Below are 72089 nucleotides of genomic sequence, written 5' to 3' on the forward strand. Positions count from 1 at the left end.
TGTTTCTTCTCAACTGTCGTTCGATGCCTAGGCACTGTACAGAACTGGCCCTGTTGATAGAAGAGTATAAGCCCGACGCTCTCTTTTTAACAGAGACGTGGCTCCAGCTAGAAGTTGACCCTACTACAGTATGGGCCACCCCACAAGGTTACACCTTAAAGAGACTGGATCGCAAGGCGGGAAGAAGAGGAGGGCTAGCCATTATTTATAGAGATCACTATAAGTGTCGCCTTACCCCTTCCACTACGTCAGTCTGTGAGAGCCTACTCTTTACCCTAGAGCTATCCCCTACTAACACCTTTACAGGCCTCTTAGTCTATCGACCACCTGGAACCTCTGGTCAATTTGTCGCCAACATGACGGACCTTGTTGCTAACCTAGTGCTTACCTCAGCAAATTTTACTGTGTTAGGCAACCTAAATTTGCATTTGGACGATCCGCTTGATTCAGCAGCCAACAGTCTTCGACTGAATCTTCAAGCTATCGATTTGACCCAAAAAGGATTCCTTTCCACACACCTTAAAGGGCATCTTTTGGATCATATTTATAGTAATCTTGATAGCCTAAACGTCGAGTCGCCTATACCATTGCCCTGGACTGACCATTATTTAATACCCTTTACATGGACCACTAGAATTTCCCCCATAACACAAGATCCTAAAAAACACTGGGGTAGGAAATGGGCCTCGCTTCCCTCTTCCAAGTGGGAATTGGTGCTTGCCGAACTTAAACCCTCGAAAGCTATAAACCCCAATATAGTCAGTACCAACTTTGATAACTGGAGTTCCAACTCCCTTAACCTAGTCCTTCCAAAGGAATCTCTGCATTCTATAAAAAGGTCAAAAGTAGCCCCATGGTATTCCCCCACTTTAAGAGTCATGAAACAATCTTGTCGTAAATTGGAGAGAGCCTGGAGGCAGGATCATTCACAGCCTAAGAAAGCAGAGTATAGAGCCGCAATTAGGCTATATAAAAAGGAAATTAAGTCAGCACAAGCCCAATTTTATGAATCAAAATCAACTTGTTTGCAAACGCCCCCAAATTTTTTTTTTAAATAGCCAAATCGTTGATCTTCCCTCCTCCCGAGCGTATGTCACCAGACGGTGCATTAGCCCGATGCAACAATTTGGCTATATTCTTCTCCCAGAAGATCCAGACTATCTATTCCTCTTTAGTCACAGATAGACATGACTCAGATGCTGCCATCATAGCAAGCCTTGACATTTCAGTCCCTTGTAAACTGGACAAATTCCCTCTCCTAGACTCCATCTCCTTAGATAGAATAATCCCTAAAGTCATCTCGGGATCTCCTAGTGACCCAGCACCTCCGCAGGTTCTTACCATGGTAATTGATGCCATTCGCCCAGTCGTCCTCGATGTCCTCAACTCCTCTATCATCTCGAGCACCGTCCCGATCGCGTGGAAATGTGCAATGGTCAAAGCTCTTTTAAAAAAACCTACCTTAGACCAAAATAATCTAGCTAACTTCCGTCCCATTTCCTTACTTCCCTGGATGAGTAATCTGCTAGAAAAGCACATTAACAATATCTTAGTAGATTATTTAGAATCTAATAATCTGCTATGCACCTCCCAGACGGGATTTCGCCCTCAACACGGAACTGAAACAGCTCTGCTGGCAGTGACGGAAGAAACAAGATCTGTGCTGGACCGGGGAGGGAAAGCAGCCATCATATTATTAGACCTCAGCGCCGCGTTCGACACGGTTAACCATGCCACTTTATTACATCGATTGAAAGGCATGGGTGTGTCGGGCACGGCCCTGGCATGGCTGACTTCCTTCCTGGACGAGCGCTTCTTCCAGGTATTTGAGGGGGAGGTAGTTTCCACCAAGCAGCCACTCAGTTGTGGGGTTCCTCAGGGCTCTGCCCTAAGCCCCACACTCTTTAATGCCTACATGAGGCCTTTAGCGGAGATAGTCCATCCCTTTGGCGTGCGTATTGTCACCTACGCAGACGACACTCAGTTGGTGGTCCCATTGGACCACACTGAGGGGTCGTCTAGCACACTGGGCCCCTGTCTAGAGGCAGTGGCCAAATGGATGGAATCCTCCTGCCTCAGATTAAATGGGGAGAAGACAGAGATCATGCTACTGGGCAATCCTGCACCGACCACTCTGGTTTCCATCTGGCCCGCATGTCTAGGTCCTCCCCCCCCCCCAAACCTCAGATAAAGAGCCTGGGAGTTTGGCTCGACAAATCGCTAGACTTCACTTTCCAGGCCACTAAAACTGCATCCACCTGTTTTGGGTTAATGAGAATGCTCCGGAAAGTGCTCCCTTTGCATCCGTTCCAGGCGAGGAGAGTCATGGTTCAGGCCTTGATACTCTCCCGTCTGGACTACGGCAATGCTCTGTATCTAGGAGCCCCGGTGGCAGCGATCAACAAACTCCAGGTCACTCAAAACTGTGCGGCCGACTACTTTTTAACATTCCACGCTGGCAGTCCGCCAAACAGGTCCTAAAGAAGCTACATTGGCTCCCTGTGGCTGCAAGGGTACAATTCAAGGCTATGTGCCTTGTTCAAAAAGCCATTCATCGAACATGTCCAGCTATAATGCATCCCCTAGTCATTCCCTACCTTCCCCCCAGAGCTCTCTGCTCCAGTTCGCTGCATTTAGCTACCACGACCAAAATAAATAAAGCCCGCTGGGGCGGCCGCTCATTCTCGCACATTGCTGCGAGAACATGGAATTCCCTTCCTCTTGCCCTTAGAGAGAACAACAACCGGATGGCATTCAGAAGAGCTTTAAAAACTCATTTGTTTGGAAGAGCGTGTTAACCAACCCAGTATATCACCTTGGAACTCAGTTAAAGCGCTGCGAGGCCTCCGGGTAGTCTATGCTCGATACAAATATAATTTTTCATTTAATTCCATTCTTTCCTGATCCGGGTAAGGAGTCTACATTCATTCCTCCTCATGCATTTATTATTTATATATTTATTTACTTATCTATTTATTTGTTTATGATTCCTTTATATGATTACTCATCATCTTCAATGTTCATACCATCTTACATATTCAATGCTCCACATATTCAACTCTGCTGACCCTATTCATATCCATATCCATATTCATGTTCCATTCTGCCAATTTTTTTCTATGACTATATATAACAAGGGTTATGAACTTCCAAACATACCATGCGCTATATCTTTTTCTTCCACTATCTGTTTCTTGTCTCTTATACAATTCCTTCTTTATCCCTCCTCTTATTTCATTAATGTAAAGCTCTCTCCTTTGTAGTATAATGATATCTTTACTGTCAATAGACTCTTGTGAGCCCATAATGTTATGTAGCACGTTTAAGTATTTATATATTTATGTATCTTACATTTTTTCAACAAAGAATTATGAAACTGAAATATTTGCTGGGGTTGCTCTGAGGCCCATGGAGATCCTATGGGAGGAAGGCTGAAAATGGAATGCATTGAGTTACTAATAGATGTTGTCCCTCTAGGACACATCGGCAAACTATGGGAGGGCAGCAAAAAGCAAATGAATGTATTATATAATTGATGGTGTCCCTCCAGTGACCATAGGTGCCCTTAGAGAGGCGGGAGGCTCAGGAGAAAAAATACATGAACCAAAAAGTGCTGCTGGTGTCCCTTCAGGGTCAATGGCTAATCTGTGGGAGACAGGGGCAGGCAAAAATTGAATACTTTAATTAAATCATTGCTGATGTCCCTCAGGCCCAAAGAGACCATATCGGAGGAAGGCAGAAAATGAAATACATGGACTATTGAGTAAATAATACATGGTGTCCCTCTAGGACACATGAGACAACTATGGGAGGGCAGCAAAAAGAAAATATTTATGTTAAATAATAGCTGATGCCCCTTCAGAGCCCATGGGTACCCATAGAGAGGCAGGGTAGCTTAAGAAAAAAATAAATACATGAACCAAAACGCTGCTGCTGTTGTCCCTTCAGGGTCCATTGGTAACCTGTGGGAGAAAGGGGCAGACAAAAATGAAATAAATTAGTTAAATAATTGCTGGGTACACACTTGTCTGAACTGGGGTGGCAGAGTGGGCTAAAGAACGGTGATGGATTAAACCCAGATCTGTTGACTGGGTGTGAGTGTTTGATTGGTTCTTATGCTCCGTCCATCACCACCCCCTTTTGTACCACTTTGTTCGCCATAAATTGGCAGGGTATGCTCAGACGTGAGTCTCTTGCTCACTTTGCCACTGGATTCAAGCAAGTCAGCCTGAAGACGGCTGAAATGCCAGAAACCGGTCCTAGGAAGCTTGTTTCCGGTCCAGGGAAGGCATGGCTTGGCAGTTCGGGCTGGACTGTTCCCGTGAGGCACAGGGTCAGACTGATTTACATATGGCCGTGTCTGAACTGGGGTGGCAGAGTGGGCTAAAGAACAGTGATGGATTAAACCCAGATCTGTTGACTGGGTGTGAGTGTTTGATTGGTTCAGATGCTCCGTCCATCACCACCCCCTTTTGTACCGCTTTGTTTGCCATAAGTTGGCAGGGTATGCTCAGACGTGAGTCCCTTGCTCACTTTGCCACTGGATTCAAGCAAGCCTGGCTGAAGACGGCTGAAATGCCAGAAACTGGTCCTCGGAATCTTTTTTACGGTCCAGGGAAGGCATGGCTTGGCAGTTCGGGCTGGACTGTTCCCATGAGGCTCAGGGTCAGACTGATTTGCATATGGCCGTGTCTGAACTGGGGTGGCAGAGTGGGCTAAAGAACGGTGATGGATTAAACCCAGGTCTGTTGACTGGGTGTGAGTGTTTGATTGGTTCAGATGCTCCGTCAATCACCACCCCGTTTTGTACTGCTTTGTTTGCCATAGGTTGGCAGGGTATGCTCAGACGTGAGTCCCTTGCTCACTTTGCCACTGGATTCAAGCAAGCCTGGCTGAAGACGGCTGAAATACCAGAAACTGGTCCTAGGAAGCTTGTTTACGGTCCAGGGAAGGCATGGCTTGGCAGTTCGGGCTGGACTGTTCCCATGAGGCTCAGGGTCAGACTGATTTGCATATGGCCGTGTCTGAACTGGGGTGGCAGAGTGGGCTAAAGAACGGTTATGGATTAAACCCCGATCTGTTGACTGGGTGTGAGTTTGTGATTGGTTCAGATGCTCCGTCCATCAACAACCCCTTTTGTACTGCTGGGTACACACTTGGAGGCACGTAAAAATCTAATACATTAATTACATTATTTTTAGTGTCCCTCAGGGGCCCATGTAAACCTATGGGAGGCTAGGACAGGCAAAACTCAAATAATTAAAGAAATAATTATTGGTGTGCCTCCAGGTCCCCTGTGTATCCTATGTGAGAAAGCAAGACAGGCAAACATCGAATAAGTGAATTAAGCAATTACTGGAGTAACTCCAGTGTCCAGGGGTACACTCTAAAAGGTGAGGGGCTGGCAAAAAAGTAATACACTACTTAAATATGTGCTGGTGGCTCTCTAGGGCCCATTTGGGACCTCTGAAATGCATTAATGATGTGCTGGTGTCTCTCCAGTTACCATGAGTACTCTATAAGAGATGGGTGCAGCAGGCAAAAACATTGAATACATGAATTAATAATTGCTGGTGTCACTCCAAGGCCCAAGGGTACAATACAAAGGTGGGGTAGTGAAAATCAAATACATGAATTTCTTTATCACTGCTGTCCCTCCAGGAACTTGGAGGGACACCCAAGAGGATAAGCAGGCAGAAACTGAATATGTGAATTGCATATTTGCTGATATCCTTTCAGGGGCCAAGGGCACTCTCTGAAAAATGGAGTCAGGAAAAATAAATAAATGTATGATATATATCTATACATCAGCTTTTGTTCCTCCACATCCCATGGGCACACTATTGGAGGCAGGGAAAGGGACTACTCAGATAAATAACTTAAAAAATGGCTGTTGTGCCTGTAGGGCCCAAGGGGCCCTACGGGATACATGGGCAGAACAAATTAAATACATTATTTAAATAATTGATGGTGTCTCTCCAGAACTTATGGGTAACAAATGATAGGCAGGGATGAAGGCAAAATACAAATTAATTAATTTGCTGTCCATGGTGCATGGTTACCCTATGGGAGGCAGGTAAAAATCAAATACATTAAGTAAATAAATGCTGGCTTCCCTCTGGGGCCAATTGGACCACTATTGGAGGTGGAAGGGTCAAGCAAAAATCAAATACATCAATGAATTAATTCCTGATGTTCCTTTGGGGCTTCATGGGAAGTTGGGGGCAGGCCAGAATCAAATAAGTTAATAAAATAATTGCTGATGTCTCTCCAGGGCTCATGGAGATGCAATGGGTCATGGAGGGACAGTCAAACATCGAACAGATGTATTAAATATTTGATGCCATGCCCTTGGGGTCCTTATGACAGATGGTGAAGGCAGCCAAAATTGAATAACAGTTTAGTGATAGTGTCCACCCAGGGCTAATGGTGACCCTGTGGGAGGCAGGAAAAGGGAGAACTCAAAACATAATTGAATAATTGCTGGTATTCCTCTAATACCCATGGGCACCCTATGGGAGACAGGCAAAAATAAAATGATTTAAGTAAATATTAGCTGGTGTCTCTCTGGAGCACATAATAGCCATGTGGGAGTCAATCAAAATTGATTATATCAATTAAGTAATTTCTGGGGTCCCTCCTGGGCCCTTCTGTAATGTATGGGAGATGGGGGGGGCAAGCAAAATAATTGAATAAATCCATCAATGTATTGCTTGTGTCCTTCCAGTGCCAATAGGCCCCAAGTGGGAAAAGGGAGGCAAGCTAAAATGAAATAAATAAATAAAATAGTTACTGGTGTCCCTCCAGGGTGCATGAGTAGTCTATGGGGGACATGGGGCAGGTAAATTCAAATCAATTAATAATATACTTGCTGGGACCCCTCCAAAGACCATGGTAACTGTATATAAGGTAGGGGGTCAGGCAAACATTAAACAATTACTTGAGTCCCTCATGGGGTCCTTTGACAGACAGACAGGCAATAATAAAAAAAATGAGCCAAGTAATTGCTGGTGTCCCTTTAGGGCCAATGGTCACCCTGAGGGAGATGGGGGAAGGGAGAATTATTATAAATAAATGCAATAATTGCTGGTGTCCCTCCAGGCCCCAAAGGACCGTATGGGAGACAGGCACAAGCCATATAAATTAATTAAATGATTACAGGTGTGCTCAACAACTAAATTGAATAAAGGCTGGTGACCGCCCAGGGCCCATGGGTTCTCAATAGGAGATAGGTAGACAGGCAAAAATTAAATAAATTAATTACATGATTGTTAGTGTCAATTAAGGGCCCCTGGGTTTCTTACTGGAGAAAGAGGCAGGCAAAACACAAACACATTAACTGAATAATTAAATAAATGAATTAATTCATTTCTGGTGTCCCTCTGGGGCCATATAAGAGGTTGAGGGCAGGCAAAAATAAAATAAATGAATTAAATATTTGCTGGTGTCCCTCCAGGGCTCATGGGAATCATATTGGACACGCGAACATCCACTAAATTATTTAAATAATTGCTGGTATTCTTCCAGGGTCCATGGGGACCTTATGGGAGATGAAAGGGCATAGGCTAGATTCGCATAAATGGATTAAGTATTTTATGGTGTCTCTCCGGGGTCCATGGTCACCCTATGGAAGGTGGAAAAAAAGGAAAGCTAATAAATAAATTGACTAGTTGCTGGTCCAATGGAACCTATAAGATGCAGGGAATGTTTTAAAAAAAGTTAAATAAGAGCTGGTGTCCCTCCAATGCCCTTGGGACCCCTATAGAGGCAAAAACAAGCATAATTCTAGCAATCTAATTAGGGTCCCAAGGTGTAGCATATGGACAGATGGTGGGAGGAACTCAAAAGGGGTTATGATCACCTTATCGGTGGCAGGAAAGGAGAGAACTCAAAAATTAATTAAATATTTGCTGGTGTTCTTCCAGGGCCTGTCAGAGATCACCCTATGATAGGCCGGTAAAAATGGAAAAACATTAGGTAAATATTAGCTGGTGTCTCTCTAGTAAAAATGAGACCCCCATTGGAGGCAGGACAGGCAAAGTTTAAATAATTGATTTAAATAGTTGCTGCTGTCCCTTCAGGACCCATGGGTAGCGTATGGGGGGTAAGGGGCAGGAACACCTTGAATAATTAAGTTAAATGATTACTGCTGTCTCTCCAGGGCCCATGGCTACCCTATGGGAGACATGGCAGGCAAAAGTTTAAGGAATTATTCCAATAATTGCCGGTGTCCCTGTAGGGTTCATGGGATTCCAGTGGTATGTGGACTGACAGTCAAACATTGAATAAATGAATTAAATAATTGCTGATGTCCATCCCGTTCTAACGGGGACCTTGCGACAGAGGGTGGGCAGCAGGAAAAATTGATTACATTAATTAAATAATTGATGGTGTCCCTCTAGGACCAATGGTGACCCTGGTGGGCGAAGAAAGTCAGACCTTAAATAAATAAATAAAATATTTTTGTGTCCCTTGAGGGCCCATGGAAACCCTATGCAAGACAGGTAAAATATCAAATAGGTAAATTAAGTAATTGCCTTTGTCCCTTTAGAGCCCATGTGTATGCTATGGAAGGCAGGAGAAAATCAATTAAATTAATGAAACAAATCTTTGGGCCCTCCATGGCCCATTTGTGCAATATGGGAGATGGGGGGGAAGGCAAAAATTGGATAAATACATTAACTTATTGGTGTCCTTCCAGGGCCCAAAGGTCCATATGGGAAAAGGAAGGGCAGAGAAAAATTGCTGGCGTCCCTCTCAGTCCCATGGGGACCTTATGAGAGTTGGGGAAAAATCAAAAGAATTAAGTAAATAATTGCTGGTTCCTTTCTAGTGTCTATGGGGCCTCTATATGATGCGGGATTGGCAAAATATAAATAATTGAATTACATACTTGTTGGTGTCCCTTCAGGGCTCATGGGTACCATAAAAGAGAAGGGGGAGTGTAGGAGAGTAGGGTCTGCTATCCTATGGTCACCCCAAATTTTTGCTTTTTGCTTCACTGGTTTCTGACTTAATGTGGCTGTGGGCCTGCCAATCAGACCCACAGCCTGCTGTTCTCTCTCTAAATTAATACCAATGCACTCTAGGTGCATTACCAATTGGGACTGGTTCACCTTGTTGGCCCCTGTAACAGTGTACCCTAGGTACCCAGGGCATAGGTGTTTCCAAGGCCTACCAAGGGCTGCAGCATGTATTATACCACCCCTGGCCTGGCCTCCATATTTGACACAACTGGCTGATCACTCAGCTGGGGTAAGTTGGTGTAATCACCTCTTACTTAGGTATAGTATGTCTATATATAACTTAAAATGGACACATATGTTCCTATCGGTCACTCCTATAGTAGGCCTCATCAATCCTGGAGGCAGAGTGCTTGGAAATATGTGAGATGGTGCTCTAGCATGAGCTGAGCCTGTCTGCAGCTTTCGGAACAACGTCCTTTAGCTGTTTCATGATATTGCCATACCATATACTCTTAAGTGCATTATGAACCTCGCGGTTAAATGCTATCTTTGGTTTGGCTTTATCAAAACATGTCGAGTTAGGTGTCATACGAATTGGAATACTACCCCCTCGCCAATTCTGGCGACGGGGGTAGCATTCCACCCTTCTAAAGGGACACGACATGTACCTAACCTGAAACCCGGGTAAAGTTAAACACGAGCCTCAGCATCACAAAATGGATGCTGCCACCACAGACGCAAGTCTGACCTCCTGCTGCTGGGAGTCCTTCCAGCTTGGGAGGCTTGGACAAAGGGTTTCCTGTCAGGGGAGGTGCTTGCACCACTCCAGACAGGATTTTGTGTAGTGGGTTTGGGAGGGCTGAATAGAATGAGACATGCCTGTGGCACACAAGGTGTCACTGTGCATATGCCAGTTCAAACCGGTCCTGGGGCTCTCCAGCCCCAGTCCTGGTGCAAAACTGGACAAAGGAAAGGGGGTGTAACCACCCCCCTTCCTGGTCCCACCCAGAGGAGGGACCTAGCAGGTAATCCGGCCCCTAGATTTGGTTTAAGAGTAGGAGCTGTGTCCTAAGACTTCAGATCATCCTGAACTCGACTTGCAACTAAGAAAAAAACTGGACTTCGACATTCTGCTGCACAGAAGACTGAAGAGAATCTCCCATGTGGCCAAGGAGTGACCACCCTATGCACATAGGCACCATCCAGCAACTCGATGTCTGCTTTGCCGCCGCCTCCGGCTGGAGCCCGAGCCCAGAGCCCAACAAGACCTGGATTCCCAGACATCTCCAAGCCCGATCCACAGTCCCTGAAAAGAAGAGACCCATGGAGGCATCGAGAGATGTGGGACCGGCCATCTTGAAAGACCCCCAAGAAGCTGACTGCGCAGCACCCGAGGTACCCTCAATGCTGTGCTTTGGGGTTTGAGAAGCCCCACCACCGAGCAGCATCTGCAACGAAGATCAGCCCCCCGCATCTCCACGATCTGCGTGGGGCCCTTTTGCATTTTGCCACTCGACGCGTCATCCTGGTTACTGGCCCGTTGGCTAGTGGCCATCTTGGCGACGAAATCTACAATCAACACTGCTGGTCTGGTTGCTCCAGACTGGCCCTCGCTCCTGTAAAAAGGAGCAGCCCCTATGACCTTGCCGGTTAGAGCAACAAGCTTTCTTCACTTCCTGCGTGACTTGCTTTTGCCAAGGCCTGTTTGCTTCAATCAAGTTGCCGACACCGCCATCAGTGAGAGCCTGCGTGGGACAGCTCGTGATCGACTCCTGGACGTCGCTGACCTCACCGTGTCCACGTGGCTGCAGAGACAAGCTTCCCTACTTCACCTGTTGGCACCCGACATCGCCTGGTTCCCTCCTGGTTCCACGGTAGTCACTGGCTAGTGACTTTGAACATTGTCCCCTCTGCTTTCAGGTCTTCACATCTTCAGATCCACCCTTGGATCCACCGGAACTCTTCTCGACTGGAGCATCTTCATCTTCAGGCTCCATTGAACCACATGACGAAACCCGACGCACTTTGAACCCTATGCACCCGCTTCCTGTGGGTGAGGTAACGCTGGCACTCCGGTGCTCCTGTTGAGAGAAACATCTCTAGTGTCTAGGTTTTAAGTTGTGAGGTTCTGGTCCAACCGGAAGGTTCCCGTTGCAGTAACTTTGTACTTTTTACGCACCATTGAAAGTCTATGTAACTTCAAGCACTGCACACGCATCCCGTGGGCCTCCTGGTCACTAACTATTGTTAGCTCCTCGAAGTCCCAGCGATTCCCAAGGCCCTAGGCCTTCTTCCTTTTAGATACGTGGTTCTTATACCACTATTTTAGTATATGGTTTTAGGGGCCACCAGGGCCTATCCATATTGTGCAACTTTTGTGTATTTACACCCTGTTTTGTTTTAACGCATTTGCTTCTGTGCTCATAAAGAGTATATGGGATACTTGTAGTAAATAAATATATATATATATTCAATATATATCTGTGTGGTGTCCTTTCATTTGGTATTCAAGGAGAGTGTATATGGTAAAACAGCTTGCTTCACATGCCTTTACAGAGTTTAGCCTAAGACTGCTTTGTCCATGCTACCACTAGGATAGCTGGTCTATAAGGTTGACTTACAACCAATCATCATAGGGGTTGCTTGGCATGGTACAGGGTGATCACTAGAACTAGTGAGCATCATATCCTAGGCCAACTTCTCACAGGGAGGATCCGCCAAAATGTAAAACATTAATTAATGTATTCCTAATGTCCCTCTAGGGCCAGTAGGTGCCCAATGGGGGACAGGGAGCAGATATACATTGAATAATTAATTAAATAAATACTGGTGTCCCCCAGGATCCACGGGTTCCCTATGGGAGCCAGGTGCAGGCAAAAATAAAAACATGAACTAAATAATTGCTAGTGTCCTTCTAGAACTCATGGGGATCCTATGGGACAATGGAGGATGGACAGGCAAACTTCCAATAAATGAGTTAGATATTTGCTAGCATTCTTTAAGGGACCTAGTGGCCCTATAGGAGATGGGCAGGGGTAGGCCAAAATTGAATAAATTGTTAAAATATTTGAAGATTTCCTTCCAGGGTCCTTTCAACGTTCATGGTCACCCTATGGGAAGCATCTAAAGGGAATACTGAAATAAATGAATGGAATGATTGCTGGTGTCCCTCTGAGGCCCATGGGGACAACTTTGAGAGGCAGGCAAAAATGTAATTAAGCAATCCAAAGCAGGCGGGCAGTCCAGATTTTAATAATTAAATTAAATCATTGCTGATGTCGCTCCGGGCCAATGGGTACAGGGAGAAGTCACATACATATTTAATTAAATGCTGGTGTCCCTCCATTGGTGCTTTATGGGATACGCAGGACATTTCCGAGGAACCATTGTTGCCTAACATGTTTAAATTGATTGACTCTGGGTTATGACATGAAATTCTGAACATACTGAAAAATGAATTGAAACAGTTTGGGGACAACCACAGGATAGGCCTTGGATTGAGTACCCTGATTCATACAGGGTGCAGACTTTAAACTACTGAGCTCAATAGAAATCACACTGGAAGTAATTGGCCAACTCACTATGTCCATATCACCACAGAAAGATCTAAGTGTTTTTCCCCTGTGTAGTAACCAGCAGTGGCATAACACAGGCCCCTGCAGTCCCGTGGTGCGGGGAGTATGATGCAGGGGGCCCCCGCAGCACTGTACTCTGCCCAGAGAGCTCCTTGATGGGTCCAGATGGGGCCCCTCCGTGCACCCTGCAGGGAGGCCCACTCACGTTTTGTTATGCCAGTGGGAGCCTGCTGGCCCTCATTCAATTGATCTCACCAATTGGTATACAATGTTGTCCATGTTCCTCTCCCCACATGTCCCAATGAAGACCCCTCTAGAAGGTCTAATCTGCCTAAGTTGAAACGTCGACAGCCCCAATTCTATTGAACTGTACTTAAATTCATCTTCCACACAAGCAGAACATGGAATTGTGACATGGTATCTTATCATTGTGGATCTCTAATATGTAAAGCTTTTGCGATTCAGTGAGGCTCCATTGAAGGTGTTTGTATATATTTTTGCCATTTGCTTACTATAACTTATTCACACAAGCACTTTTCTAATCACCCAATATCCAACTACCTTGAAACAACTCGTTTTTTCTAAATAATATTTTCACACTGTTGAAAATCAATACAGATTTCAAATTCATTTAACCCCTTCACTGCGGCGCAGTGCTAAGGGGGCAGGGCGGCCGCGCGGCGGGCTCATGCTGGTGACGGAACCGCTCCGTCACCAGCCGCGGTTGCGCTGTGCTCATGACGGAGCGGTTCCGTCACGGCCCCGCCTGCTCAATGGACCGCTCAGCGCAGGCGCGGAATCCCCGCCGTGCAGGCGTGCCGAGCGGGCCGTGACGGAACTGCTCCATCATCAGCACAGCACGACCGCAGCTGATGACGGAGTGGTTCCGTCACCAACAGGGGAGGGGTTAAACTGAACTTGTGTTATTGCAGGTTGTTAGAAATGCATGTCTCTACTTGGCAGAGGTAGGTACATTTTGCTTTTAAAGGTGACTTGGTGTTGGTTGTTTTTGGCTTCTCCGCACTTTAACACTGTGTCCCAGTGTAAAGTGCGTTCGCACTCTGAGTGCGTGTGGTGAGATTGGCCTGCCCTCCCATAGGAGTGCATGGGGAATGTGTGTGTCCATAGTAGTTCCTGATGTATGGGGAGTGCAGGGGCAAGTTTGCTATGTACGAACTCGTGAGATTAAATGCTGCGCGACGGTGTGTGCAGAATTAATGTGTCTGGTGTGGAAGTGCCACTTCTAGAAGTTGGCATGTCTGTGTAGTAAATGTGAATTGACTGTCTGGCTTGTGATTGTCTGGAGCTGGCTGGTGTGCCTGGCTCCAGGAGTCAGGATGGGTCTGCCCAGGTGGTGAATGGAGAGATCTGCATGTTGATGGGAGGGAGGAGTGCGCCTGGGATCTGAATAGGGCTGGGCATTCCCTCCACAATGCTGGCTCTGCCCCCTGTGGTGCGTTTGATGTCCCTAGCCTGTCCTGTGAATGGGGAGAGGGGCTGAGCCCAACAAAGTGCTCCAAAACCAGCTGCATCTGGTTTTCCCCTGACCCTGCACCCTCCAGACAAAGGTAATGCCTGTATAAGAAGGGGCTGTGATCCCATGTATGCTATTCACTCTCTGATCCTAACTTGAGGGGGGGCTTCTGCTGCTGCTGGGCGCTAGGAGGACCGCCTCTGGGAAATGCCTCCCTGCTGGAGGGCCCAGTGAGCTGGCCCCGGGGCCCAGCCTTTGCCCCCCCCCCCTTAGTTTTACAAAACTTTCCCTGAAAAGGGCGCTTGGCTCTTTAGTGCTGGCCAGAGCGCTCCATTCTTCACTGGTGGCCTTGGGAGCGCTGTACTTTGACCCAGGAGGGCTGTTGATGGCTTACAGCACGAGGCTGCAATCCTTTGGGAAGGGGAATCCCCAGCGTGGAGATTCCCCCGCAATCCTCCTCACCTATGGCTCGGGAGCCTACCCGCATTGCCTTCTGCAATTGCCGGCTTTTCATTATTATTAAGGAGCGGGTGCCTACCCCGCATATCTGCTGATTTTTATCCCTAGCGGGTGCCCACCCCGCTAGGGACCTTTACATTTAAATGGGTGCCTACCCTGTATTGTGCCCCGAGGAGATCACCGCCGCGCTGCCCATAGTGACCCGGAAGTACTTAAAAGAAAACAGGAAGCGGACGGGAGCCCACCCCGTGCTCCTGTAGCCAGAGGAGAGATGTCAGGAGCCCTGCAGGCTCCATGCTGGTACTGTGTTCCGGAGTAGAAGACCCAGGATGGAGCCTACCCCACGCTGGGCCAGACCGGGAAAGAAGCAACACCCTCGGGACACAGGCGGGAGCCTACCCCGTGCTGGGACGAGTGTCAGAGACAGTCCCAGAGCCCCACGACTGGAGCTCCCCGGCGTGGAGGAGCGCCCCGCGTTGACTGCGGGACCCGGCAGACTGTGGAGAGAGGATCGGAGTCCCCCGAGAACCGCCCGGTAAGTGAAGAAGGGCTGGTGGGGGCTCTGAGAGTGTAACAGTGGAGCCGGTCCCAACATGGCTCATGTTCTGAGCGGGCCCGCCACTGTGGGCTGCTCCAATGTGTGGGGCCCTGTTGATTCAAGAAACCCCAGTGAGGGGCCCTGAGATCGAGTGGCCTCGGTTGCCAGTGGGCCACTCCTGCGAGCCCATGATTGTTTGAAGGAGGGCCCATGTCCCCCTCCTTGTCCAAGCACCAGAGCGGTGCCCAGAGCGTCCCCAGATGGCAGTGGGCCGCTCCAACGTTGTCGCAGTATTTTCCCGAGCCTATATGGCTCTAACCTGGGGCCATATTTACAAAAAGGGCCCAGTGGGGTCCTTAGGGGTCCGTGCTACCCCAGCCTGTGCATAGTCAGCTCAGGAGCCAATGTTATCCCAAGGACATACCTCATTTCTAGAGCCCGTGCATGACTCCAATGTTTGGCGCAATCTGTTTAGAGGGCTACTGAGAGCCCAGGCCGCAGTTTCTAACTTTCACAGCTGCCCAGCAGATATTGGGCAGCTGCCACGTTTAGGCTGCTCTTCTACGGTGTTGCATTCGCTGCGCGTTCAGCCAGCCCGGACATACTGGACATCGGGCACTTGAACCCCTGTGGAAGGCCAGTTGGCCTGGGGTCAGTACCTTTTGTGACTCTGGCGCAAGGTGATGGTGTACTGTGTTTGTGATGGTGATTATCTAATGCCAAATGTGATTTATGTGTAATGTGCAATGCCTTTATGCCTGTGATACCTCTAATTGTGTTTTTATGCTTAGGAGGTTGTTTTTCCTAGTATAGTTTATGCTAGCGAGTTTATGTTTCCCTGTGTGATCTATGCCTAAAGTGATTAGGATTGTGTAGTGTGTACCTACCTTTTACCAGTGGTTACTGGTTGTGTTCTACACTTGTTATTTGATGCTACATTTATTCTATGTATTAGAAGTGCTATTTCTACTAAGTGTTGAGTCTGACAGTGGCCCACGTGGCCCTGTCGTGTAAATAATCCCCTGTAAATATTGCCCACTGCCAGTTGGCACAGTGTACCTATGTGATTATGATCTAATGTGTTTATGGTAATACAAAGGCTATTTTTATATATAACCTTGTGTGGAGTTCCTTTTTGTGGTGTACCTAGTGTGTTGCTGCTGTGTGTGTGTTGCACAAATGCTTTACACATTGCCTCCGGGATAAGCCTGACTGCTAGTGCCAAGCTACCAAGGGTGTGAGCAGGGGTTATCTTGGCGTGTAACTCCTTTGCCCTGACTAGAGTGGTGGTTTCTGTCTGGCTTTGGCGCAAGCCTTAGCCAACCAAAAATCCCATTTCTAACACAGGGTAAGAGGGATACACTAATCAGGGTAAGGGGATACACTTTTAAAATAACCCATGCTCACCCCCTTGGTAGCTTGGCAAGAGCTGACAGGCTTGTCTCAGAGGCAGTGTGTAAAGCATTTGTGAACACATACAGTAATACAGTGAAAACACTACAAATGGACACCACGTCAGATTAGAAAAATAAGTGATCTTTATCTAAACCCAACAAGACCAAATCAACAAAAATCCACAATAAAGTTATCAAGATATCCTTAAAATTCGTTATGCACTCAAATAAAGTTTGTAGCAACAAATACCTCCACCTGGAGTTATTACGATGTCGTGACAGATGAAAAACCCCAAAGTACGGCACAGACTGCGAAGTGCGTGGCGTCAGGCGTGGAATCAAACATACCCCCAAAGAACAGTACCTTGCAAACAATGAACGCAAAGACGGTGCACAGCGTTGGGGAGGTGATACTTTATTGGCGCTGGATGGTGTTGGTTCATTACGACCCCTGGGGAGAAGAGGCCTCGGATCCTTACTGCGATGCAGGGGAGGTGAGTTGTTGGTTCTGTACTCTGTCGGGGAGGTGACATCACGGAGCGGCGAGGCATTGGTTCCTTAAGAGGGTGTGGTGTCAATAGATTCAGGAGTCCCCCCACGCCTGCATTGATGAAGCACCAGCATCGGTGAAGTCGGGGCTGCGGTGCGAGGCAGGAAGGTGCGTTGTGGACGTCATGAGCAGTGTCCTCGGCTCCAGTGCAGGCAGCGGCTTTGTGACTGCTTTGATGCCAGTGCGGCATGGCATCAGCAGGCATCGGTCACATAGTGCAAGTCGGGCAATGCATTGCCCTCTTCACAAGCGGTGCCCACTGCTTCGGTGCAGGTCACAGTGTCGCTCGCCGGCATCGGTGTTGCAGTTTCCTTCTGTGGCAGCTGAGCAATTCCAGATGCAGAAAGACAGAAGAAATCAATTCTTTGTTTCCCTGATACTTCAGAATAGGAGGCAAGCTCAGTGTCATGCCCTTGGAGATCTTCCTCGAGCAGGGGACACAGCAAACAGCACAGTTCTTTCTCCTTTCCTTGGCAGCAAGTAGCCACTCAGGCCAACCCCAGACAGCAAACAGCCCAGGGGCAGTTTTCCTCCTTAGCTTCTCTGGCTCTTCTCCTTGGCAAAGGTTCCTCTTGATTCCCAGAAGTGATCTAAAGCTCTATGGTTTGTGTCCCAATATTTATACTACAACATCCTTTGTTCTCTGATGGCAGAGAAGCCCTATACTCAGTCAAAACCAGTTCTGTCCTCTCTGGTGCAGCTCCCTGGCAGGAGGTGGAGACAGCATTGTGAAAGGCAGACCAAGCTCATTCAGGTGAAAGGAAATCTCCTCCCCCTACTCTAACCGCAGCACAGGTCTATTCAGCCCAGCACCACTGACTCATCAGACTCTCTGGAGCCACTGCACCTCACCAGCCCCTGACACTTCAAACCCAGTCTGTCAATCCACATCCCAGCAGAGGCACACTGGATGGTTTAGCAAGAAAATACCTACTTTCTAAAAGTGGTATTTTCAAACACAGAATATAAAATTCACCCTCACTAAAAGATGTATTTTAGCATTCTGAGTTCAGGCATACTAAACTTTATTTTCCCACCTTGTTCCCAGAGGTAGTTAGGCATATATGATGTTGTACTCAAACTCCCCATTCAGTCCCATGGGATCAGGTAGCCTTGCAATAGTGAAAAGCAGTATTTCACTATCCGGACATGCCACACACACACCAGGGCATGTCCTACCTTTCACATGCACTGAACCCTGCCCACAGGGATACCTTGGGAGTGATTAACATGTACTTAAAGGGAAGCTTAGGGTCTGGCTGAATGGTTTTGTTCGGAATATTATGAGCGCGTGTGTGGAAGTCAGACGGCAGTTTTTGTCTCGAGAGATAGTTGTGTGCGAGTGTGAAAGGTTGAGTGAAACGTTCAGGTGGTTGGATGTGGAAGCAGTCAGTGCGCGTGAAAACGTGGGGTGAGCGCATGGTGAAAGATTGAATAAATGTGAGAGCGAGGAAGCGATTGTAAATGTCAGAGGATGGATGTGAGGTAAGGTTACGCTGCCAGTAGGGTGAATGTAGAAGAGTGCAGGGAAGCTTGGGGGTGAAGGTGAGGTGTCGATAGGGTGGTGGATTGAATGACAGATTTCCAGGATACTTTTGTAAAAGCGTAACAGGAGAGAAGTAAACAGGTTTATCGAGGGGCAGTTCACATTCAACAAAGGATTAATGCTTGATGCTCTCATAAGTAAGGCTAAATGGGAATGACTAAGGAATATCAAAAAAGGGAGTGAAGAGGTGGTGCAACACGGCACCGCGGTGGGCTAATCCTCCTCTTATGAAAGCATGAATAATCAACAGAGACCACCTGAAACAAATATTCAGTACATATTCCGATGGTGTTGGAATATACTCAGTGTGTTAAAATACCCCTCACACACCAAAAGGGCCCTTGGTGTCATGCTTCATCATCGGGGTCTTCCCGCCCCCGCTGCGGGACGGGGCAGTGCTGCGACAAGCGGCTACGCCGGAGCACCTTTTTATTGTGAGTACTATGTGAGTGATGAAGGAGTGAGTGTCAGTGGGGTCAGGAGTGATAAACAGTGAAATTAAAAGATACCTGGCCAGGTGTTTAGAAAAAATTATTTAATAGGCACTGGCTGGTATCGTTAAAAGGGGTGAGGCGGAGGGCAAGAACGGGTTACTAGTCTTGCTCTCCTGTGTGGGTCAACATGTTTCGGGGCGTCATGCCCCTTCGTCAGGACCGGGTATATAGATCCCCCTGTCACTCACTAATGCGCTCCCACAGATAGAGAGTGTTATGTTTGATCAATGTGTATAAATAAACTTAATAGATATACATGAAAAAAGCTCGGTCAGTAATACTGATGATATAAGCCTGAAAGGATAAGAACACAGGATTTTAGAAAGAGCGCGGATCCCAATGCGCTTTACTAGTGAATACCTGTAAGGAAAGAAAATACAAAAAGGGGAAGGAAACACACTTAGGCTGTTACATGGCACACCAAAGATTTCTTGGGGGGACCAGGTTTGCCGAATAAGGAAAGAAAAAATATTAAAAATATGGGGGAGAAAAACATTCATAGGCTTATTGCCTGGCAAGCCAAGGATTTCAAGGGAGGGCCAGGTTGCAGCACAGGGTGATAATGGGGAGGAATGGACACACATATATACATACACACACAACAATATAGAGCATCAGAAACTAGCAGTAAGATGCCTATTCAACTAAAATACATACTTTTTGAATGAGGAGACAGTGCCCCATGAGCCAAGCTGGGCGAAGGGTACAAAGGGTCCAGCTGTGGGGAGGAATGGAGAAAAGGCAGAGATAGTAACGCCAGGACCTAGATTAGCGTAGTGTATTCCTGGTCAGGACTGTCGGCTATGCCGTACTTACTCAACCCCCACACCTCAGTGCTTCCTCCTTCGTCAGTGGCTTCCGTGGTAATGGTAAGCCTGGGCGGGGCGGGTCTTTTATAGTCTGGCAGAGGCTTGTTAATTAAGCCCTAATTGATTAACTCGATGCCGACGTGAGCGTTCGGTCGAGTAGTTAGGGCTTGTGACCAGAGCGGCCATTGTTAAATGTCCGAGGTCGGCTGGGCGGAGGTAGGTTTTTTGTAAGGATCTGTATGCCTTGCTCTCAAGTAAGGTAGCGGTAGGCGGAGGGTGTAGATAAGTTGGTAGGATACACCCTCCGTCCGCTCTGATGCGTATATCGGCGTCTGTGCCGACAGGTGCGCATGCGCGGTAATGAGTGTTCACTCCGCGCACGCGCGGTGATGCTTCGTTTCGAGTCTCTCTCCGCGCATGCGCGGGAGAAAGGTGTTCCTTCGCGCTGCTCGTCAGGATCCAGGGCAGATTCATGGTATTGGTCACAAGCAGGGGCGCATAAGAAGCCAAGCTTTTGTTATTATTACAGTGGAACATGGGAAATTATCATGTGTCTATGCAGGCATTATTCTACACAAGTTTAAAATACATATTAACAGTTCATGTTCCACTGATTATAAAGTAGGTTGGAAAATGAAGCCGCTTTTGTTAGATAGCAGCTGTTGGGAGGGAATATCTCTGATTTTTCGTTTTTTTAGACGTGTAGCACACAATTTAAGAAAAAAATATATATATTACATATTTACAAGTCATGATGGCCAGCACCAGCTTGCAGGTTACTGTGATTTCTGGTAGGAGAAGATGGTGTTCTGTTTTAAATTGATACTGTATCCAAGTCTCGGACTGTGCCCAGGCGTTTACTTGGTACCTGGATTGATCATGCCTTAAATTGCGACCAAGGAATATCATCATTTAATCCTGTAAGGTGTGTGCCCAAGCGATAGACCCAACGTTGCTCTTTCGCAAGAAGGTCCTTGTCAGTCCCGTAGGCTTCTATGACTGTCCATTTTAGGTCATCTACACTGTGACCCATTGTGGCATAGTGGGTGGCCATTCTTGTGGTAGTTTTTTTGCAACGTACGTTGCTGCGATGTTCGCCCATTCGTATCTTGACTGGCCTTGTGGTCATGCCAATATACTCTTTCTTACACGGGCAAGTGATCAAATAGACCAAGTTCCGGCTGTTGCAGTTGGTAAAGGAACGCTGTTCCCATGTAGAATTGTTGGAAAAAGTTATATTACGACTTTTTCTTGTGTATTGACAAGATGTGCATGAGCCACACGGGTGGTGCCCTCCAATTGTTGAGATAGCAGAGGGTCTCTCGTTAGTGAGTTGTTTTGGTCTCGTGTGCACCAGCAGATCCTTCAGGTTCTTACCTCGCCTGTGTGCAAACATGGGTTTTGGGAAATCTAGTTTCCCGCAATTTAGAATTTTCCAGTGTCTATTCACAATCTTTGTGATCTGGTTTGAATTGGTGTTGTATGTTGTGACACAAATAGGGCGTTGGTCTTGTTCTTTTTCTGCTGTTGGTTCCAATAAGGCATCTCTGTTGTTATTCCGTGCTCTCTTAAAACCCTTGTTGACTACCTTGCTTGGATAGTTCCTGTTGCTGAGCTTAGTTTTCAAGTCAGCTGCTTGGGTTTTAAAGTCTTGGATAGCGCTGCAATTACGCCTAAGGCGGAGGAACTGTCCGTAGGGTAAATTGTCGCGTAGATGTCGTGGATGGAAACTACTATATAGCAACAGGCTGTTTTTAGCCGTGGGCTTGAAGTGAGTACATGTCTCTAGGTTGCCATTAGAGGGGTAGATATTCAGATCAAGAAAAACTAGGTTTTCATTTGAGGCTGTGTGGGTGAACTTGAGGAACCGGTCTTGTTGGTTCAGCCAAGTCATGAATAGGACCACAGAGTCTTGATCGCCCCTCCAGATGACTAACACGTCATCTATGTATCTTTTCCATGCGACCACATGGTTCTTATAGGGGTTCTGGTCGTTCAGGATTTTGGTGGCTTCGAGATGGTGCACATAGAGCCCTGCTAGGCTCGGCGCACAGGTGCTGCCCATGCTCGTGCCGTGTTTTTGTAGATAATATGTGTTTTCATACATGAAGAAATTCTTTTTTAGGGTCATGGAGATGCATTCAAGGACCACTTGTCTCGGGGTGTGGTATGCCCATGGGGTTGAGAACAGAACTTCCTCAATTATTTCGAGAGTCTCTTGGTGGGGGAGACTCGTGTACAGACTCTCTACATCTAGTCCCAAAAGGAGGTCTTGTTCGGGGTCAAAAGGTATCTCTTTTACCAGCTGTAGGACTGCTTTTGTGTCCTTTAGATAGGTACTTGTCTTCTGTACTATCGGTCTAAGGAAGGCATCCGCAAATTTTGATAAGGGTTCAAGGATTGATTGTATTCCGGATACTATAGGGCGCCCAGGTGGATATGGGGCGTCCTTATGAATCTTGGGGATGGTGTAGAAATAAGGAGTTTTTGGATTCTTTTGAATCAGAAAATCGCTCTCTTGTTTCGTTAGCCAGTCGTGTGCCATTGCCTCTTCAATCATTATGAGGATACAGATCCTGACTTCTTCAGTCGGGTCTTCCCTTAGTATTTGATAATTGCGTCTGTCCTCAAGTAGTTTCCTGCACTCCCTATCATAGTTGGTATATGTCTGTATCACCGTCGCTCCGCCCTTGTCGGCAGGCTTAATTACAATAGTTTCATTATTTGCCAGTTCATGCAGGGCCGTTCTCTCTGCTGTGGAGGTGTTGTTAAAGACATCCCCACCGACAGTGGTTAGCTTCTCCAGATCTGCCATAACTGCCTTTTCGAAAGTTAACAGTTCAACTGGTAACATAGAGTCTAGAGGTGTGAAAGAGGATTTGTTTTTTAGGCCTGTATCTGTTTGGACACTCGTTTCATTGTTTGAGTCCTGAAAAAAAGCTTTTAGCTTAAGTTTTCGCGTAAACTCTTTCATCTCTTGGCAGAGTTTGAATTTATCCATTTTGTGAGTAGGGACGAAACCCAAGCCCTTACTTAGGACATTCTCCTGAGCTTCCGTTAGTAGGTGGTCAGACAAGTTTACTACTAAGTTCCTCGACTGGTTGACGCTGTTTGACTCCGGGTTGAGACACCTAGGGGTGTGGCTGGCTGTTGATTCCAGTGTACCTGTGTACCTTTCCGATTGCGGCCCTTTCTTGTTCCTTGGCGCTGGCCTAAAAAAGGCGGTTGGCCATAGTGGTTGAAAGGGGGCATTTGTTGGTCCCACGGTGGGAATTGATTCCCCATGAAGACAGGCCCTGGTGGGTATTGCATGAAACCTGGAGGTCCTTGCATGAAGGGTGGTGGTCCTTGATATGGGCCCCAACCTCTCCCACCTCGTGGGTAGCCTCTGCCAGAGAATTGTGTCCCACCTCGTGTGCTCTGGTTGCTGTTCCTACTGGAGTTTGATCCGTTGGAACTAGTATCCGACATGTCAGTGTCCTGGTCATTGTTCTGATTTTTGGACACATGATCTTTTTTAATGTAGGGGTAAATACGTTCATGCGTAAAGTTCTCTGTGTCTTTTTTGTGTTTTTTATACTTGTTCTTTTTGAGGGTGCACTCAAATTCTGTCATTTCTTGATTTAGTTCCTCCAGTCTTTTCTTCAGAGCGGTAGGGGATAGGTAGCTTTTTATCTTCACTTCTAACTGGGTTATCTCTATTTTGAGTTCTTGTGTTAGTTTGGTTGCAGTTTTTACTATAAGGACTAGCCAGTCCCTAGTACACTTCCAGCTTATAAGAGACCAATCCCTCTTAAATTCCAAATCATGCGTGAAGATAAATGGTTCATTTTTCACTATTAGGCCAGGGGGGGCCGTTTTTGATTTCAAATACTCGGACATGAGAAGCCCATGCAGAGCTGTCTTTATTTGCGTTCTCCTAAGGGCTGCCAACTCGTCCCAGTCACCTTCATTGATGCCCGGTTCAGTGTTGCTCAGCCCTTCGAATGGGCGTAGGTTTGCTAGGATCCTATCGACCTCCTCATCGTCAAATGCGAGGCCTCCAGCTTCCTCCATCGAGGCTAGTAAGAAGTGTGTATACTAGTTGTGTGTGCGTAGAAGGTTGAGACTATGTGTGTAGGGAAGGGGTGATAGGAAAGAAAAAGTAGAAAGAACCGAGTTGGCTATTCTACTGAAGTCCAGAAGTTCTGGTAGACTCTAAATGGAGCGAAAAAACTCCCACAGCTGCGCGCTGTCTCAAGACTAAGGAATATCAAAAAAGGGAGTGAAGAGGTGGTGCAACACGGCACCGCGGTGGGCTAATCCTCCTCTTATGAAAGCATGAATAATCAACAGAGACCACCTGAAACAAATATTCAGTACATATTCCGATGGTGTTGGAATATACTCAGTGTGTTAAAATACCCCTCACACACCAAAAGGGCCCTTGGTGTCATGCTTCATCATCGGGGTCTTCCCGCCCCCGCTGCGGGACGGGGCAGTGCTGCGACAAGCGGCTACGCCGGAGCACCTTTTTATTGTGAGTACTATGTGAGTGATGAAGGAGTGAGTGTCAGTGGGGTCAGGAGTGAGGACACAAAAGCAGTCCTACAGCTGGTAAAAGAGATACCTTTTGACCCCGAACAAGACCTCCTTTTGGGACTAGATGTAGAGAGTCTGTACACGAGTCTCCCCCACCAAGAGACTCTCGAAATAATTGAGGAAGTTCTGTTCTCAACCCCATGGGCATACCACACCCCGAGACAAGTGGTCCTTGAATGCATCTCCATGACCCTAAAAAAGAATTTCTTCATGTATGAAAACACATATTATCTACAAAAACACGGCACGAGCATGGGCAGCACCTGTGCGCCGAGCCTAGCAGGGCTCTATGTGCACCATCTCGAAGCCACCAAAATCCTGAACGACCAGAACCCCTATAAGAACCATGTGGTCGCATGGAAAAGATACATAGATGACGTGTTAGTCATCTGGAGGGGCGATCAAGACTCTGTGGTCCTATTCATGACTTGGCTGAACCAACAAGACCGGTTCCTCAAGTTCACCCACACAGCCTCAAATGAAAACCTAGTTTTTCTTGATCTGAATATCTACCCCTCTAATGGCAACCTAGAGACATGTACTCACTTCAAGCCCACGGCTAAAAACAGCCTGTTGCTATATAGTAGTTTCCATCCACGACATCTACGCGACAATTTACCCTACGGACAGTTCCTCCGCCTTAGGCGTAATTGCAGCGCTATCCAAGACTTTAAAACCCAAGCAGCTGACTTGAAAACTAAGCTCAGCAACAGGAACTATCCAAGCAAGGTAGTCAACAAGGGTTTTAAGAGAGCACGGAATAACAACAGAGATGCCTTATTGGAACCAACAGCAGAAAAAGAACAAGACCAACGCCCTATTTGTGTCACAACATACAACACCAATTCAAACCAGATCACAAAGATTGTGAATAGACACTGGAAAATTCTAAATTGCGGGAAACTAGATTTCCCAAAACCCATGTTTGCACACAGGCGAGGTAAGAACCTGAAGGATCTGCTGGTGCACACGAGACCAAAACAACTCACTAACGAGAGACCCTCTGCTATCTCAACAATTGGAGGGCACCACCCGTGTGGCTCATGCACATCTTGTCAATACACAAGAAAAAGTCGTAATATAACTTTTTCCAACAATTCTACATGGGAACAGCGTTCCTTTACCAACTGCAACAGCCGGAACTTGGTCTATTTGATCACTTGCCCGTGTAAGAAAGAGTATATTGGCATGACCACAAGGCCAGTCAAGATACGAATGGGCGAACATCGCAGCAACGTACGTTGCAAAAAAACTACCACAAGAATGGCCACCCACTATGCCACAATGGGTCACAGTGTAGATGACCTAAAATGGACAGTCATAGAAGCCTACGGGACTGACAAGGACTTTCTTGCGAAAGAGCAACGTTGGGTCTATCGCTTGGGCACACACCTTACAGGATTAAATGATGATATTCCTTGGTCGCAATTTAAGGCATGATCAATCCAGGTACCAAGTAAACGCCTGGGCACAGTCCGAGACTTGGATACAGTATCAATTTAAAACAGAACACCATCTTCTCCTACCAGCAATCAGAGTAACCTGCAAGCTGGTGCTGGCCATCATGACTTGTAAATATGTAATATATATATTTTTTTCTTAAATTGTGTGCTACACGTCTAAAAAAACGAAAAATCAGAGATATTCCCTCCCAACAGCTGCTATCTAACAAAAGCGGCTTCATTTTCCAACCTACTTTATAATCAGTGGAACATGAACTGTTAATATGTATTTTAAACTTGTGTAGAATAATGCCTGCATAGACACATGATAATTTCCCATGTTCCACTGTAATAATAACAAAAGCTTGGCTTCTTATGCGCCCCTGCTTGTGACCAATACCATGAATCTGCCCTGGATCCTGACGAGCAGCGCGAAGGAACACCTTTCTCCCGCGCATGCGCGGAGAGAGACTCGAAACGAAGCATCACCGCGCGTGCGCGGAGTGAACACTCATTACCGCGCATGCGCACCTGTCGGCACAGACGCCGATATACGCATCAGAGCGGACGGAGGGTGTATCCTACCAACTTATCTACACCCTCCGCCTACCGCTACCTTACTTGAGAGCAAGGCATACAGATCCTTACAAAAAACCTACCTCCGCCCAGCCGACCTCGGACATTTAACAATGGCCGCTCTGGTCACAAGCCCTAACTACTCGACCGAACGCTCACATCGGCATCGAGTTAATCAATTAGGGCTTAATTAACAAGCCTCTGCCAGACTATAAAAGACCCGCCCCGCCCAGGCTTACCATTACCACGGAAGCCACTGACGAAGGAGGAAGCACTGAGGTGTGGGGGTTGAGTAAGTACGGCATAGCCGACAGTCCTGACCAGGAATACACTACGCTAATCGATTTAGTGTAAGTAGCTAATCTAGGTCCTGGCGTTACTATCTCTGCCTTTTCTCCATTCCTCCCCACAGCTGGACCCTTTGTACCCTTCGCCCAGCTTGGCTCATGGGGCACTGTCTCCTCATTCAAAAAGTATGTATTTTAGTTGAATAGGCATCTTACTGCTAGTTTCTGATGCTCTATATTGTTGTGTGTGTATGTATATATGTGTGTCCATTCCTCCCCATTATCACCCTGTGCTGCAACCTGGCCCTCCCTTGAAATCCTTGGCTTGCCAGGCAATAAGCCTATGAATGTTTTTCTCCCCCATATTTTTAATATTTTTTCTTTCCTTATTCGGCAAACCTGGTCCCCCCAAGAAATCTTTGGTGTGCCATGTAACAGCCTAAGTGTGTTTCCTTCCCCTTTTTGTATTTTCTTTCCTTACAGGTATTCACTAGTAAAGCGCATTGGGATCCGCGCTCTTTCTAAAATCCTGTGTTCTTATCCTTTCAGGATTATATCATCAGTATTACTGACCGAGCTTTTTTCATGTATATCTATTAAGTTTATTTATACACATTGATCAAACATAACACTCTCTATCTGTGGGAGCGCATTAGTGAGTGACAGGGGGATCTATATACCCGGTCCTGACGAAGGGGCATGACGCCCCGAAACATGTTGACCCACACAGGAGAGCAAGACTAGTAACCCGTTCTTGCCCTCCGCCTCACCCCTTTTAACGATACCAGCCAGTGCCTATTAAATAATTTTTTCTAAACACCTGGCCAGGTATCTTTTAATTTCACTGTTTATCACTCCTGACCCCACTGACACTCACTCCTTCATCACTCACATAGTACTCACAATAAAAAGGTGCTCCGGCGTAGCCGCTTGTCGCAGCACTGCCCCGTCCCGCAGCGGGGGCGGGAAGACCCCGATGATGAAGCATGACACCAAGGGCCCTTTTGGTGTGTGAGGGGTATTTTAACACACTGAGTATATTCCAACACCATCGGAATATGTACTGAATATTTGTTTCAGGTGGTCTCTGTTGATTAAATGGGAATGAGGCAGAGATGTAGATTAATTCCTCATTAAAATAGGGGTAATATCTAGAGATTTTTTTCCTAAAGGGCACTAAGAATGAAATAAGTATGGGAAAGGTTATAAAAGTCATACTGTGTATTTGTTGATGATGTTAGATGCGAAGCAGTGATATGGTAATGAACAATGTTTTCATTGTCGTTCCCAGTGCACCCTGACGAAGGGAAATAGATGGCCAAAAAGCATTGGTTTTTTCAATAAATGCTGTTTTGGACAAACCCCTGCACTTGTCATGTTTAAGCAAGAGGTCCGGAGGGCACAGCTTATACATCAGAAATTTGCAAATGGCACAAAATCCAGCGTGTGAATTAAAGGAAATGCTGAATATTGAAAACAATACACTAAGAATGGTTTACGCAGACAAACATTGGTTGACAAATGAAGGCGACAAACTGTTTGCCAGTGTGGCACCATGCAGCTGTGTGGCCGGTTTGGAGCAAAATGTTGCCCCTTCTATTAATGTGATTCCAATATGGGTGCCATTTGGGTATGGCACGGCACCGACAAGCACGCAAACCTTGGAGTATGATGTCGAAAGAATGAAATAGCACAGAACAAATACAAAAAACTGGTGTGCACCCCACAATCCCTATTTTGATTACTATGTAACTTAACTCAAAGTGGGGTAGCACCCGACGTACTGAACAGGAGTAAAATTAAAAACAGGACTTGAAAATGATTTTTCACATTGACGGAGCAAGAACTGGGTTTAAACAAGAGGCCCCCGAGCGCGGGGCACGACAGGTTGCGTGGGAGCGTCCAGGAACAAGAGGGTCTCCTGGGCGCTCCCTGCCTCTATATTCCTAAGGGGCCCGGGGGATGGGGGGGCGGCTACGCCCCCCACCCGGCCCCTCCTGCAGCCCGCCCCCCTGACCCGGAAGTCCTATGATGACATCCGGGTCAGGGAGGGCGCCACCCAATCGGTGCTGAGGCGCGCCCAGAAGGGCACGCCCCCACCACCGAGAGGCCTGGAGAGGGGGGCGGTCGCCGCACCGCCATGCGGGCGGGGGGGCCAAGAGCCCCCCCTTTTCATATGTTTTATTATGGACTGGAAAACTGACATTTACACATCAATATTTAATAGCACAAAGGACATTCGCACCGCAGTCAGAAGAGGTGAAAATGATATGCAAACAGACTTACAATAGTCAAATTGGAGATTTAATGTGTGAGCATACTGCATTATGGGTAATGCAGGTTTTTTAAATTAACTTGTAGGCTAATCTATCGGGGCTCTTTTAGCGGGAAAACAGCAATGAGCACTTTAATCAGGAGGTGTGGTTTGGAGAGCAAGGGTTTAAATAAGGGTGGTACCAACAAGAGCATGAACATTCATTTACAAAAAGATGGCGAATAGAGACTCGTGAACGTCCCGAACAGATACAGGATTTATCGTGATTCAAGTGGGGAGATGATTGGCAGCTGAATGGTTTTGTTCGGAATATTATGAGCGCGTGTGTGGAACTGAGACGGCAGTTTTTGTCTCGAGAGAAAGATGTGTGCGAGTGTGAAAGGTTGAGTGAAACGTTCAGGTGTTTGGATGTGGAAGCAGTCAGTGCGCGTGAAAACGTGGGGTGAGTGCATGGTGAAACATTGAATAAATGTGAGTGCAAGGAAGCGATTGTAAATGTCAGAGGATGGATGCGAGGTAAGGTTACGCTGCCAGTAGGGTGAATGTAGAAGAGTGCAGGGAAGCTTGGGGGTGAAGGTGAGGTTTCGATAGGGTGGGGGATTGAATAACAGATTTCCAGGATACTTTTGTAAAAGCGTAACAGGAGAGAAGTAAACAGGATTATCGAGGGGCAGTTCGCATTCAACAAAAGATTAATGCTTGATGCTCTCATAAGTAAGGCTAAATGGGAATGAGGCAGAGATGTAGATTAATTCCTCATTAAAATAGGGGTAATATCTAGAGAGTTTTTTTCTAATGGGCACTAAGAATGAAATAAGTATGGGAAAGGTTATAAAAGTCATACTGTGTATTTGTTGATGATGTTAGATGCGAAGTAGTGATATGGTAATGAACAATTTTCTCATTGTCGTTCCCAGCGCACCCTGACGAAGGGCACTAGATGCCCGAAATGCATTGGTTTTTTCAATAAATGCTGTTTTGGACGAACCCCTGCACTTGTCATGTTTAAGCAAGAGGTCCGGAGGGCACAGCTTATACATCAGAAATTTGCAAATGGCACAAAATCCTGCATGTGGATCAAAGGAAATGCTGAATATTGAAAACAATACACTAAGAATGGTTTACGCAGACAAACATTGGTTGACAAATGAAGGAGACAAACTGTTTGCCAGAGTGGCACCATGCAGCTGTGCGGCTGGTTTGGAGCAAAATGTTGCCCCTTCTATTAAAGTGGGTGCCCTTGCCAAGTCGATATGGCAGTACTAGACTGCACACAGGCTCTGCAGTGACTGGCCTGAGTTACATTTGCAGGCTGCTTAAGTGGGCGGCACAATCAGTGCTGCAGGCCTACTAGCAGCATTTGATTTACAGGCCCTGGCCACACACAGTGCACTGTGCGAGGGACTAACTAGTAAATCAAATATGCCAATCAGGGAATCACTAATCCATAGCATGAATATTAGGGAGACATATGCACTTTAGCATTGATCAGCAGTGGGAAAGTGCCCAGAGTCATAGAACCACCAACAAGAGGTCAGAAAAAATGTAAGAGGAAGGCAACAATTTCTGGTATGACCCTGCAAAAAGGGCCAAGTCCAACACAGGGGTATTGGGTTATCTTGGGTACTCCCTGTTGTGTGAATGTGTTATGTTGGGACCAATTGATCTTTGTATCAAATTGTACCCAGGTCCTACAGTTGACTGTGTTCCCCATTGTTGTGTAAGGTTTATGGGATGAGGGGGCCAGCAGAAATGTTATAATGTAATTTAATATTTACCAGTGCCCCTCAATGGTCCATGGGTACCCTATTGGAGATAGGGATAGTTAGAAATCAAATATATTAAATAAATGTGTCCTGCCGTCACGCCAGAGCCCACGGGTTCCCGGTGAGAGATAAGCAAAAATCAAATAATTGAACTAAATATTTTTGCTGGGGTCCTTTTAGGGCCCTTGGGTACTATATAGGAGATGGAGGTAGGCACAAATGGAATAAATAAATGAAGGTATTGATGGTGTCTATTCAGGGTTAATGGGGAGCCTATCGGAGACAGGGGGCATTATTACATTATAACATTATTTAGATAATTGCTGGTGTCCCTCCAGGGCCAATGGATACCTCATATGAGGAGAGCGTCAGGCACAAATTATGAAAATAAATTAAATATTTGCATGTGTCCCTCTGGGTCCATTGATACCCGATGGGAAGCTGGGGGCAGGCAAAATTGAGTTACTATTTTATTTATTTATTTTATTTTAAAGTTTTATAGAGCGCGAACTTGACCCGTGAGGTTCAAGAGTAATACAGAAAGATTGGTTAACAAATTGATAGCAATAAATCGGGGGGGTATACAGAAACAGGGGTCATATGGTAGGCAGGGCGTCAAAGGGGTATGTGCAAGGAGGCAGGGAGGGGGTGAAAAGGTATATAGGAACATTTTCTAGAATAAATGGTCATACATTGACACAGTGATCTTTACAAAGTCAAGGATAATACAATAGCACAGGGTATCATACAATAGAACAGGGTATCACAAAGGTAATCAGTCTCTCGGTGCTTGTGGAGCAGGTTAGCCAAGGGACTTGGCCATGAGGAAGGATTTGGCCTCTTTTTTAAAGCGTGCCAAGGAGTGGATACTTCTAATGTCAGGCGGGAAGGCGTTCCATATTCTTGGAGCAGACCAGGTGAAAGAGCGATTGTAGTTTTTTTTTTCTTAAAACGTGCAGGCCGGAGTAGGAAGGTATTTGCCGATCGAGAGTTTCTGCTTCCTCCGGATATTGCGAGCTTCTGTGCAAGATACGCAGGGGAGTTGGTGTGTAGGGCCTTGTGCGTGATGCATGCCAACTTGAGGTGAATCCTAGCCTCGAGAGGGAGCCAGTTCAACGCTTTCAGGTGGGGGGTGATGTGATCAAATTTTCTAGAGCCCGTGAGTAGTCTGGCAGCTGCATTGAGGCAGGCTTTTAAAGGTGTCAGAGTGATCTTGGGTAAACCAGAGAGGGTGGAGCAGCCATATTCCAACCGAGAGATGACTAGAGATTGGACTGCTAGTTTTAGGTCGGGAGTAGCTAGAAATGGTTTCAGTTTCCATAGGTAACTCAGGTGGAATCTGGCAGATTTGGTCATTGAGTTGATGTGGTTTCGCATGTTTAAGTTGTAATCCAAGGTGATTCCAAGTGATTTGGCAGAGTCCACTATGGTCGGGGAACAGTTTAAGTCTGTGATAGCTTTGATCCAAGTCTGTATCTCAGAGTTGCTCTTGGGCGGGGAGATTAGAAGGAACTCAGTTTTGTTAGCATTGAGTTTGAGTTGGTTTGAGGCTAGCCAATGGACGGTCAACTTCAGGGCCTCATTCATGGTGAGGATCTCCGCAAGAGATGAGATTTTTATGTAGATCTGCGTATCATCAGCGTACATATGGAAGGAGATATTAGCATTGCAGAGGATTTCAGCAAGGGGTTCTAGATAGAGATTAAACAGGGTGGGGGACAACGTTGATCCTTGAGGGACTCCCACCGTAACCATGGAGGAGGAGGAAAGTTCACCATTGATTAGGAATCTCTGAGATCTGTTTTGGAGGTATGAACTAAACCAGTCGAGTACTGTGCCGTCTAAACCCATCCTAAGTTTGAGGCGTTCGAGTAGCATCTCGTGGTTGACAGTATCGAAGGCAGAGGATAGATCCAGGAGGATTAGGAGACAAGTTTTGTCTTGGTCCAGGGCTTGAAGAGCATCATCGACAACGTGGAGCATGGTGGTTTCAGTGCTATGTCCTGGTCGGAAGCCGGATTGGCAGTCATCGAGTAGATGGAAGTTGCTAATTTGGCGACTTAGCTGTATGTGAACACACTTTAACAACACTTTTGCCAAGAGGGGAATGTTGGAGATTGGTCTAAAGTTGTTTGGGGAGGTTGGGTCCAGTGATGGCTTTTTCGTAATAGGGAGAACTAGTCCTGCTTTCAGTGAGATTGGTATTGATCCCTGCCGGAGAGAGGCGTTGATTATCGCGGTCCAGCAAGGAATAATGGATTTGGTAATCGTCGCAAGACAGTTCGAGGGGAGCGGGTCATTGAAATGGTTGTTCGGGTTTAAGGAGGAGAGGATATTTGCGACGGAGTCTTCATCGTAGGGTAAGAATTCAGACCAGTGCGCTAGGTTCTTGGGTGAGGCCGGTGTCAGTAGCAGTGATGGAGGAGGCGGATGGTCAGCGTTTGGTAGGGGGAGTGAGGCAGCTTTGAGTTCGGTATCTAAGGTGATGATTTTGTTTGCGAAGAACGAGGAGAAATCTTCGGAGGAGATGAGAGACTTGGGGTTTTCTTTCGCTGTTTTGGACAGTTTGTTCGACTGGAGTTTGATCATCTCAAAGAGTTTGCGAGGCCTGTTCTGAGCATTTCCTACTTCTGCTCTGAAAAACTCTTTTTTTGAATTGAGGATGTTTTTGTTGTAAGCATTTCTGGCCTGGCGAAGAAGTTTCAGGTGATCTGCCAATGGGTGCTGTCTCCAGATTCTTTCGGCTTGACGGAGGGATCTTCTCTCGTTGTTGAGGGAGCCAGTGAACCATGAGTTTCTGTCTTTGACTTGAGTCCTTTTTAGTTTAAGAGGGGCAAGGTCATCCAAAATGTTCGACATTGAAACAGTGTAGTGATCATTGAGGTCACTGGCCGAGGTGATGTGGGGAGGGGGTGGGAGGTCGGATTTGCAACGAGACTCAAGTTCAATTAGGTCTAGGTTTTTGGTGTCTCTGACCCAGCGTTTTGGGAGCACTGGTTGAGGAGCCCATGTTTTGATGGTGCAGGGTAGAAGAAAGGCGATGGCATGGTGGTCTGACCAGTCGCAGGGGTCGGTGGATATGATCTTGACAGTTTTCTCATTAGAGATGATCCAGTCGAGAGTAGCCCCTTTCGAGTGGGTAGGGAGTAGGCAAGCTTGGGTCAGGGCTAGATCAGCCATGAGGTCTTTAATGGCGTTGACATGTGGATCTTTATGGTCGTCAACAGTTACTGAAATATGTATTTACTGATGTCACTCAAGAGCCCATAGGCACCCCATGAGAGGTAGGCAAAGATTAAATAATTTAACTAAATATTCGCTGGTGCCCCCTAAATCCCATGGGTACTAAATGGGTGATGGGACCAGACACAAACACGAATAAATAAATGAATTTATTGCTGGTGTCCTTCCATATGGGAACATTAATTAAGGAATTTCTGCTGTCTCTACAGGGTACACGGGTAGCCTATGGGAGAGCGGAGGCAGGTAAAAACAAATACAAGGGTTACATAATTGCAGGTATCCCTGCAGCGCCCTGGGAGACTCTGTATACAGAAAGGGGGCAGATTGAGAAAATAAGTTACATTTTTGCTTGTGTCCCTCAAAGGCTCATGGATACCCTATGGGAACCTGGGGGCAGGACAAATCAAATATATTAATTAATACAATAATTGCTGATGTCCCTCAAGGGTTCATATGTACCCCATCGGAGACAGGTGAACAGGTAAACATTCAATAAGTAATTACATTATAGTGTCCCTTAAGGGCTCCTGGGAACCCTATGGGACACAGAGACAGGAGAAAATCAAATAAATGAACTAAATCATTGCTGGTGTCATCCAAGGCTTAGGTGTATCCGCTGAGGAATGGAGGAACAGGCAAGTATCCAACAAATGATGTAAATAATTCCTGAAGTTCTTTCATGGCCCATGGGGACCTTATGGGAGATAGGAGGTGTGTATGCCAAAGTTGAATACATTAATTCAATTGTTGATATTGTCATTCCAAGGTTCATAGTCACCATAAGAAAGGCAGAAAAAAATAGTAGCTAATTTCTCTCTAGTCGCCATAAGACCCCTATAGGAGGTGGGACCAGACAAAATGTGAATAATTGAAATAAATAATTGCTGGTCTCCCACCGGGGCTCACAGATACCATGTGGAAGATAGGGGCAAAACTTGAATACATGAATAAGTGTATTACTGGTGTCCCTCCAAGGCTCATAGGTGCACTATGGGAGAAGGAGGCTGGCAGAAATTAAATAATTGATTTAAATGAACACTGCTGTCCCTGCAGAGTCCATGGGTACCCTATGGGAGACAGGGGCAGGCAGAAACACAGGCGCACACACACACACACACACACACATGCATACACACACACATACACACACCAATCACTGATACCACAAAATGGCTGAATAGCTAGCAAAGATGGAGGCATAGAGAATACAGACAAAATATCCACCACATGCACACAAAGGCTACACAAAATGTACACCACTGCATTATCCGTACAGAAAAAACATGAAGAACAAAGAAAAAATGAAGGCCTACTTCAAACATACACCCTGGCTACATAAAGTGGTAAAGGAAGCATGGCCAGCAAAAGATACATGTAAATGAGAGAATTGGCTTCCCTATCCTGTGTGGTGCACCCCCCACAAAATAATCTTGTAGTATTGCAGAGGAAGGACTCTTATGTACATTAATTACACAAAGCATGTCTGGGCCTACACATGGGATCACCTTTCACATACCCCCAGTAATTCAGTAATGTCAGAGAAGTAAATTAAATAAACGTAAAAAAAATCCTAACCACAAATATTTAAAGTCAACCTCAATTGCCAATCCCAAAAACTTTTAAAAGCTGCAGAAAAAATATAACACACAAAATCAACCATGTCAGAAATATACAGAATCACAAAAAATGGTGGGAAAACATAGGGAAGGAGGTAGCGCAGATCAAGGGAGCACATTTGGCTACACAGACCTCTGCTCCAGGAGCTGGCCTCGCCCTAGCCACCAACAGACACATATAAACAAGAAATAACCTACATTTTGCATTTAATACAAGACAATCCGCATCGTCTATGGTCGTTCTTGGTGAGAAGTTGCCAGGAGCCCAACACTTCTAGATTTTCCTCTAGAGTTCTATTTTGAGGTAAGAATCTTACACTATCAAGGACCCAGGGGTACCTCTTGGGAATGAAAACATATTCCAGCAGAGAACAACAACAGGGCTCTGGCAGGTCCAGTTGGTGCTGGACAGCTGAACAGTTACAGAGAAGGCCAATGGAAGCATGAGGTGCCTCTTTTGCTCAAATGGGAGGTCAGCCAAATGACTGTATGTCAAGGTAAGCAATTCAGGACTTTCCTCTTCAGACAGCAGGGCAGTGCAACTTCTCAATATCCCAAATGTCTAGGAGTATTCTGGTGAGTGGTACTGAGAGTGGCTATTTTTATACCCAGTGCCAGCCTGTGGTGGGAAATTTCTAACCTTCTACCTTTAATTGATTTGGCTCCAAACTGTCTAGGGTAACAAAGGGCAGGCAGGCCTAGCATTGAGCTGCACTTTTCAGTGTCAGGGCAGTCAGCATTAGAAGGCAGGAAGGGGTGAGAGTAGCCTTCAGGCTAAATAAATAATTTATGGACAGAATACTGGACAATGCAAACATTCACCCCAGTCACAAAAATCTGGGTTTAATCCATCATTCTTTTGCTCACCACACCACCCCAGTTTGGACCCAGCCATATGCAAGTCAGTCTTGACCCTGTTCTTTATGGAAACAGGCCAGCCCAATCTGCCAAGCCAGGTCCTCCCTGGACCGGAAACAAGCATCCTGGGACCGGTTTCAGGACATCACCCTTCATCAGCCAGGCTAGCTTAAATCCAGTGGTGTAGTGAGCACGGGACCCACGTCTGGGCATAACCTTCCCACTTAGGGCAACATATGCAAAAGAAACAATTGATGGACGGAATGCTGGACAATGCAAACATTCACCCCTAGTCACAAAAATCTGGGTTTAATCCATCATTCTTTTGCTTACCACACCTCCCCAGTTTGGACCCAGGCATATGCAAATCAGTCTTGACCCTGTTCTTTATGGGAACAGTCCAGCCTGAACTGTCAAGCCAGGTACTCCCTGGATCAGAAACAAGCATCCTGGGACCTGTTGCTGGGCATCACTCTTCATCAGCCAGGATAGCTTGAATCTAGTGGTGTAGTGAGCACGGGACTCACGTCTGGGCATATCCTTCCCACTTAGGGCAACATATGCAAAATACTACCATTTTGAAACTCAGGAAAGGCTGAGTACAAACCCCAGACATGCTGTTCAGGAGAGGAACACCTTTCCCTACACCCAAGGCCGATTTGTCCCCATGTCTGGAAGCAAATGTCAGAATGGGTGAATACGATGTCAATGAATGTTATGATATGTGCAGGTCGACAACATCTATATCAATGAATGCAATGTGAACATATACCACAGTTGTACCCGCACAATGCCCATCAGTGCAATGTTAATGTATACCGTCAATTGCGCCACACAACAGCAAAAACAACAGCAATATGATATCAATTTATTCTTTAATCCATGCTCATACAATAATATTATTGTTTTGAATAAGAACAATGTCAATGTATAGTCAGACCAGATCAATCATAACCTCATTAATAACAGTACAAACTATATCAATATACAAAATGGCACCTGTTTGCATAATGATGTCAATGTCAATGAAAATGATACCAGTGGCTGCCATATTATGTTTAGGATTTCCGATGTACTCACATTATTGCTGACGGATTCACCCAAGGTGACCTCTCCATCAACCCTAAGTCAGAGATACGTTATCAGGAAGGTCCTGCGACCCATGCCCACGCCTATATGGCAACAAGTCACAGGTGGGGTTCCCCATAAACCGAAGACAAACATGCACCTAGCGAAAACCCTAATCAATTCCATAGATATATTGTGGTACCAGAAACAATTCTGCAATAATGACCTCAATAAAACCAGTTTGGCAAAAGGTTTGTGTTCCGCAGAAATACCACAAAGCTAGATGATAAATGTAGATGGGCACACTCAAACAATCAGAAAATGACGAGCACACCACACATACTGATCACATGCTCCACATGCCAGACATCTGTACACATACACACTGACCCACACTAGCTCTCCCCGAGGTCAAGAGCCATCTGTGTCCTTATCGCAAAACTCAACTTTATTTGATTGTTAATAAATAAGATCACAAAAGAACATAGCAGTAATACCTTTTAGAAAGACATTCTCTTGGATAGCATACTACAATCACTTTGTTTTATCAATTATAAAAGGTTATATAAAAACAAAGGTACAGAATCCATTTTGAGTTTCAGTGGATGCATGCATAAATCTACCAGATTGAATATAAAAGATCAAATCTATTAAAAGATTAAAAAGAAGAAAAGTTCAAAAAAATCCGGGACCTTTGTAGAACAAAGACCAAACGATTTTGGGAATTTAAACTTTATGTGTTGACATAAAACGGAGAAAAACGTGACCCAGAGACACAGGACTGAGGGGCATATTACCAACAACTAGCGATATTTATCGCTAAATGCGCTTAGCGACCTTTTTTTATCGCTGCCTATCGCTGGATATTTTAGCGGAGAAAACATGCTATTAGCAACGTTTTTCTCCATAGCGCTAAAATATCCAGCGATAGCAGCGTAATGCGAGAATATCGCTGGGAATATAGCGATATTCTCACATTAGCGACGAAATGCTCTTAGCCATGTTATCCACCACCCATTGAATAACATGGCTAAGAACTGGTCAGAGCAGGCGTTAGTTTTTGACGATAGCGGGAATATTTCCATCGCTACACCAGCCTTGTGAATAGGCGATAGCAACGTTATTGACTGCTTTCAGTCGCTAGCAGGTTGGGTACGCCCACTTTGCATGTCATTAGCGATAAATATCGCTGACATGCAAAGGGGGCCCCAAACCACTCGCTATCGCCTTCAAGCTGTCGCTAACTGCTGTTAGCGACAGCTTGATAATAGGGCGATAGAATTTTCGCCGCTTAGCAGATGAAAACGGCCGCTAAACCGCCGAAAAGTGCCTATCGCCCCCCCTGGTAATATGCCCCTGAGTCTATTTAACCTGAAGAAATATATCACAATCCCCCAGGATTTTAAAAATGAAAATGTATGTCTGTCTGCCCTGATGAAGGTGTTTTTACATCTGAGTTCACCGAAACGCGCGTAGGTCAAGTGCACACATCTGAGGATTCATCTAAGAACTAGACAAGATAGATGATACATTTGGAAGATGGATTGATGCCTCTGGAAATATAGATATAGAATTAAGAGACCTATTGTTACAGGTCTCTGTCTCAGATGTGGTTGCTTTTTATCTGTGGAGTATGTGAGGTAGTATGTCCGTGAAGAATGAATGGTGAGAAAGAAGAATGATAGTATGAGTCAAATTTCAATTGAGTTCTTTGTGGGGGTCTTCTGAAAAAATATTTACACAAATGAGAAAAATACTTTGTTTGATGCTTTTGATTCTTATATTCTTGTTAAGAAAACTTTTTCAAATTGCCTTTTTTTACAAAAAAATACTAAAAGAAAAACTAGATATACAGAAGAAAATAAAAAAGAATAACAATGCACTTTGAATAATAAAATAGAATCTAAAAAGAATTTCTCCTGCATATGTAATTTTGTACCTGTGTTGTATGTTTGTAAATTGTCTATATAGCAAATGCCATTTTGACAAATTAGATAGGTCTGATAAGAGGTTTTCCTAGTTTTTGTTCTCATTCCCCTTCCTCTTGGACCTCAAAGAAACAGGGGGCACCTTTATCTTATAGATCTTCAATGGGAATTCACAAGGGCATATTATCAAGCTCATTATCGCCGCTTTAGTGATAATTTTAACGCCGTTCTTGATAAAATGCCCCTATTTGACTAAACCATCATAAAACCATGTCGTACCTAACGAGAGAAATGCCTAACGAGAGAAATGAAGAAAAGGAAACATATCAAATACATTATAAGAAAGCTTCCTATGAAAGAACAGAGAAATATAGTTAAGGAATGTTAGAAATGTTTGTATAGCTAAGAGACTGGTTGCATCTGCAAGCTCAGATACAAGTTGAGCTTATTCGACTTGAATTTTATTGACTTTAATACCATCGTTCGCCACCTTTAGCATTACTTGATTGTTCTAAGTGGACGCCCAGTGGTTTGTCTGCAAAGTAGAAAAATAGCAACATTAAAAATGAACAAGGGGAAGCAGCACTCCGACTACCTCTGTAGGATTTCATAAATAATGTATATATATTCGATCAAACCTTTCAACGACGGTGTAAATGCTTCAACGGATGTGCATAGCTTTATAAATACATTTTCGAAGCTGAATTGTCTAAGGAATTTAGCGTCCCTATTTTCACACAGTGTCTTTCATCACAGTGCCATATACATTAGCTGGCATGTGAAATCACAATATGTAATAGCTAAATTCAGTTACTCTCTTCCATCGCTATATTTCCTTCCTCTCATCTTACTGTACCAGTAAATCAAAGTTGCTTTCTACTTACAACATAATTCATTGAGTGTAACTACTGCTTTTTTTAATTTTTTTTGTTCTTGCTTTTGCCATTTGTGTCTCTTCTTGTTCAAGGCCGTGGCCTCAACATTCATAGTTTGTCCTTGTGAACTTTCGAGTTAACCAGTAGAAAACGGTTCATAGTGAAATCAATAAATAATCTATTGAATAAATAAAGTGAGCAATCATGACCAATTGGACATAACATTATCAAGGCGAGGAAGAGTGGAACATTGTTGAGAAAAACATTGAAGAGCTCATGAAAAATGATTTGCTCAACCAGAAACAAACATACTATATGCGCTCAACAACTAGTATCAACAATCAGTGGAAATACAAAAAAGTCTTGCATTGGGAAACTCGTAGCAGTTATTTTTTTAAACATTTTTATTGCAAACATATTGCAACAAAACAAAATAGGAATAAATGCAATTATTTAAAAAAAAGTACTGACTATATTCCTGCGATAAACGTTTGCACAACTAACCAATGCATATAATTATAGTAGATCAATACTAGTGCTTTCTGGCAAGCACTTGTACAAGGCATATGTACAGAAAGAGTTTATTGTTTTAATGTTCATCGCAGGAAATGTAGATCCTTACAAGCAGGATGAAAGGTTAAGATTGGTGCTGAATTACTGTAAACTAAAGACATATTTAAACACACAAGAATGACTACAATAAAATGAAAAAGGATACAGAAAGAAAAGTACATACATTTGCAGTCAGGTATTGGCAAAGATGGCCAGACACTGACGGCAACATCTTGTTAAGCGGATGTGCACATGTGCTCAGAAGAGCACATGTGCTCAGGCAGAAAACCATCATACACAATTCTAGATGGCTAAAACATTATTTGGGCAGACCCATTGTCCCATATTGTATGCTTTGGTGGGTGGAAGCAAAATGTGAACGACAGTTGGACAGATCCTTCGAGGAAAAAGGCTACCTATAGTCCCTGTATGCATGTTTATATGTATGTATTCGAGCATTGGACTGTTGAGAGCTCCGTGGTTGACAATGGAGTAGCTCTGGGCATATCATGAAGACCGAAGATCCAACATTCAAATATTTGTGGGCTTGAACATTATGCCTTTAGTGCTTGGAATGTTCTAAAAGCCTTATTGCCCTTCTGCCTCGAGCTATACCAATTGTTAAAGGAACTCTCCCTCGTTGTAGGCCCTCATCTGTGGGTCAGGCTTATAACTCAGACTCTGGGCCTTTTATTAGCGATATAGCCATCTTCAGTGGGCTATAAGGCTATATTGTATAGCGTCTGGATATTATACAGTGGGAGTTGTGCACTATTCAAATGCAGGTGATATGAATATGGAAAGCATTTATTTATGATAATACCAGGAACAATTTTGCAGGCAAGCCTCACAGAAACAAGTGTATCATCATCATTCATAAATCATTGTTAGCCTTCACTCAGTTAAACATTAATAGGACAATAAGAGATGCTAAGATCAGGTGGGTGTAAATGTACTTTGTGAAAACCACACCAAGCAATGAAAAGGTATGGTGGGGGTATTGTAGCATGTAGCTTCTTCTCAGAAGAGGAAACATAACCAACAGGCTTGCACAGGTAGACCACACAAATTCATGTTTGGTGATAAGTGCCAAAGATGAAAAATTAGACACGGCAGCTTGGAACATAGACGCAGATCTCATGCTATGATATAAAAACAACACTACCATGAGAAAACATCTAAAGTCTAAAATGACAGTGCATTATACACTTGTCCCAACTCAACAAGGCTTTACCTGCAGACTTAAAATACCACAACACTTACTTTGAAGTTAACTCCCACTGCTTGGTCTAACCTCTGGAACTGAAAATTGATAAATCACCAACAATTACACAATTATGGATGCTCTCTCTTATATACTGGTCAGTGCAGACTCAAATAACCTGTCCAGATCAAGTTATTTTTGTTTGATAGAAATATAAATGCTTAATAGTTGTGCTGTATTTCAGATTACACCTACCTCAGTCAAGTGTTGTCGTAGTTCTCTTCCTGCCTGCTGCCACCACTATGTGTATGTGAGTCTGTGAGAGAAACATGGCTCCGACCCTCTGAAGCCACCCAGGTTTAATGTTTGACCACCTAGTTTTTAGACCACTATATAAATGAGTCTCACTTATTAAGTCTCACTCACAGTAAGCTTCGGTAAATTAGTTTCGAGGGTTAACTGCAAGTGGTTGGCTTTTCACATAAAGTCCACTGTTGGGCAGCTAGAGTTAGAGTCGCTGTGCTGGTTACACATGAACATATGTGCACACTTATGGAGGGCTGAGTGAGTAGTACTACCATCTAATGCAGCCTGATATCTGAGCACAGGTAGCCTTTTGTTGTGCCTCTGTAGACCTTATAATTCAATAGGACATCCTAAAAGAAATGCTACCATTTCTTTTTTACTATAGTGTGAGTTTGTTGTATCCAATTTGAGTCTGCAGTGCTTCACTGTAAGTCTGTAGTGATTGACTGCATTCATCCTGTGAGTGAAAGCTGTTCCAAATGTTTACTTTGTATTAGCACAACCAAGATTGGGGAGAGGATGTGGCTTAACGGCTCAAGCGGTAGATCATAAAGCTTGGGAACCAGGTTCTAGTCTCAGCAGGGATGCTCAACATCCTATGATTCTGGGCACACTTAATCTCCCTGTGTTGACAGTTAGTTTACTTGTGTATAGTTCTTCCCCACCTTATTACTCTCCCAGAAGAAGGACACTCACTTCCAAATTGGGGTATTGTCTGGGGTAGGCTTTAACCTACCTGTTGGCCAACAGAGGTATTAACTTGGTTCAGCAGAGTAGTTCAAAGCCTGAATCTCATAAGGGAATTTCTCAATAAAGTACTGCAAGAGTGTATGAAGGAGTCCAAACATGGCTTAAATAATAACGAAGTTGATTGGCACCTTTATAAAGATCTCCCTGTGCCTACTAAAAATGAATATGTCTGTCTGTAACGTAACTGGTGCTCATGTAAAATGCTCTGATACCTTGAAGTCAAGTTTGCGTATATAAAACTAAAAGATTAAAGATATTTCTAGATGTTCATGTGGCTTAGCACCTGGCACCGGTATGCAGAGACTATTCCTATGTCATTTCACTCGCTGAATTCACACATTGGTAGAACCGTACAGGCTTCTTATCTGTTTTTTCCCAGTACTTTGCTGTTATATTCTGTCATTGTTAAGAAATCCTATTTAGGAAATTATCTAATGCTGCATTGGTTTGAATGTTAGAAACAGTATTATTATGATCACAATATTTCAATTGTGATGTTTTAGTATTGCATACATTGAAGACGTTTTTCATGATTTGTTATTATATGCATGCATTCTGGTATTCTGACAAACACACGTGAAAGGGTAGCCCTATTTAACATTTAGTATTTGTATTTCTAGTTTAGCACTTACACTGAAAACCCAAAGGTATTGGTGTGGTAAGCATTTTTATGATACATTCTGGCTTAGGACCACTGTTCTCTTTAATTTAACCCAACATTATATGCTGGTGCCCAACAGAAGTTGTGGATTCCAGTTAGTGGACTGTCTATCAAGTGATGTGACAATTACAAAAACCTCCCAATATTATTAGGGGACGTGTCTGTCCAGTGTTTTACTAATCTTGCAATTTCCTCAGTTTCAATATTAGGCAATAAACGTTACACTATAACATATTTACTGTATTCTTCTGCCTCTCTACTCATCACAATAGGCACTGTTATATCCTCAAATTGTGTATACCAGAAGTCATAGTAAAAGTACTTTGATCAGGACCCTACATAGTAGATAAGGTCAATACCTCACTTTAGTTTATTTTACATACATCCGAAGCATCATAGCTTGTCTCTAACTTGACTTAAAAGACCAACTTTAAGACCTCAGATGTCAATGAACCTTGAGTGGGGACACATATTGCAAGGATTCTACCTCTAATGCACACATCCATGATTGGAAATCAGCATGAGTGTTCTCCACCGCTAGTATACATTTTGTGTATCTAGGCCTATTTTGTTATCCCCATTTAAAACTCAAATTCAAACTAGTTTGACATCTGCTAACACACCAGGTAAGTGACAGCCTTGGCCGTCACTTTCTCTGAGGAGGACAGACTACCATATATAAAGACTTGCAAGGTGGCGTTGTGGAGCTCTCTGTGTTAACAGTGCAGAAAATCAGTGGCAGGCCTTGCCCCAATAAGATTTCAGTAGTTGGTGGGCTGCCGGTCCAAGGGTTTTCGATGGCACAACGTCAGCAAAGTCTTTATTGTCGAAAACACTGCACATATTGCACCACTAAGACCTTTATTACTGGTTGCACAACACTGGTCGGTAGAAACATCACACATGAAATAATGTTACATTGTGATAACAGCCAACAAGTACAATATAATTATGAGCTAATCCCCCCAGAACTAAGAATAACTGTTCAGAACCCTTTTTACTAGGTGGAATTCTAATGGTTTTCCCTGTTCTGGAGAATTAATGCTCACATTTACTACATGCTTTAAATATCTGTTAAATGTGAGTTTGAGGGTCCGTGCTCAGCAGTTTGGAGAAAGTGGTCTTAGAGGTTATGGGAAGGAAGGAGAACATGGTATTCATGGAATGGAAGCATCTGATGAAAAGATAATCAGCTAGATTCATCAAAGACCCGTTTTGCGAGTCCTTAATAGCGATTCATAAGGAATCGCTATTAAGGACTTGCAAAACGGGATTCATGTAGGAATTGCAAAAAATATTGCGATTCCTACATCTTCCTTATTTGCGATTAACAAATTGCTAATCGCAAATAAGGAATAACTTCCCATTCATTCCTATAGGCCTACAGGCCCATAGGAATGAATGGGAGTTATTCCTTATTTGCGATTAGCAATTTGCTAATCGCAAATAAGGATGCGATTTCAAGGGTGCCAGGGGTGTCCAAAGGACACCCTGTGGCACCCCTGAAATGCAAATTTACACAGGTGTTGCGCACACACATGTCCAAAGGACATGTGTGTGTGTAACATGCAACTGAGAAAAATGCACTAAAGTGCTCTTTTCTATTTTTTCGCTATTTACCACGAAGTCTGACTTCGTGGTAAATAGCGGCCAAAAATTGCGAATTCGCAATTAAAAATGGTTAATGAATTGCATTTAAGGAATCTCAAATAGAGATTCCTTAAATGCAATTCCTCGCAAATATGCGATTTCGTATTTAGCGATTTTTGCATTTGGGATGATGAATTCCAAACGCAAAAATTGCGCTCGCAAAGGGCCAGATTCTGAGAATCTGGCCCTTTGCGAGCCCATTTTTCGTTGATGAATCTAGCTGTACGTTCCAGCCGAAACAGGGACAGATGATTATCTGTTGTTGCAATCAAAGACTAATTCAATTTGGAAGGGCAAGATGGTGGCCGCGTGAGGTAGCGCAGAGGATTGCTTCCTAACCCGCTAGCTGTATGCTCTGACGGACCGCCGGACCCACACAAATAACTGGCTGCCCGATCCCGGTTTTGCTCGCGGATCTCCCGCAGCAGTATCGGCTCACCTGCGGCTCTCCTACGGCGCTGGACGCACCTCTGTGTTTCCCTTGCGGCTCTCTTGTGGCTGCTCTCGCGGCTCTCCTGCGGCTCTCCTGTGGCTCTCCTACGGCGCTGGAAGTGCCCCTGTGTTTTCCCCGTGGTTCTCCTGTGGCTTCTCCCGCGGATCTCTTTACGGCTCTATTGGCTCTCCCCGGGCTCTTTTTGCTTGCAGGGCGTGTTGTGTTTTGGAGCTGTGGCCGGGGAAGAGCGAAGCGGATTTTCTGCTCCATTGGAGTCCTGGTTTTTCACTGTGCTGGCTGGCCCCTATTCCTGTCCCTGGTGGATTGAAAGTGTTGGAGGGTTCTAAAGGCTACCGGGTTGGATGGTGGCATTGTGGATTGCACGGACTGCGGGGGTTCAGCTGGCGGAACTCCGCCTACGGATTTTCCATAGCGGAATTGGTTGGAAGTGCTGTGGTTCAGCTTTCCACTCCAGCTTTTTCAGACAGCTCCAAATGCCCCCCCCCCACAAAGATGGGTTTAATGAAGTCGCCAAGGAAGGGGCCAGAGAAGGGGCTAAGGATTTGGCCCCTAGCAGCAAGGAACGTAGTAAAGCGGCTGCTGGAAAACCAGGGATGGATCTCACTCCGGCTCCTGAAACCAAGAAAAAACTCTGATGGTTCCTGATATGTTCTCAGGTAAATTGGCGAACTGCAACCCCCCCAGTACAGCCCAAGGGTACTATTGAGCACACGCCTATCCTATTAAGGAGTAAGAAGACGACAACAAATGTGCCTGTTCCTATGCCAAGGGGGGCTGAGGGATCAGAAACTACTAATGTGATGGGGGCGCCTGACCTTGGACCTGACTCTATGGTAACACCGAATATACAGGTAAATCTTTCCAGCTCAAGCTCTATATGTGAAAGTGCTCAATCTATCTCGTCCGTACTCCCTGATAATAGGGGCAGCTGGTACACCAGGGGTGGAGAATATTAGTTTTGTGGTGACCTCTTTCTCCCCTCAAGCTTCAAATCTGATAGGAAAAAATCCTGGCCCTGATGCAAGATCCGTAGACCTTGAGCCGAACTCTTTATTAGAGGCACAGGATGAAGAGCGCACTATACCTGGTACTCAGGATGGGGATAATTTTTTCTCCTTGGCTGAGGAATCTGATTCGGATGCTGGTACTGAGCTGGATCAAGAGTCATCGGAGGCGGAAGGGGAAGGGTCAACCGAAGCCAGTGACATGGACAGTGCACCGAATACTGCGGAAGCACTCAGACAAGCTAGCGCTCACCCTAGGCGGGGGAGTGGGCGGCAAAAAAGCACCCGTGCGCAGTCGTACCTGGATCAATACTTACAGTGGGATTACTCCAATATAAATCTAGGTCAAGAAGGGGAGGATGATGGTGGTAGGCTTCTAGAGAGTCCTCAGGGATCCGGGTCTAAAGACGGAGCAGGACCCTCAATGACCCTTATATATGCAACCCTGAAAACCATGCAACTGGAGGCCCGCCAAGAACACAAAAGAGCCCAACTGGCAACCCAAAAATTCAGGGGGCAATCAGAAAGAATACTAAAGCATGTACGGAAGCCATGGCTCGCACAACTGTGTTAGAGGAGGGGGTGGAGAGCCTGGAAACTGGTTTTGAGATAGCCGAGCAGAAGACTTCAGCTAATGATGCACGAATGTTGGACGTGCTATGGAAACTTTAGGAATCAGAAAATAGACAGCGCCGAAATAATTTGCGCCTCTTGGGCATCGAAGAGAATGCCGAGGGGGGAGGGTGGGGGGGGAACGGGGGACATACGTAATTTTGTAATCAAACTTTTTAAATCTGCTTTTCCCGAGTTATCATCTTGGAATTGGGAAGCTGAGATTCAGCGGGTGCATCGTTTTCCCCTAATGCTCAAGAAAAATGCCAGCCAAGATCAGAGGCCATAAGCTATTCTTATTTTTTGGGCAATTTTATTTTGCGACAGGCAGTTTTTGAAAAAGCCAGACCAGACGCCAAGAAATCAGCTGAAGGACAGACTTTTTTCGTGCGGCCAGACTTTTGCCACACTACGGTGGAGAGACAATGGCCTCTGAGGCAGATGAACCCAGTATTTCAGAAACTTGGCTGCGAGATCTATTTGACAAATCCCGCTCGCTTGAAAGTGATCTTTAAGGGCCGGATGAGGGTTTTTACATCCGAGATTCAAGCGGGCGATTATCTGAAAGAGCTATCTGGTTAATAGGCCTAGGGGGGTTTCCTTTTGGCAGGGTATAGTGTTTATGGGCAGATTTGATTTTGCTGAAGCAATTCATTTGTTTTTTGTGTCTATGTATTTTCTTTATCTGATTGTATCTCACTTTACTGATATATTGTAGGTATGTTTCTCGGATGTAAACTTTTCTGTATATAAGAGTGGGAGATCTGGGTCTGAAGAATTTCTCACTTTTCCGACATAAGGCTTGTATAGGTCTTGTCAGGGCATAATCGTGATTCTTTTTTTCTTTCTTGTTTTTTTTTTCCTCTGGGTCAGGGAGCAACAGGGGCGCACAACGTGGGAGGCATCACAAGGGTCTGGTGACCTTTTTTGCTGAAGTGATGGGGGTGGGGACCGGGGTGGGGGCGGGTGATATCCTTTTTGAGGGGGTAAGGTAATGGGCATGGATAAAGGAGCTATTAGAATTTATGTGTTTTTTGGGGGGTTTTTTGCTGGATTTATTGCTGGTACCCAACAGACAAGCAATGGGGGGTGTACGGATAGCCACGATTAATATATGTGGTTTGAATGATCCGGCCAAGCGGGGCAGGATTAAAGAGGATATTCGAATTCTTAGGGCCGATATAATTTGTCTCCAGGAGACCCATATCCAAGCTAGCTCAACCCAACTTTTGAAATTGGATGGGTTTCAGTTGGCAATCTTCACAAAACAGGAAGCTTACACAAAGGGGGTTGCCATATAGCTGGTTATAAGGGTTGCAAACCCAAGGTTTTTAGTTCTCTGTATCATATGAGGGAGCTCCATGGGTTATTAGACGTGTGGGCTGTAATAAGAAGCGGGGAAGACGGGTCCACATATTATTCTACCCCGCATCAATCGCATTCCAGGCTAGATTACTTTTTATTTCTCAAAACTTGGTGGCGGGGTGCGATATTCAGAAATATCCCAAGGTTATGTCCGATCATAACCCGCTGGTTCTGGAACTGTCACTAAAGTGTGTAAAGAACAGATCCAGCTGGACTTTTAACCGGACATTATTGAGTGATAATCAATATGTGGAACTGATGGGTGTTTGGATCACTAGGTTTTTTTGCAGAAAATCAGGGGAGTACAAGTCCCCAAGTTGTTTGGGACACACTTAAAGCTGGGGTGAGGGGGGAGACGACACAGTTTGGTTGGCAGGCCCAAAAACAGGAAAAGGACAAGATCAAGAGTCTATATGCTGAATTGAGCAGAGCCGAACTAAACCTGGGCCAGGTGATTCTGGATAAAGGCAACATCGATGCCGCACAAACTCGGATTGCAAACTCTAGAGCCGCTATAATGGAAATCTCTGCCAGTAAGGCAGCAGCTAGGTATGTTGCCTGGCGTATGCAAATGTACGAGAGCAACGAGAAAACAGGGCATACCCTCGCTTTACCTATCAGGGAAAAGGATGCTCAGACCCACATTTTGGGGATTAATGATTCAGATATTGGACTTGTAAAAGATGCTGGTGCTATTCTTTTAGCTTTTGAGAAATTTTACCAGAGATTATATTCAGAGGATAGGATTCATATTTTAACTTTGCAAGAGGAGATAGCGGGATTTTTAGACCAAGTCCCAATAGAACATCTACCCCCCTAGATTTTGGTATACTCGAAGCACCTATTACTTTAGCTGAGGTTGGTAGGCCCTACAGTCAATTCCATCTGGTAAAGCTGTGGGCCTTGATTTTTTTGCCAGTAGAATTAAAAAAGATTATTTGCCACGCAGCTTGCTCCAATTCTGTTTGAACTCTTTAGTCTGATTCAGGCTGGTGAATCTGCGCCTGAGTCATGGAGATTTGCCAAAATCGTTGTTTTTTTAAAGAAAGGTAAGCCATCTACAGATTTAGGGGCCTATCGGCCAATCACTCTAATCAATAATGATGTCAAAATGTATTCTAAGATTTTTGCGAATAGATTGGCCCCTGTTATTAAAATAATTATGTCGCCTAATCAACATGGCTTTGTTCCTGGTCGGGAAACTATTGACCATATCCATAGAGTCATAACTTTATTTGATTACACCAAGGTGACAGGAGACCCTATGGCGTTAATTTTACTCGATGCTGAAATAGCTTTTGATAGGGTCTCCTGGCCCTTTTTATGGGCAGTAATGAAGCACTACGGAATTGGTGATGGGTATATCCGGGCTATTAAAGGCATGTATATAGAGCCTATAGCCAAGATAGTTTTAAAGGGAGGCTATTCTGAAGAGATTAGCATAGAGCGGGGCACCAGGCAAGGTTGCCCCTGCTCTCCCTTGTTATTCGCAATTTATATTGATCCCCTAATTAGATTGATACAAGCAAATCAGGCAATTCAATCTGTCTCGGCTCCAGGAGGGGAGGTCAAAATTCTAGGTTATGCTGATGATTTAGCAATAGTGACTCCAGCTCCACAGGAGACATTAGCTGCGCTTGGGGTTACTACATCTAGATTTGAGGAAATTTCTGGTTATCACATGAATGAAGGCAAAACCCAAATAGTGATAAATCAGAAGGTGGATATGGTCGATTCCCGGATATTGCCCAATGCAAGGTATCTTGGGGTTGAGATTAGCTCCGACTCGGCCACGATCGTTGATATAAATCTTGGGCCTCTCTTGGGGAAAATGAAAACTGATTCCAAGAGAATGAATAACCTACACCTGACACTGATGGGCCGGGCCAATGTCATTAAAATGATGTTTTTGCCAAAAATGTTGTACTATTTCAGGGCTATTCCTCTGGAATTTAGTAAAGGTTGGTTCCGGAAATTTGCCCAAGTTGTTTCCTGGTTTATTTGGGCGGGGCAGCGCCCAAGAAGGGCCTTACGATTCATGATTTTGCCTAAAGACTAAGGGGGACGGTCCGTTCCCAATTTTCAGACATATTACTGGGCTACTACTTTGAAATATTCACCGGAACTGATTAATGGCTGTAGATTAGATGATTCTGGATGCTCGATTTTTCAACTTCTTTGTGGGGCAGAGGCCCGCGGCCTGTTGCTACGACACATAGATTATGTATATTTTAAGAGGGTTAAGTTTAAGGTTCTGCTTAGTGTATACAAATTGTAGACTGTAGTTAGGAAAAAGATGGGAATCCCCCGGGTGCATAGGTATTCCCCTCTTGGCAGTAATGCCTTCCTCTGTTCAGACATTTTTAGTGATAGCTATTTTCGTAGGTAGCAGGAGAAAGGAATCTATTGTATTGGGAATTTTTTAGTGGGGGAGTGTATAATTTCTTTTGATATTCTTAAAGATCGGTTTGGGATGGGTAATACGGACTTCTTTAAATTTCTACAAATCAGGGATTTTATAGATAAGAAATGTCACAATCGGGCCCAAATCCCCTTGCTAGAAATGCTTAGCAAAAATAGGGTGCCACAAACAGCTATTATATATAAACTTATTATGGAAGGAATGGGGGATGATTTACCTAAATATTTTGAACGATGGCAATTGCAGCTACAGGCCGGGCAGGGGGACAGTGAAGATTCTTTGTATTATAGTCAAACGACATGTTTATCTGTTAATCTACAAGTGCAATGCTTCAAAACCTGGTGTAATTTATATGTCACCCACGCTCGAATACACAGGTGGGGTGGTCTCACCGGCATTTGCTGCCCACGCTGTGGAGAGGTAGCTGTGGATAGCACACATATGTTTGCGACATGCTCAAAACTTTCTTTATTATTATCCCAAATTGAATGTAGGCTGAGGGCAATTTTGGGCTGTGCTTTGATACTTACCCCGCTGACTGTCATGTTGGGCGTCTCTGAGCAAGGGATTGTTGAAAATAATAAGACATTTGTGTTTGGGGCTATGGCCGTGTATCGTATATGTATAGCCATAGTATGGTTGGATATCACTCCTCCGACAGAATATGTTTTGCTTAATAGATTTATGTCTGTATATAATTGGGAGATGGCGGTAGTGAGGAGGAGAGGCAGGCGGGCTAGAGAGAAAGGAGAGTAGCTCTGGTTGCCTATGTCCAAGTGGCTCAATCGTTAGGTAAAGACATATTTATTTATATCTCTGTTTCTCTCCCATGTGCCCCATTTATTGTATCAGTGTATTATGTCATTATAGTTATATTTTTTTTGCGTTTTCCCTCGTTTTTTGATGAACTGGTTGTTGGGGGAAGGATGGATCTGCCAGGGGTGAGGGGGAGATAAATTGTGAAAAATATTGGGGGAATTAACCACAGTTCTGAACTCTTTTTTTGAATGGTATTGCTTATGTTTGGTTTCTGTGCTTGGTACCCCAATAGAAAATAAGAAAAAACTAAAAAAACAAAGACTCATTCAATTTTATTGGTCCGGATTTACCTACAAGTAAAAGCAATTTGGTGTTATCATGCCAGGGAAAACTGTGGGAATGCTGTGACAGTCGCAGTTGCCCACCTGCCTGACTTTTAATGAGGGCCTAAATGGGGTGGAGAATGCATGGGTTAGACAGGCATGATCTCTACCATCTAGGAAATTCTAAATGACCTCAGCATTTAATTCACTCTTTTTGAACTGTCTGTTTAGGCTAGTTCAAAATTCTGAAGTGTTGTGTAGTTCCTATAAAAATTATACAGGATCAGTGCGTTTAGAAAACACACACTGTAGGACTGGTGTCAGGAGAACTCTGATCACCACCACCGGGTATGTTGGCCCTTTTGTACCAACTAGCTCACAGTGCCACTATAATCTCCTCTTACCAAGGAGAGAATAGTTCTTGCTAACCAATGACAACTCTGATACCTCAGGACAGTGGAAACAGTATACTACCTTTCGCTCAGTCACTCGTGCTTACCTAGTTTGTCTGGGAGAGATACACTGAATAAAACAGGCTGGGCTTTTTCAATAAGCATTTATTGAACGGTTGTTATTCTGGTGTGGTATAGATGTGCTGCAACAACCGTTAGACAATATAAGATACAAATGATTAGCAGTACTATCAAGGTAAAAGGATGGTATAGGTCTACCTTTTTACTATAATCATGAATATATTCAAGTATATAAAACACATGATAAAAGATGCATACTCCTACGATGCCTCCCTAACTAGATGTATCTAAGTGTACCTAGCATGGGTAAAGGTGTTTAGCCAAGAATCCCTCTAGGATTTAGTCAGCATCATTACTTGAAGTGTGAGGCTATGGGACCCTGTCCTGGTCTCGAGCTGAACACCCCGAAAGGGATGTTATACCACTGCGAGCAGGAGTGTCTGCATGCAGGAACCTCAGCATCTCTGGTCAGTGTATCGGCTGAGAAGTCTTGTCCCCTTTGTCTATCTTAGCAACATGTGATGTATATATACCTATAGGTCTCCCCAGGGGTCCTACCTTGCTGTATTACTGTATCGGCCTAAGGATGACGTTAGGCATGAACTTTATAAATAGATTTTATACAGGAAATAGCAGTCCTGCTGTGCTTCCAAGAATCCTCATGCATAATGTATGAGATTTCGAACTAGGTAAAACTTGCATTCTGAATGCAGTGCAATTTCTACGTAAAAGGTCAGTCCCTGTAAACCGGTACATGTGTAATGTAGGGAGAGAATATAGGTGAAGGGTAACAAGTTTACAGAGGCCTATAATATGGTACCTATATGAAATATAACAGAAGTTCCAAATGTATTTCTGTTGCTTGTTGTGCCTTTCAGTAGAACAGAATCTAAAGATGACTCCTCTGCTCCAGCAATTTTACCAGGTTAGTCTATTGCATGTAAATAAAATGTACGATTGGAAGAAAAGGAGAACAAACACAAAAGCAGCATTACTATTATGATGACAAACTACTGAATGACCATATGCTTGTCCTGCTTTTCATCTGATGCATACGTCACTGAAAACACCACGTGGGCCCCTGTATAATTTCTTAGGTTGAGAATAAGTAAAGAGTGTATGAAAAGCTCAATCACAACACTAGTTCTGGTTGGAGATCTAGGACATTGTGTCACTTTGTATTTCCAAAATTAACGAAAGTGAAAAGCTAATCAGCATCAGCACCAGCCCTCCCATGAGCTGGATTCTGTCAAAGTTCTTCTGCAGGAGAAGCCATTGGAGATTTTTTATGTGTCAATTGAAAGGTAATGTTAGAGAGCCTTGAAAGTGTCTTGTCATTCACTACTTTTGTATGAATTAAATTAAATATAATATGCAAAGCGTGCTATCTCCCATATAATGTAAATTGATACCCAAAGGCAAAGGGAGAGAGGGCGGAAAAAGCTTGAAAGAGCTGGGTTTTAAGCTGTTTTCTGGAGGCTGACTCCTTTTTCAAAAGGTGTATTGCAGTGGGCAGGGAGTTCCATAATTTAGCAGCAAGGAAGTTGAAGAATGTCCTCTCACTGGCTCATATCTGAATCTGTGAATGTGTAGCAGATTGGAGATGGAGGATGACAGAGCTATGGAGGGCAACTAGGGGATCCACCGGGCACTTAAATACTAGGGTCCTGTTTACCTAAAAGGCAGAAAAGACTATACAGCCTGAGTTAAACAAGCATTTTTTCAGATCGGATATTTGTTTAGTGGTTGTACATCAAATTTCATAGTGGTAAATTAAGACAAGGTGGTACGCTGCTTTTTTAATTCTTTGCAAATGTTGAATTCTATAATTGAGTAAACAGAAATCAGGAGTAACCATAATATAATCTGCAAGTCACTAGGGGATGAATAAAGGATATCCTGATAAAATCCAGGCGAAGGAGAAGACCTTTTCAGCATTCTCAAGATGAAGAAAGAGGGGAATGATGTGTGACCAATGTTCATCCTCCAACAAGAGATCAGTGTTTAAACAAATTTGTAGGCTTCTGATGCTGGCTGAATGGTCAGCACATGAACACAATTCAGTTGGCCACCATTGATCAGACCAAATGGATGTGCATTTATCAAACAGTATGAACTCAGTTTTGTCACTGTTGAATTTTAAACAATTTCTGTTCATCCATTTTGAAACCTTGGAGAGGTAAGATTGAAAGCTGATGCATCTGTTGGTCCATTTATCTGTAGTGCTTACCATCAGTATCACCCACATAAAATATGATTTGAAATCTAAAACTGTTGACTAAAGATGTGAGTGGGCTATATATGTGTTGAACATGGTGGAACGTAATGCTGAACATTGTGGAATGACAATTTAATATATTCAATGCTGATGTGTAAGAGACTGACAGAGACCTGTTTGCTGGAAATGTCTAAAAGTATGAGTGCTGCGAACAGGCCTAGATCTCAATAGGCTTGCAGATCATCTGTGACAGCCAGAATAATAGTTTCAGTACTGTAGTTGGAGAGATTATTGAATTCCATGAGACAGCAACATGCTTTCCCAAAATATTGGGACACAGGGGTAATAAGATGATAGGTCATTACTTTTTGGAGTTTAGAAGAGCCTACATTAGATTTTGTTTGGCGGTGGAAGGACAATAGCATGCTTCCACCCTGCAGTTGTCAGTAAAAGCTTAAGGGGGTCTCTGATAGGCAGCCTAATAGCCTGCAGGCGTATAATCATAATTTTAGGAGTTCACAGGTCTTCCAGCGCAAAGGATCTAAAAGCCAATAAAGCAAAAAACGAGTCCTCCAATGTAATCATCTAGCTCAGATTCAGGATGGGGGTACTAGAAAGCTAGTGTAAACCTTTAATATTATATTGTGGAAGAACTCTGCCAGTTGGTTCCACCAGTCCTGGTATGGAATGATTGTCTGATTTAAGGCCCCATAGTGAATTAGCTCGTTGACAATTTCTCTTGCTGCATTATTGGAAGATTCAATTCCAAAGGCCAATTAGGAGGCACAGGCATAGAAAGCTGTTTGGGGTAATTTGTTTGTGCTAGTTTAAAATCCACTGGGCCCATGGGCACTAGTTGCAACTGCAAATTGGTTGCGGTGTAAAGTGGACTATCATATCAAGTGCATCACCAATTGATCTGTTAAAATTACTGACTTGCATCACTGGATTGGAGTCATTAAAGATTTGAATCTTTGAATGGAGTGCCCTCAAGATATCCTCCAGTCCGTAGCTCTCCGACTGCCCTGGGCACTATTGAGAGATTTTCTGTGGATCCCCCTGCACCTGCTATGATCTGGCAAGCAATCCCAGCATCAGAGCAGTGACGGAGGTTTTTCTTTTCACTGTTCAACTGAAATTCATGCTGCATTTCTCGACTGCGGCTGCTCCTCCAGAGCGCTGCTGCCATTCTCTCCTGCAAATTCAATTTGGTGCATACTACGTGCATCTGTTCCTGTATTTTTCTTCACGGCTCTTCCACCCATTTTTGTATAAAAAACTTTAGCATGAACAATAGTGAGTTTATTTAGCTCTAGAAAAGATCCCCAGAAGCTTTGCTAATGAAATACTCGAAGCACACATAGAAGAGGAAGATTTACTTTGGATTTCGTCCTTTGTCAAGCACACTCAGTCCTGTCTGAAGAAGGCTATTTACTGAAAATCAGGACTTGAAATAGGGATCCACTCCTTCCTGTATGCTTTACTGTGGGCAATATTTTATATTTAAATGAAAAATTACACTTTTTATGCTTGTTTATTTTATATTCAAATAAGCATAGCTGCTATTACAACAATAATTCACTGACAAAGATGAGGAGCAAAGGAGCGCCCACAAGATATTTACTTGTTTGTAGCTCTTCACTGCAGAATGTCTGCATGGCTTCCCTCTGAATATCGATGTGGATTTTTTAGGAAGTCTTTAACTGAAGCTCTTTGATTTGCAATGCTGCCATATTAACTATTTTTCTTTGTACATAGTACTCCATCTTACACTGCACTGCTGCTGTGATCTCTCAATTATGGCTGTCTACAGTTGTCACAGCAGCTTATGGTTCACCTTCTCTGTTTGGGCCAGTTTACAGATTTTATTCATAAGTTTGCTAAACATTTACGCAGTATATTCTACTTTTGGTATTTCTTGAGTAGCAAGTAATTTTGAGTTCTTCATAATGGATAACCAGGTTCTCGCTACTTAAAATGTTTTGCTTCATCTACTCCTCTAATCAATACTTATAAGAAATTGACTGGCAATTTTAATAAAAGGGTGAAGAAAGATCCAGTTTCCCTTACAAAAATGTCCCCTCCCTCTAACGCTAAAGAACATCATGGCCGACATTAAGAATTTAAATTATTTTGTGGTGGAGATTACTGCCACCCTGAGTTGCATTGTAAGGAAATGGTGTGCATTGGAATCCAGATATGTTAGATGCAGAACAGAGATTAGTGATGCTCAAGACATTGTGGTGAAAGCTGACTCGTAGTCCAAAGAAGTTCTCCCTGGAATAAAAATGGAAGATTTGGAAAACCGCAACATAGGGAATAACCTGAGAATTTATGAGATTCCTGAAGGTGCAGAGGGCTCTGACATGATAGCATTTCTAAAATGTTCTATCGGCTAAATTGTCAGATTAAATGAGGTCTCTGAATTCAACAGACAATAAACCCAATTAGTTAGTTCTATGTCCACTTTCTAGGCCAATTTCAATCATCCAAGAGTTATCATTATCTTCTTCCTACATTACTTTTTTTTTTTTTTTTGCAGGGTTTTATATAGCGCGAACTAGACCCGAACTGAATCAGGTATCTGAGCGCTTTAAATAGCACTAGTTACGTTACATGAGGACGGACACACATTCATTTTAGGCACGGGGAGATTAAGTGATTTGTCCAGAATCACAGGAGGTTTTTGGCGTCGTTACCGAGACTCGAACCCAGATCCCCAGGTCCGAGGTCGAGCGCCCTAGCCATTAGGCCAACTTGTCTCCCCAGAGAGGAGTTGGATTACTTAGATCTTATGAAGGCTATCACAGCAGCAGAGCAATATAATCAAATGCTCTAGTCAGGTAAGAAGCCATTCTTTACTCAAGATGTTAGTCAATCAACTGCTAATAGACAAAAGGAGTTTTGGGATTTGCACTCAGCTTTTCGATTTATGAAACCATAAAAAAAATGGGGTAACCCATAAAGTCGGCAGACCTGGGTGATAATTGTTATTCAAAGACAATGGTCTCAGACTATTATATTTATTAAAACAGAATAAATCAATTAGCTATTCAAAATTTCTCCTGTTAATTGGGCACATACAACAAATTTGCCCGGTCCAATCAATGTACATATTTTACAAAAAACAAGGCAAAAAACAGCAACAGCAATAGTTCAAAAGTTATGGGGCAATTTTAATTCAAATTCATTGCACTTATGGCTATCTCATTGTGAAGGCGTTTATAGTTGCCCAAAGAAAATGTGCAAGAAGATAGAAATATAGAGTGCTTGATAGAAAAGATTGAAAAAGAAAGCATAGAGTATTACAATATTTACAAATTTATATATACAACATGTGAATTTGTACAATAATTAATTCCTCGAAGTCCTGGTGTGTATTGCAAAATCTAACACAGTTCATCTTAAATGGAGACAATGCTTCCAAACTTGTATTGCACTAAGAAGTGTATAACACCATCCAGGACAAACTAGAGCGTCGACGTTTCGACTCGTCTTGGGGCCATTAGGGTAATTTTAGACCGTGGCCATGCAAGTCTTCATCAGGACTGCGAATTTGGCCAACCAAAGGAGCAGAACAAGCCCCAATGGTAGTTGAAAAGAACCTTTTTATTCGTGGCTCTTGTTCCGCTGGTAAGTAAATTACCTTTTGGATTTCCATGTAAAACAGTGTGATCCAGAGTACATATATCATATTCAATCACAATAGTACAACTGTGTAGTAACTTCACACACATATTACTAAGCCCTCAGGAGAGACACCTGTCTATTATCTCCTCCTGTTTGTTCAGTCCTTGGTTGACCGTGTTAAGAGAATATATCCACTTACACTCTCTTAAATTGAGTACATTTCCAAAATCTCCCCCCCGAACATTCATGGCCACTTTCTCTATCACCCACCATCGAAGACTGTCGCAGTCATGACCGAAGGTGGTGAAATGTTCGACCAGAGGTGCACCTGGTGTTTTGCATCTAATGCGGCTACAGTGCTGTAGGATTTTGCATTTGGCTCTCTGTGTCATTTGACCCACATACATAAACCCAGAGGGGCACAGGATGGCATATATGACCCCTGAGGTATTGCAGTTGCTGTGCTGTGTCAAAGTGTATGTTTGGTTGTTGTGGTGAAATGTGGTGCACTCATTAGTTAGGGGGCAAGCGCGGCATGTACCACACTTTGTATGTCCTTTAATGGGGGGAAGATCCTGTAGTGTAGTTCCTATCATCCCAATAGGCTCTGCGCATTGGAATAATACCTACAGCAGTAAAGGCCTAGACCAGACGTTAACTAGGTCTACTACTGTCGATACTAGACTTAAAGTTTTGGGTTTGCCAGCTAGCTCAGATTTCACTAGAAACTTTCTCGAATGTTCAGGAAGGACTTAACTTCCCTGATTAGACAAGAAGGGATTTAGTTTCTGACAACCATAGAACATGACAACTTTGCTCTCCTCTAATCAAGAGTATATCTCGAGAGTCGTGTGAACAAAAGGCAATTTATTTTACTCAGTCAGTACGTGCATTCTTAGTCTCATCAGATTGTAGAGAAAAGGAAGAGACGGGCGTGTTCTATAAAAAGGTGTTATTTATTGATCAGTCTCTTTTCTCATACAAGAGAAATGGATCGATATTATTGCAATACTTATAGCTAAGTAAAGTGCATACATTAAAAGCAAAAGTATAAAATAATACTGTAAAAACATTGATATGGTTTCTAAGCCATAAGATGTTTTAAAATGAATAAAGTATATTATATACACATATACATTTGACTAAACGTACTCAACTGGTGTTTCTAAATACGCCTACTCCGTGTACCTGACCTAAGCCTAATACGTGGGCGGGAATAGAAAGTTACAGTTTAAGTTAAGTTTGTTTTTGCCAAGTGAATAACTAAAGACTTCTCTGTGAGGGGTTATTCAGTTCTGTACCTGGAATCTAGGTTGAATGAGGGATGGTATCTCTCGTCTCTGGTCTCGATATTCCAGGCTGCCTGCGAGGGCTACCCAGAAACGCCGGTGCTGGATTTCTCGGCAGGAGAAAGCAGCTTCTCTCAGCGCGTCAGGAAGGCGGGGCTGCGCCAGCGGGGTCTGCTCCGCTCTGGGCTTCGGCAAGTATGGCTGCTCCGTCTCGTCACCACCGCGTGTGTTTGCATAGGGCAATATCGGTAATATTTATACCTTTAAGGTGCCGAGATTGACGTAAGGATGGACATAGATACGTCAATAAAGATGTCATACGACTTGCTCGTTAGCACATTCTTTTGCTGAAGTTCTCGGTGAAATCAAAACAATGGCCGCAGGGTTTTGCCCAGGTTGTCATAGGTTTGATTTGTTATGAGAACTCCGTATGCCTTATCAGGGGCTGGAGGAATATCGCTTGTCTAATTAGATCGCAAGCGTTATGACCTAATCAGATAACACGTTCCTGTGCCGTAGTGTGACTGCGTCAGATAACGGTATCTGCATCATGGGGGTTTTCTGCCTCATGGGCTGACTGTTAGTTAACTTGTTGGTTTGTTTAACCAGAATAGGGTCAGGAATAGGGGGATCGATTCAGAACCTATAGGAATACATCACACCCACTCCACGCTAACTATGGTCATATTTACTAATCTATGCATAGTAAAACATAGTACAACATACTATAGAGTATTGTGTATACCTTACCACCCCAAAATACATAAATGCATTTTGAAATTTTCAAATATACGGAAAAGTTGCAATCATATGTATTGTATGCACTCAAGCTGTATAATAATGCTAAGGTAATCACGCATTTGTATACATTATTGCTTATTTGGTATATGAGAATTTACACATGAAATGGCTCTTAATACAGAAAAAAAGTTCGAGACCATTCCATCACAGAATAAAATATTTATGAACATACCAGCGGGCAGCTAATGTCTATAAGCTATCTAAAATTTAGAAACCTTAGTTCTTTAAGAATAGTTCTTACTTTAAGCAGAAGATAGTGTCCCGAAAAATATGAAAAAATATTTTGGGGCTGCTGAAAAATTGCTGTCCGTGAACTGGAGGAAAAATTGTTCATGTGACTTTATTTTTAAAGTTGAAGGCCGAATTCAGGGAACGCCGTGTGCGAGCTTGCTCAAAAGTCTCTATTTCTGCTCTGGTGAGAACATCATATCATTTAGGCTTTCGAAAAAGCTGGCAACAGCTTCCTGGGAAAGTTCCACTAACTCGGAAATAGGTGTAATCATGCATTCGTGCGCATGATTTTCTCCATTGACATTCTGATTCGCATTGCTGACAGAAGGTCGTACCTGTTCGATGCTGCTTTCATCTTGAACTTCACTACCCCTTAATCGTAGTGGTGAAGCTTCCACGAATGCCGTCATCAGGATTGGTAGCCTTTGAGGGCAGCACAAAGCGTGAACCTTGATCGGGCTCAACAATGTTTCTGCATCCATTGGCGCATCCGATTGTAGCGTCAGACAGGTGTCTAACACGCATTCTTCTCCGCATAGCAGACACCTTAATACAGGTTAAACACATCTTTGCCACATTGGTCGAAATGATAGAAACCAAGTCATGTTCAGGTCTCTAAGCCGGGAGAGTCCCAGGATTTTTGATATCCGGTCCCGGTATCCAATGGCTAGGATTGTTTCTTCCCTTGTCGCAAGAGTTTTGTCTGTGACATGGGTTGCCATACCGAAAAATAAGGACCAAGAATAGGATTCCTGCAATTAGTCCCAAGATCAGGGGAAGTCCGCCAAAAATCGAATGGACGAAATCTGGAAAAATACCCAGTATGGCTTTGAATGGTGTTAATGCCATCGAAAATACTGTCTTAAATACCTTTGAGACCCCATTGGTATCAGAAATATTTAAGATTTCGTTTAGTATTTCTGCGAAATGTATGGGGGAATTAGTTGATAACAATGAATGTATCTCTGCAGTCGTCCTTGCGACTTGTAGATCATACGTTTCTTTTGATGACGTGAGCCTTGTAGGCGTCTGAAGAAGCACTGTTTTCATTCTGCTTAAAGTATCTATTCGAATAGAAGTAATTTTCAAATTGGGCCATGCCCTTGCCTCCCTGTCTGGAAAGGAGCTGGGGAACAATGAGCGTCCACAGCACTTGACCTTCGCAGTCGTAGTGACTAGATAAGGAGTCCCGGGCATAAGACTACAACATCTGCGGTCTACAATTAGAATGTAACTCTCATTATAGAGTCTTTGAAAGAATGGTTCTATTTCTGTTGCAGGTGCGCCTTGCTGGTGACATGAAAGGTTGTATGAATTCCCTTCACAGCCTCCATGCAAACTAATTCCGTTACACAGAAGCGTGCCGCTTAGTGACATCGCACAATTATTGCCACTAAGAAACACTTTCTGTCCTTTATTACTGACACATGCATGTGAATAGGGCAGGTTCCATGATGTTTTAATGTACCCCTTTCCCAATTTCTCGTACATGCCAGTCTGTATATATTTTTGGCAGTATTGAAACCTGAAGGTTGAGATTGGAATATTTATTATCCCATGTATTATCCATTCACTGACAGGTCGTTCTGACATTGTCACTGGTAATCTTTCGAGTTTTTCAATGCTCAAGATTGTATAATCAGCACCCTTTTGTGCCATACTGATTTGTCTATCAGTAAGGTTAAAGATTTGGAATAGTGACGTTGTGTTGATTAAACGCCAAGGCACATAGCCTGAACGCAAATTTTGTAACGTCCAGCCAAGCTGTACAATAGAGCGCAATTGGGACTGACCGTGTTGTAATAACAGTAAGTCTTGCGACAATATGTCGATTGCTGAAGACACAATGCTGTCCAAAGAACAAATTCTGGAGGACAGAGTCATTAACCCATTGTCCACTACAGAAAGTGATTTTTCCAAATTAATACGGTCAATTTCCCGTATTCTCTCTGCTGTTTCAATTTGAGTAACCTTCCAGGCCTCATTGTATGCTGCATATACAGAGGCTGCTATGAAACGTTTTTGACGCTGTTTGCGCGGTCCCATAATGAAATCACGCAAGTCAGCACCATCAGTAAGTAAAGTTAGGTGTTGTTTAATTTCTGCCAGTGTGGAAGTTTGTAGCCATTGAAGACATAATTTGCCCACACTGTAGGTGGTTATTATCCCTGGGTGATGTCTTTGGGGATATCTAGGGTCTGGCCTGGTCATTTTGAACCCCTGTGTTTTGTTCAGGAATCTATCTTGACAGTTATTTGTATCTGTGGGCCAGATCAACCACTGTTTCCAATCAGGATGTGTTCTGTTTTGGTTTAATACATAATTTACGTCTATCTCTTCATCTATCGAGCTATTGCTGTACATTGTTGGCTTTGGAATAGACGGTTTATTTAAGTCTTTGATTTTGGCTAGGCCAAGACAGGTGGTTTGTTGAACAGTGTCATTTAAAAATATCATTTGTTCTGGGATCATGCAGGCTCTAAACAAAGATTCTATGCCCTGCACTTGCCATTCTTTTGTGCCCCAAACACTTTTCAATTCAACATTTTTGTCCCAATAATCAAAACCAAAAGTATTCATTTGTTCAAAGAATGAGTCCGAATATATCAATTTTGTGTTTGTTATCATGGTCTTTGTCCCTGTCTTATTTGACAATTTGAAATGAAATGTTTCAGCATTACTTGTGTTAAAACCTGAAAAGTATGAATATTTGTCATAGAAGGTCCTTGAGCTTCCTTTTGGAGGGGTTGCACAATGTTCCCATTGATTATAATTTAAAACATTTCTAGGTTGTGCAGATCTATGTAAAAAATGGTTACCATAGTGGTTATAACAGTACATACTATCATAATTTGTAGAACCCTGCAAATAATCATGTTTGGTTAATTTAGCAGACATTACTAAGTCAGACATCATATTATTAATGCTTTCGAAGTCCCAATCATCAGCAAATGAGCTTGGTTTTGCAAAGTCACTCAATGAGATCTTAATTTGGTGTGGATATTTCAGGATTTCGACCGGACCATAAATTTCATAGTCAGTGTTGTCCCAGGCTACCCCACCAGGTATCGGATTGGCTGTGAAGTTGACTGAAGAAAGTTCTCTTTTCTCGATGTGTGAAGATGTGTGTGGTTTGAGGATCAAGTTGATTTTCTGACTTGCTGTGTCCATTTTTGCATATTTTCCCTCAATGAAGCGTCCCAAAGTAAGTATCATGATGAGCCAAAGTATTGTGGAAAAGTAAATTTTGCCATGTTCTGTGTCCCTACGCCTCATCCATCATATGTTATGTGTGCATGACCAATATGCATATGTTATTCCCCATGTCCGATTAAAGACGCAATTCCAGTTGTGTCCACCTCTAGTATGTTAGTTTCCAGTCCTCGTGAATACTACGAATATCAGGCCTAGGTAAAGTTATGTTGCCACGTTTCTTAGTGTGCACGTTATTCCATAATAAAGTCCTCGTTTCCAGGCCTCAAAAGGGCCCGGACCACAGATTCAGCTTCTGTTTCCTGAAAGCCTCGCTGAGGAGCGATACAGCCCCACCTGTATCCTCGACCCTTCACTTACTTCCTGCCTCGCAGTGCCCGGTGCAGCTTGGCTCTGCCTCTGAGTCTGCCAAAAGTATGTTATAGTTCCAGTTATCAGTTCAGTCCTCCTCTTCTGCATTCCTAAAGCTACTGAACTGCATCAATAGTTTCCGTCATTGTCTAGCCTTCTCGTCTCCATGTTAGAGAAATACTGTATTTAATGGTCATTTAATATTCTTCATCACGCACTACATGTAGAATAATGCATGGTCCAGTCTTAGAGTCAAGTTAGCCTCTCCCCTCATGACTTCTAGTTCATATCAACATGTTCCCTAAACATCAGATACCAGATAGGGTTTAGGTACATGTCGCTCCGACCCTCCAGACTCTAGTCTCTGCTCCTAGCACAGAGTTCGTAGCCCCCAGCTTCTCCTAGTAATACGTCATTGCCAGTTTTCGCGTACCATTAGGTTAGAGGTCCCGGCTCCTTAGGTAGCCCCCTCCTATGTTTCCGCCCATTCATGACATATTCTGTTACGTTTGCATCACATGTCTATGTATACTCCCAGTTACACCTCTTTTTACTGTTATCTTTCGCGACTGCTACGCGTCACGCCTTCTGCTCCACCCACTGCTACGCCTACTGCAATGTAATGCTATGTGTTCGCGCTATGTATATATGCCTGTGTTTTGTTATTGAATGTTAGCGCGCTCATCCCAGACTTAGCCCCAGCAGCTGCTGGGCCTCTTTTCCCCTACTGGGCCCCAGTTGTCCTGCTGGGCCCTGTCACTCTGTTCCTATGCAGGTTGTCCTGATCCTGTCCTTATGCTGTAATAAACCTGCAGAAACTCCTACTACCTCGAATCTTGACTCTTATTTATTGAGCTACCTGTTATGTTATAAATCTAGTCAAAAATAGGGTATTATTTATTTATTTACCACATAATGGCGCCCGAATAGGGATTTGCCCTTTCCCCACGCGTCGGTGAAGCCACGCCGACCCCCTGACCCTCTGCAGTCGTGACGGAACCATACCGTGCACTGGCAGATATTTCTGCTCCAAGTATCCCTCAGGCCCACGGAGGAGACGGAGGAGGCGGTCCAGCATCCGAACGAGACGGTGGAGGAACGCGGCGAGTCCCGACCAGAGCCCAAGCCGAGAGTCCAAGGTCCGAGGTATCCGGAGGCCCACCTGTAACTGAAGTCCGAAGTTCGTCGTCTGTCGTCCAGTCCAGTCCGAGGCCTTCCGTTCCGTGCTGCCCGGTGAGTACCATTGCTGGGGTAGTATCTAGACAGGACCAATCTAAATTGACTCCTGGTCCGTGGGTTGGTGGTGCCCAGACTCACAAACGAAGTGTTCACCTAGGTGGATACGGGTCTTGATGCGTCCCTTTATGGGACCGGTATGTTCCGTACTGTTACAGCAGTGCATCCAGTAACTCTAGTCTGTTCCGTTCTCGAGAAAATCTGTTCTGTTTCTGTTCTCAGTATTCCAGGTAATATTCTGTCCGAACTGTTATTTATAATGTTCTTTATGTATTTTACTGTTGTGGTATGAGTGCGATGTGATTTCGTGTTTTTATTGTGTATTGTATTGTGTCCAGATTATAGTTCAGTCATGCCTATATTTTCCAAGTTACGTCAGTTAAAAACTAGAAAGGGTCTGTTAGAGGAAGCGGTTCCTGTTCCGCCTAGGGACAGTCCAGGTCACTTTATGTATCAGAAACATGGCATAAGCGCCATATTGTATCTAGATTTATGGGTAGAGTATACCAAACAGTTAGAAGAAAAGTATAGATGGCCCGTATCGGGTACATGGGATGCCGAATGTATCATGCGAGTAGAAGAAGCATTATGGAAAAAGAAAGCCAGACAGTCACAGAAAGATGCCATCGAGTTATGGCGTAAGGAAGCTCATAAAAGAACGGAAAAGGAAGTCAGAAAGTCAGAGTTAAGTAGAGAATCCCAAGAACGAGCCCAAGAAAGAGAATTAATCGAGATAGGTGAACAAGTCAAAGCCGAACAGTCAGACAGACAGAGGCATGCCCTTATTAAGGGTATGTATCCTCTTCTTGCCGAAGGAGTGCCAAAAGCGACCCCAGAGGCATCCAGTAATTTCCCGCCACCATTAATTCCGACCAAACTACGTCACAAACCGACTGCAGCTGATATTTTTATTTCGTCCTATCTGGACGACACAGTCCCAGAATATGCAAATCCTGTTCGCGCTCCGCCAGTCCCTGTAAATCAGGCACTTCCCGCTCCTCCAGACACCGGAGTACCTGTTACGGTACCCCCGGTCCAGCCTACAGTTCCATTACCGACCCTGCCAGGACGTAGAGCCTCAGTAGACGACTCCAGTCTAGGGGCCGCAGGAGGAGGTCTTCCTCAAACCCCGCCGCCACACAAGCGTTTATCAGCACTCGAATTACATGCTCAAGCATCACAGCGTACTCCTAAAAGTAATAAGTCTGTTACAGAAATCAGGCAAGCCCTTAACGAATGTGTTTATGATCCAGTTCCAGGCGAATATACTATGGTTTTATATTCCTTACGTGTAAGGAGAGTGACCGAGTATCTAGTCACCTTGCCGAATATGAAAGAAGATCTAGACAGAATATATCGTTTCATCCGTACAGGGGATGATCCAGAAAGTATTGGCGAGATTATGTCTCAAAGGAAAGCCGAAATTCAGCTCATGATATTAAAGTTCCTGATCAATTGTCTAATAAGAGAACAAGATTACCCGTCTAAAGATCCCGCTGAAATGAGAATCCTGACAAGGTGGAGTGATAATATAGCCGAGGGTAAGCACAAGACCGTCAGTGCCATGGAGAGTATGTACAAGAAAATTCGTAAAGAAATAATAAGGTTACACGACCAGCGTAAAGCAGCACGAGTAAGCGAGAAAGAAAGTATCTCTGATCCTGAAGAGGAAGAGAACGAGAATCCCGCCAGAATAGCGTATGTAGGAAAATCCAGATTTCCAGATCGCCATTTACGCCTAGAACACAAGTCTATTTTTCATCATCCAGCACCAGAACAAGGTTCTCTAGAACAAGTATTTCAAGCTACCGATCACATTCTGAAATCACGAATCGGTTACAGTGAATTAAGTACCATGCATGAACAAGAACTAGCCCGATCAGCAGTCCGATGGATTACTGATTCTACCACTTTTCCAGACGAAATAGTGGCACAAATGTTTCTGAAACTGCCCCCAGCCGAGCAACGACTGGTGGGTATGTATATGATCCAGCACCTCATTACTCTGTATGAGGGTCAGCATTCTGATCCAGGCCCGTTACACGATATCCTGAACGAGTTACTCCAGTATAGATGGAGAGGTCTAGGTACCGATTTAATTAGTGTCATTCTAGAACAGCGCCACAAATATAGAACGTTCCTGAACCCGCATTTTGTTCATGTCTCACCCCCAGAAAATAAGCCATTCTACATAGACAGACAGAATCCGTTACGAGAAGTCCACCCAGTCCAAGGGGCGGGGGGCGTAATGCAACGAGTGTTTGTATACACTCCAATTTCAAAGATGGAACTTCTTGAAATGAAGAAATTAATCCCCTGTCATGACAAAGATCCAGCAGGGTTCCATAGAGAATTAAAAGACATGCTCCGTATGGGAGAATATACTTACCCAGATATTATTAAAATGTTAAAGGTCCTGTTACCCGCAGGGGTGTATGAAAAGTTAAAGGAAAAAGAATGGGAGGTGGGAGAGAAAAAGATCGATTGGACAGCTCTAGAAGCTGAAGACAAGGCACGAGTACCAGGTACCGGTCTCGGAGATAAATGTAAAGATTTACCAGAATTATTGATTCAAGTTTTACCCAGATTATTGACAACTAGGAAAGAAGACTGGGATGCAATCTCAGCCTGTAAACAGAAACAAGATGAAGATATTAGTGATTTTTATTCTAGATTTGAAAAATGTTTCAGTATTAATAGTGGTCTCAAGACAAGTAGTGAGTCATACCCTCACCTTTTCGTTACTAAATTAGTCGAGAATTCAAGTCCACAAATTAAAAACCGAGTTCTGAAAGTCGAAAGCACCTGGCAAGCAAATACTCCGTCCCAGATGCTCCAGATGCTCCAGTATCACCAGAATAGAATCAGAGAAGAGCAAGAACACGAGAGAAAACGTATGAAAGACACGAAAATGAAAGTGCTAGTTGCACAATCTATTCCTCAAGACAGTCAGAAGAGGGGTCCGAATCAAGCCAGTCATCCTGCAGCTCCCGTTAAAGGGAACTGCAATTATTGTAAACAGCCAGGTCATTTTATAAACGAGTGTGCAGTTCTGAAACATAACATAGCTACTGGTAAGACTAAAGAAAGACCACGTCCGCCTAGACAAGAACAAGTTTCACAGATTCCTCAGTCACAGAATGCACAACAGACAGTTACAGCACCGCAGCCTATTGCTGCAACACAGCATGTTACATCGCAGATGTACCAGTATGCACAGTCCGAGTATCCAGAGTACCAATCATATTCATGAAACAGCCTAGAGAGGGAGGTAGGCTTGCCTCTCATCGAGATACCTGTAGATCAAGAAGGTCCTTATGTTCACAGTCAAGTATTAGGGAAAGACAGAAAGTTTTTGATCGATACAGGGGCAAGTAGGACCACAATTAGTCATGCCGAAGTTCCAGGGGCTCCGCTCTCAGGCTCAAGAAATGTCTCCCTTGGATTTTCAGGAAAACCCATCGTTAACGAGATATCAAAGCCAGTCACTCTAGAAGTAGGTCCATTGTCCCGTACTACTGATCTGTTACTTACTAAGTCATGTCCAGAAAACCTATTAGGCATTAAGACACTGAAAGAGTTAGGTGCAGTTATTTGCTGTTCCCCAGAGGGAATACGTCTGTTCCTACGTGACTTTAAGGGTCACTATGTATTACGAGATTTTGATTCAAGATTGTCTAATGTTCCACAGCATTTATGGGCGCAAGGTCCAACTGATGTAGGTTACATGCAAATCACACCCCATCGTGTGACTCTCAAGCCAGGTGTAGTGTTACCCCGAATCAGACAGTACAGATTGCCACCTGAGGCTGTAGCAGCCTTATCCAAAATTATTGACGAGCTCAAGGCTCAAGGAGTAGTTGTAGAAACTGACTCCAATGTATGTAATTCTCCGATCATTCCAGTCATGAAACGTACTGATCCAAATGCACCCCCAGTATATCGATTAGTGATTGATTTACGAGAGCTTAATAAATGTATTATTCCTCAGTACCCAGTTGTCCCAGATATCTCTTCCCTGTTAACAGCCATTGATTCCGAAGCCATGTTTTTCACTGTCATAGACCTCAAGAATGCATTTTTTAGTGTTCCAATTCATCCAGACAGCCAGTTTCTTTTCGGATTTTGTTTAAATGGAAGGAGCTATATGTTTACACGCGCTCCTCAAGGTTTCACAGAAAGTCCTAGTATTTACAGTCAAGCACTCAAGAGACAACTAGACAACATTCACATGCCAACTGACACTGCCCTGCTCCAGTATGTCGATGATCTACTGATCACAGCCCGTTCTGAACGTGCTTGCAAGCGAGCATCCCTTACAGTTCTGTATTTTCTTGCCGAGATGGGGCACAAGGTGTCACCTTCGAAGCTTCAATTCTGTGTCCAGCAAGTGGTATACTTAGGACACTTGCTGTCCAAGAGGGGTAGGCAGTTGACACCCGACCGTATCCAGTTAATAGCGAGTCTTCCCCAGCCCAGAACCCAGAAGGAGGTACGTGCCTTTATCGGCCTTACTTCTTATTGTAGACAATGGATTCCCCAGTATGCATTTCTAGCCAAGCCACTGATACAGTTAACGACACAGGAGGCAGCCGTAGCGACTGTCCTCCCTTGGACATCTGACCATACACTTAGTTTCAATGAGTTAAAGAAAGCCCTATGTCAAGCTCCAGTTCTAGCTACACCGAACTACAGTAAGCCTTTTACACTTTTCGTTACTGAACGCGAAGGTACAGCATTATCTGTTCTTACACAAGATCAAGCAGGACAATACAAGCCCTGTGCTTATTTTTCTAGCACATTAGATCCAGTCGCCCAGGCGTTGCCTGCGTGCCTCAAGTCAGTTGCAGCCACAGCACTAGCTATCAGACAAAGTGATTCCATAGTTTTAGGACATTCCCTGACAGTACAAGTCCCACATTCAGTAGAAGTTCTTTTAAACCGAACACAAACTCAGCACTTGACAATTGCACGTTTAACAGGTTATGAATTGACACTGTTCCAGCCACACATAGAAATTAGACGCTGCAACGTCCTGAATCCTGCTACACTGTTACCATCAGTTAATTCAAATCCAGACCCACATGACTGTGTGGAAGTAGTTAACATTACGACTAAGCCAAGACAAGATCTGACAGACATTCCGTTACCAGATCCTGACCTGACACTTTATGTGGATGGTTCATGTATGAGAACTAGTACAGGAGAACTAGTCGCCGCGTATGCAGTGACTACTGACACTGAAGTTATTGAAACACACCGTATTGATACCCTGTCTGCTCAAGCAGCAGAGCTAGTCGCTCTGACACAAGCCTGTATACACGCCAAGAACCTGAAAGTTAATGTTTACACAGATTCACGTTACGCATTCGGAGTTGTACACGACTTCGGAGTACTCTGGCAGGAGAGAGGTTTCATGACTTCTCATGGAACCAAGATTCAGCATGGTCTCCTTATTCAAGCCCTGTTAGATGCCATACATTTACCGACATCCATTGCTATCATGAAATGCAAAGCACATACGAAAGTTACAGACATTATTTCCCAAGGTAATGATCTAGCAGACCGCACAGCCAAGTTTACAGCACAGACTCCAGACATTCCAGTTAACATGACACATACTCCAGATCCGATTACATGCATGACAGTTAAGGACCCTACACAAGATGTCATAGATATACAGTTACATGCTACCCCCGATGAAATCAAGAAATGGTCTGAACAAGGAGGGGTCCAGACAGATCAAGGATGGTTAACGAAGGGTAGAGCCACATGGTTTCTCCCCGATTCTATGGTTCAAGTCATTATCAATACCGCACATAGTCCAGCACATTTAGGAGAAAAAGCTATGTTAGACAGTATCCAGAACATTTGGTTCAACAAGCATTTACGAGCTGCAGCCAAGCAGAAAGTCCGTACCTGTATGATATGTTGTCAGTTCAATCCAGGTAAAAGTGTCCCGGTGGAACAAGGTGGTTTCCAGCCCCCTGACCACCCTTTTGAGGTCCTCCAGATGGATTATATTCAGATGGAGCGATGTCGAGGTTTCAAGTATGTCCTTGTAGTAGTATGCGCTTTGTCCAGGTGGACAGAAGCATATCCAGTCCCAGATTACACAGCCGCGACCACTGCCAAGCAGTTGGTTCGTGAATTTTTCCCTAGATACGGACTCCCTAGAGTCGTATATTCTGATAACGGTCAGCCATTCTCCTCAGAGTTAATGAAGCACGTTTCCCTGTTGTTAGGGTACCAGTGGAAGTTCCAT

Source organism: Lissotriton helveticus, chromosome 6, assembly GCF_964261635.1.
Source record: "Lissotriton helveticus chromosome 6, aLisHel1.1, whole genome shotgun sequence".
In the NCBI taxonomy this organism is placed as follows: domain Eukaryota; kingdom Metazoa; phylum Chordata; class Amphibia; order Caudata; family Salamandridae; genus Lissotriton; species Lissotriton helveticus.